Below are 69,233 nucleotides of genomic sequence, written 5' to 3'. Positions count from 1 at the left end.
CTTCCAATTATTTTCAAACCGCTAACAATTAATCAGATGGACCCCCTATCCTGAAGCACGTCCTTTTTTAAAAAACAGCTGATATCCGCTATTTCCCATTAAACCAAATAGATTGTGGTAAGATATCAAGTTTGTGTTTCAACGCAGTTTATGTTATTTTATTGAATATTTCCTTATGTATATACACTGCAAATATCTTCTAATATGCAGGTACCAACTGTAATAAATATTAGGGACAATATCTCAATAAATCTGTTTACATAACATGAAAAGGTTATTATTACTAAAAGTATAAACAAATGAGATTGTTTAAGTTATAAACTACTATGTATTACTATTCGTATTTCCATTACATATTTAAAATAACTTTGTTATTATTATATAAGTAAAGTTATACATTATTCGTACTGTTTAAAAATATTAAATGTTAGACCTATCTAACATTAAAAACTATTAACAACTAACAGTAATGACAGTAGTTTACAAAATTAAACCCTAAAGTGTAATTGATTACATTTTTTATTTACTTAATATACTTCAGTTACAGTTAACATAATATAAAAACATTATGAGTTTGTATGATTGGCCATTTAATATTAATGCCTGTGTTGGCTGTCTACAAGCCAAGGTATAATTTCAAAAGTAGAGCTATACCAAATTTCAAGCATTCGTAATTGTTATTCTGGATTTAGAATTTTATGTGCCAAATCTGGTTTTAAATTTGTTTGTCTCCCCAGGTGGAAAAACATAGGACATATGTATTATAAACTCATTAATCTAAGATAACCAATTTAGACAATTTATACGTTGTACCCAATTGTGGTTTTTAAAATAATTATTTAATTTTGGAAAAGAGGAAACCCGTTTATGTACCACTGTCATATAATACAAAAAAAATTTATAAAATGGAGATATTCATTTTTATTTTTTATGATATTGTAATTAACTTGTTACAATATCATGATAAGTCTCACTTTTACACTATTTTAGAGGGTACAAAAATTGTCACCTTTTTATACTAGGAGCTAAATAATAACCACCAGATTTATTATTAATTATTAATTATTTTGTAGTATAATAATTAGCTTACATTTTAATAATAATGTTATAAAATACAGGAATTGATCATACTATAAACAATGTCCACGGTCACCTGAGTTCTATGGGGTGCACGCTGGAGGGGGGGAAAAACTTGGTTGTTCTTCTGTTATATGACGGTGACGTCACGGCAGGGATTGGGCGCCGCCCGCGCGCGCCATTGTCAATCTGCGGCCGCCATACGGCGCCCAATCTTCTTGTTTTCTGGCCCCCCTCCACTCCAAAACCGATTTCCTTCATTCGTTGCTTGACAGTCGACTAAGTAACATCGGGAGCCTTTGGTTCGTGTTTTTGAACAACTATAAAATTAAATTTCGATTATATTAGCGAGTGTTTTGACTATAATTATATCCGAGTGCGATTTAATATTCTCACATTAAAGCTTGTTTTGAGCATAACTAATACTTTCTAATAGTAGTTTTATTCGTTACTGTGTGCAACAAGAGCGGAACTTAGTTCATCATGACGGATAAGTTAGAAATGAGTTTAGACGATATAATTAATCAGAGCATGGAATTAAAGAACCCTGCAAGAAGAGATCGCGGACGTGAAGTTTTTCGTCAGGTTGGGGCAACTCACAGCAGCGCCAGTGGTAGTGGAGGACCCATGAGAAGCAGGAGAAACAGATTTAATTCTGCAGCGAGAACCTCACTTCTATCAAGTAAGTACAACTTTCCATTTGACACTTTAGTTAGGAAAAATAATAAGATTATCCTGCTATTGCCAATGGGTTCTTCTTGTCTAGTTTTTAGGCCTATATTAAAGGCCTACACTATAATTGATATAATTTAATGACTAACTGTCGGCCTGAACTAAATATTATAGGGTTTTTAGTATAGTTAACAGTTTTTAAATGTAAATAGATACTTAACCACCTGGTTTTTAATTTATAATATGTTAGTCTAATTATTTATTGGTTTTCATTACCTAAACAGCAGTATTTTTTAAAGGATAATTTTATTAGTTATATAACAATTCCCAAATTTTCTTATTTTGTTCCCTATTGTAATTGAGATGCAATTTAACTGACTAAAAATTTGAATTCATTATGATGTTTATTCTTAGTAAATGTACAGTATATTTTTATCATTTCAATTATTGAAGTTTTAATGTGTACAAATGTTCTGGAATTTTTCTAGGAACGGAACAATTAGTGGTTTTAGAATGAGGTTCCACACACACACACACACACACACACCACACACACATATATATCAGTTATAAATTAAAAAAAATATGATATAGTGATTAGGCTTAATTTTTAAATATAAAGTTTTTTATTTCAGTCTTTACGAATAGTATATAAAATAGATAGGCCAACTTGTGTTATTATTATTATTTTTTACTTATTAGTCCTTAAAATAAGTCAAAACTTTTATTGAAATCCTTGTTTCATCAAAATATTATTGCCTAATCCAGTTGCAATTATTCAATTGCTAAAATTAAAATAATAATTAAAGTAATTGTTGAAACCAGAATTATATATATATGTATATATATATATATACACACACACATATATATATATATGCCTAACATATGGTATATCTAACAGATTTTACAAATGATTAGGAACTCTGGTTGAGGTTATGTCCACAGAACAATTTAAGTTTAGTTCTTTGTTTTGTTTTGTTTTTTTTTTTTAATTAGTAATATCTTAAAATTAAGTGCTTATAGAAAAATTTCATTAAATGAAATTCTGTTAGTAACTCATCCATGGCTTTAATCGAGTAATTACTTTCAGCCTTCCTGGCGATATCAGCAGCCGCTCGCAGCATGATCTGTACGATGACCGGACCTTCAACAAGAGGAGGGGATCAGGAAGTCTAAGCAAGGCAGGTGGTCGTACAAAACTAGTCATCTCAAACCTGGACTATGGAGTATCAAATTCAGACATCCAGGTAAAAGAAAGTATAATGCTAACATACCTAGACTAAACACTTTATTAAATTAAGGTACGAGTATAATTTTACCTCAAATTTCATTATTTAAGGGCTAAGGTAAAGTCAATTTCGGCTTTATGTAAATATTTCACACAGGCTAAATGCTTTACACGAATAAATATATTATGACGCCCTACACTAAAAGCAAATATGTTACGTTAATTATTGTATAGGACCCAATGATAACATTAAGTGTATTTCTAGTATCTTTATACGAATTGATACGTCAATTTTTATTATTCCAAAGCTTAGTAAAAGTACCATTTAGTAAATTGTTGTACATCAGACGTTCTAGCTTTAATAAGTGTTGTTTCAAAATCTTTTAAAAGTAGATTTATTATTGCAGATTTTAGATAAATTTACTTACATTTATGTACATAAAATATTTACATTTTTAAAACCTTTTATACAATTTATTATTTGTTATGCTGTATTCACATAAACCTTTTGTACTATTCCTATTATTGTTTGTAGTGTTTTAATACTTTGCAACCCATTTTTCCTCCCGGAGGTTATTATATATAAAGTACAATACTTTTATAACATTTTATTCAGTATATAAAAAACCGGAACAAAAGATTTTGAGAATTGTTTTGGTGGATTCACAGAACTTATTTACATATTTCTGTAATTATCTGTCAATATACTGTAATAGTGTAATATCCTTGATTCTTTTTCCAGGTGCTCTTCTCAGACTTTGGTTCTCTACACAGAGCAACAGTGAAATTATGACAAGTCTGGTCGCTCCATGGGCTCAGCGTACGTCGTATTTGAGAGAAAATCAGACGCTGTCAGGGCTATGAAACATTACAACAGTGTTCATTTAGATGGTGAGTACAGTATGTTTCATAGTTTAATTACTTGTTACAATGAATTAGGAATGAAAAGAACCCCATTTTGAAATATTTTTTACCGTTATAGTTTCAAGAAACTCCCCATATTTCAAGGATTTTGTTATAGACTTTCACTATCTTTGTTATTGAATTGCAATTGTAACACAGTAAATAAATAATATTAAATTAAAGAAGCTTAAGGCAAATATAGCAGAAATTTTTGCAGAATAAAAGTAGCAAATTTAATTAGTTACCCCTAAAGGTGTTTGTCCAACTCAATCCCTCTTGTGCCAAATGCTGTTTGTATGTTATTATTCCCCCGTCATAAAGTAGTGGAAGACATAATGACAACGAATGTCTTTATTCCTATATAAACCATTTATATATGTTTTAAATTTTACAGGTCGGCCCATGCACATTGAAATAACCAGTTCTGATGTTTGCCGTTGTGAAGCAGCAAGCCAAGCGAGCCAGGGAAGTCTTCACCCGCAGGACTAGTGCTGGACGTTTTGACCATGGAAGTGAGTAAATATTTTAATGGGAAATATATGTATTTTCTATCATTCTGTACTGATATTAAAAGGATAGGTTTCCGTATAACTATTGAAAACCTACGTAGGTAACTATTAAAAAAGTGGATGTGATTGTTGGTAAAATAAAAACTATACATTATAAAGATTGTAAAATAACATTTTAAGTTGTAAATCTTTCTTGATCTGTTACAGAAGTTTTTACTAGTTAAATATTTGATTAATAAACGTTTTACTGTTCATCGCTGTGATAGTAATATTCAGTAAAGTTAAATATTTCGTTTTTAATTTTTTTCGAAATCTACAAAAGCCGGATAACTGCACAACTTAAAGCTCCATAGACTATCAGCGTTATCGTTACTTTTATTGCTACTTATGGTCATATCACTACGAAAAATCATAATTGTAGTCAAATTCACTCATTTTTTCACACTGATATAAACATTTTGTTCAATTAAAATAATAAATAATTGTAACGAAAATTAATTATAATTACATCCACAGTGTGTTGGTTATGTTTTATATTTCCTGTTGCAGGTATCAAAAGGAGTGGTCATGGTGACAAAAAAGGCGATGGACAAGGAGCGAAAAACACTGTACCAACTACGGCAGAGTTAGTTGCTGAATTAGATGCGTACATCAGCGAATCAAATTAGTGTAACCTGAAATTGAATGAAGTGTAAATATTGTTAATGTAAAAATGTTGTAAAACTTTGTAGATTCATTAATAATTTATTTGACATATTTGTAATTATTATACACAAATGGAGGTTTATAAAACAGCATATAGGTACATTTGACAGCTCTAGTATCAGTAAATACTTTTTTAGTTTGCGATGTATAAAAAAAACCTGCGCATTCAGTGCATATTTACTGGCCTGTCTTATTGCTAATGGTGAACACATCATTTTCTGAAGTTATTAGTAATTATTGCAGTCTTAAATTATATGTTTTAGTGTATATAGGCCTATATACATACTCTTGTTAACTATGGATAATAGCCTGAAATGAATTTTTGTTAAAATACTTGTGAGCCTAAAATATAATACATAATATACAACATGTTAGCCGATATAAAAACTTTCACATTGCTTTGGTAGGAGCTACACGTACAATGTTAATTTCTTATTGTAAAGGTTTTTACGTACAAATTATTTTTTTCTTTCATTAATAAGTAAGAAATCATTTATTTTACCACAATTTCACCAATTTCTTGTTATATGTGCTGTTTATAACTGTAAGAATATGTATTTGTTTATAATAGTAACAAACTACCTTGATTGGTTAAGATATAATGTATAGTATTATTCATAATTTATTCTATGATATATATACGTTCAGCTAACACGTTAAATATATGTAATTTACCATGTACCAAATTACATATACATTCTCTACCACAAAACATGTATATATGTACATAGAATAATTTTAATATCTTATAGATCATATTGCTTTATCAACTTTTATGACAAAACATGTATTGGAATAGCGCTGTACTTCACAATTTGTTATTTGTTAAAATAGCACTCTTATATTTTCTAAATGTTTTAACAAATAAAATAGCTTTTATATAATCTGTGCCTTTTCTTTTCAACCCTGTGTATAATTTATATGAGGGGTGAGCACTTCCGAATATTAGGAACATTTCAGAATTATAAAGTATTTTATTTAACTCGATTAGTTCTTAAATAGTGATTAAAAGGTAAAAATTTACTTAAAATAAAGAATGTTGCCATTTCATGATTTAATATTTAATTTATAGCACTGAACCAATCATTTAAATTCATATATGGCAATGTTTTATTTTAAAATAAGTTTCTGATGTAGGACATTAAGTTTCATTTATTTATTTATTTTTTATTTTCAAAGATGTTGGCCAAATTCTTTTAATAAAATTTATTTATAGATTTCCAGTTATTGATAATTATTTTTGTAGGTATTTCAAGAAATAAAATTATGAAACCCATTTAATAGGTATAACTGATAGCTATAAATAAACATTCTATACTATTAAATATTTATTGATTGTGATCTTTACCAGACAACATGTACTTTGTACAATACTGGGCTGTTACGAGAAGAAATTAAAGTTTATAATTCACTTCTAATACTAAATCTGACGATGGCATGTTTTCAAAAGATGTTTTTTTTTTAAACATTTATAAAGTAATTATTGTTTCATTAATTAAATAAATTTTAAATGTGTAGTAGGGGAAAGACGGGCAAAGTGGCCAAGGCGGGTAAAGTGGATACTCTAGGTTATTCTACTGGATATGTCTGCTATCTAGTGGAAATCGCCGCAACTAGTTCATACCGATGGCCTTAGTATTCTCTGTGCGTCTGCGAGAGAAATTGTTCTTAAATTCTTTCTCGTGTTATTTTTTACGTTTTTCTACATATCTGACTTTTGGTAAGTAGAAAATTTCAATACACGTAACTACGTAATAATTAGGAATACAGTTATGAGCTATAGAGCTAATTGGTAGCCTTAATTTAAGCTTCCAACTAATGTTTACTTGAAAGTGTTTTTTTCACTCATGTTAGGCTCTTGGTCACAGTTCTCGTAATGGCGTCGTTCCGAGTAAAGTGGCCAGCTGGCCACTTTGCCCGGTGTATTTTCTACATATACAAAGTAACATGGCTAACTAATTTTGATTATTGATGTACTATAAATTTAAATCAATTCTTGTGTTTTATAGTAGAAAATGTAATATCTGTAGGCTGATAATGGTTGAATGTTTTGCCGAAATCGATTTTCCATATTACTCTATGAATTGTTCGTGTTTATTTATGTGTGTTCAGGTGTATTGAACGGTAATTATATATATAGTCTATGTGATCTCAACATATTTATAGGTTCAAACACTAATGAAGGTTGTGTTGGAAACGAATATTGTGTTATATTTAATTTACCAAACTTTAATATGCTAATAGTCTATAAAACGTTCTATTGTATTTCGTAATTTGCAGATTATATCAAGATGCCGTACAAATATATAAGGAAATCAACCCAACAATCTTGGAGTGCAGATGCGATGAAACAAGGTATTTTAGCTGTAAAACGAGATAAGATGCCATTTGCAACAGCAGCAAAACAATTTGATGTAGGCCTAAATTACTTATTTGGTCGAACATAATTTTTATACAATAACATCAAGGGTGATTATATTGCATGTTACGCTCCATGGAATTCTGCTGAACGTGTGCATTATTTATAAATATACCTTATGGGAATTAACAAAGCAACCAAAATATAGAAAAATATCAGAATAAATAATTTCATAAACAATCTGAGTTCAATCAAGTTATTTTTAACTAAAACATTTTAAAACGTCTAGTCTAACTTACAGACTATGACAAGCCGTTTTAGTCGTGGAACCGTTGCATTGAGTTGCCGACAGCCGTGGAGTACAGTTCAAGTATTTTACCAGCGCGCGTGACCTTGAATGTGTGGTGATATGCCTTAGGGGTGGCGGGGTAGCATTATGTGTTGCGTCGACAAAAACGTTCCCTATGACTCATCGGTGACAGCCTCCTTTCTCGAAATCATACTGACGCAATAAACTCATCGTACTCGCTAAAATCTGTCTGTTTTTTGACGGTTTTGAGTGTGGTCGTTGCTGGAGCTTTGTTTTTACTGATAATGTCTGATTAGTTAAAGTCAAAATTTAAAGGTAGATTAGTTATCGAAATCTTGTGTATTGTTTAAAAAATTTTGACATACCATCAAAACTGTTAATTCCGTTGTCGAAGGCTCGTCAAATAACTGTTTCAGCAACAGGTGTATTAGAGCGAGTTGCGACTGAAATAATAGGCAAGCTTAAAAATTAAAGGTTACTAATCAATGCAAGGCAAATTTTACTACACAAAAACTGACGACGTAGAACTGATACTTATTTAGATGACTCGATAAACTGTACAACTTCACAATTATAAAACGTCAGATATTGATTGAAAAACAATTGAAGGAGGCGCTAAGGGTAAAAATAAACATCCGGGACTGTGACATTAGTTTGAAGTAAATAGTAAGGGCCTCGATGTTTATAAGGCGAAGGAAATCAAACAAGAGGAAAGTACTAATTAAAAATGCAGACATCAGAGCCATGCCATTTCGGAAAGATATACATGAATTGCACAAACTACTTTATTACTGTGTTACATTAAACTAATTACCGTGGGGGATAAATACTTTTAAATGTCTTCAATTCTACTATTCAACCAAAATTCTTTTAATCGGAACTAACCTTCCTTAAATTGTTGCATACATTTTTTAATTTTGCATATTTTATACAAATATGCATAGATTAAGGCTGAAACCTTAACATTATAATGCTGGCTTTAGCCTAAAACCGCGGCGCCCGGAGAAGCTTCGGCCAGCCCCTCTATCAGTCGGTTAAAAGAGTTCCTTGCTTCCCCCGCCAAACCAAGATATAAAGGCTACTAAGTTTTTGTTTTATTTATTATTTACTGTGTTAGGAATAAGTTATAATTGAATAATGAATAGCAAGATTATACACAAGATCTAGTTAATAGATATGAGAAGAAGGGCTGCACTATGTTTCATAGCAGGGCTTTTGTAATTCTGCATACCTGTAGCTAACTTGACAGTACTGGGGAGCAGTATACAAACATCGGTGACTATGACGTTGTACCTACACCTCCTCCATTTGGAACCACTGGCTGTGACAAAGTTGATAGTGACTAACAAGGTGAACATACCTGTGTTTTGTTTTGTAAAGAAGCTTTAAATAAAAAATTTACCTACTTATCTGTTACCATGAATTCCCCCAAAAGGGTGAAATGACGTGGAACTAATTACCGCTACCTGACGGCTTGGTGGGTCGCCTTTGAAACTTTGGGAATGACTCATACTAGAGTTCGCCGAACCCTTTGCTTGGAACATAAGATTCCTTCAGGAATTATTACATAGTATTTGGTTTGAAACACTGAATGAATAATCTTGTGTCATAATATAAGTACATCCTGTGAACAGTTTTTAGTTATAACAATTTAAAAAATTTTAGCTAGGAAATAAATTCAATCTATAGATTTGAGTCAATATCGAATAAATAAATAACTAATTCTAATTAAATATATGCTGGGTAACAAATTACTTTAGTGTCTAGAGTACTAAACAATAGATTTAATAATATTGGCAATTGAAAATACAGTAGACCTAAATTAAAAATATGATTAGAGATTATTTAAATTGAGATTCAAAAGTAAAAAAAACTAAAAGAAATTACTTTCATAAAAATGTAATAGATAATTTTAGGATATCCTTAGAGGTGTAATTGAAACACAATTGTTGTACGATGAAAATAACTATTATCTGTTATAAATTATATATTATCTGTTACTTAAAACTGATTAGTATAATTTAACTAAACTTTGGATAAATGGTATATTCCGGGACCTTTCCTATGGAATAAAAAAATAGTATGTACATCACAATACAGGATCTGCTTCCACCTTCCATTTATTTTCGAAAGCTAAAAATTAATGATGGCCCTTATTCTTACAAGCGGTTTTTTTTAAAACAGCTGACATCAGTAAAAAAACAAAGCTGCCAACATAATTAAAGTGAGTCATAAACTTAAAGTAAATGGAAAGAATTTCAAGGATAATCGTTTGAGGTATCCACAGGAGAAATTACCTGGAGATCTAGGTAGCCGGACAAAGTGGGTAGCGGCTCCTCAGGACTTGTTGTTTTCTTTGTAGTTATCGCGCCGCGCCCTTCCTGGAATCCACCGGGATTAATTAGCAAGTCAAGTGTGTGTGTTACTTAGGGTACTAAGTTAGACAGTAGTCTGGAGGGATTTATTGCGAAGCTGTCATGTCCAAATTTCATAGAATGTTCTTCTACATATTTTGAACTTAAAAATGCTGGTTCTAATAGACCAAAATAAAATTATAAATTTGAATCTGATACAGTTTATGGAGTGTTAACAGTTGCTCAATAAAAAGTGACATAAAAGCTTTCGAATTTATTTAATAAAAGTATTATTTTTATTCATGTTCTACAAAAATACAATAATATTGTGTATCGAGAGATAAAAATGTAGTTTTACATATATAACAATTATTACCAGAAAATTTTGGCTCAGGCTACATTATTCTTAATGATATCAAAAATAACTTCTTTCAACACATTATTGTTAATCCCTATTTCTCTCGATCTAAATCTTTAACACAATTTTACGCTTCGGAATCACTGCAAAATAATTACACAAGGCTCTGCTTGACAAAATTTCATATTTTACCAGATTCTAATATGTAAAAAGGAAGTTACGATAGTAATAATGATACGAGGTTGTCAAAACATTGATTCTTGACTTATATACTTATACAAATACAAAAAAAATAATTGGACTTTGGGTCTTAACGATTTTCCCTCTATTACATTTACAAATGGTTTGTGGTAAATACCAAGTTTGTGTGTAGGCGATTTATATAATTTTTTTATGTAAATACACTAAAAAATAACTTTTAATATCCAATACCAAACTGTAAGTAAATATTACACAATATCTATAATTTTGTCCAAATAACATGATCCGTTATACTAAAGTATAAACAAATGAGATTCTTTAGTAGTAAACTACTTGTATTACCATCGTATTTCATTCATATTTAAATAACTTGGTTATTTTGTACAGTATATATAATTATTTGTACTGTTTAAAAATATTAAATGTAGAGCACAACATTAAAACTACTAAATTAACAGTAACTCTTACTAAATTCGGAAAAGAGAACCGGTTTACCCCTTTCATATATTTAAAAAACATATAACATGGACATCATTTATTTTTTTTATATTGTAATATTTGTTACAATATCACGATACGTTTCACTTTTACACTATTTACGGGTACAAAAATTCCCTTTTAATTAGGAGTATAATAACCACCACATTTATAAATTATTTTTAGTCTAAAAGTTAGCTTACATTTTATAAAAATGTATAAAATAAAGGTTCTATACTATGTCAATGTCCACGACCACTCATCTCTGTGTGCACGCTGGAGGGGGAAAACTGGTTTTGTTGTTCTAGACGTGACGTCACGGCAGGTATGCGCGCGCCATCTTGTTTCTGCCCCCCCCCCACTCGACACCATTTCCTTCATTCGTTGCTTGACACTAGTCTGAGTAAGTTCTGGAGCTTATAGTTCGTCGTTGGTCAACTTTAAGATTTGATTGTTTTTGTATTTGTTGATATATATAATTACAGTAGCGTGGTTTGGACTACTGTCCAAGTATTAAGTTTATTATTATCGAGAAGTAAAAGTAAGAACATAGTTTATACTAATGGATAAATTAGAAATGAGTTTGGACGATATAATTAAACATAGCGAAGAATTTCAGAACGCTGCAAGAAGAGGTCGTGGACGTGAAGTTTTCCGTCAGGAAGGAGCAACTCAGAGCAACGCCAGTGGTGATGGAGGACCCATGAGAAGCAAGAGAAACAGATTTAATTCTGCAGCGAGAACCTCCTATTATCAAGTAAGTACACTTTCAATATAACTCTTTGGTTAGGAAAAATAATAAGAGTATCCTGCTATTCCCAATGGGTTCGTCTTGTCTAGTTTTTAGGCCTTGACTAAAGGCCTACCATATAATTGATTTTTAATGACTAACTGTTGGCCTAAACTTAATATTAAAGGGTGGTTAGTATAGTTAACAATGGTTTATGCTAATAGATCAACCTGGTTTCTAATTTATAATATACTAGTCTATTTATTTCTAGGTTTTAACTATCTAAACAGCACTATTTTTTTGTTACCTATGTAACAATTCCAAAATTTTCTAATTTTGTTCCTTTGGCAATTGAGATGCAATTTAACTGACTGTAAATTTGAATTCAGTTCGATGTTTATTCTTAGCGAAATATGTATAGTATATTTTTATCATTTCAATTATTGTACTTTTAATGTGTTTATACTCACATAAAAATACACATTAAACAACAATATATACATTACTTTTTAGGCTAGTTCTACAACCATTCATTAGGCTAATATATACTTGCTCTACGGGCTAGGTAGGTTTTTTCGTTCTTGTGTATATAAGGTAGATCATGCAAAGCTCAAATGATGATCATGAAACACATAACAAATTTCCTAGAATATTTCTAAGAACGAAACAATTAGTTTTTAGGAATGGTCATCCATTCACACACGCACGTACACACACACACACACACACACACACACACACACACACACACACACACACACACACACACACACACACACACACACACACACAAAATATATATACATATATATATATGTATATATATATACATATATATATGTATATATATATATGTATATATATATATATACATATATATGTATATATATATCAGTTTATAAATTTTAAACAATAAGCAGATTAGGCTTAAATATTTAAATACAATTTTTTTTAATTTTAAGTCTTTACGAATGGCAAAGAAAAATATATTGGTCTACTTGTGTTTTTATTATTATTTTTTAAGTACTAGTTTTAAAATAAGTCAATACTTTTATAAAAGTCCTTTTTTCTACGTTTCATCACAATATTATTCGCCTAATCCACATAGAATTATTTAAGTGTTGAAAATAAAATAGCAATTAAAGTTATGGTGTAACCATAATTATTTTTATATATGCCTAACATATGGTATATATAACTAAATTTTAAAAAGATTGGGAACTCTGGTTGAGGTTATGTCCAGAGAACAGTTTTATTTTTGTTGTTAGTTTTGTTTTGTTTTTTAGTCCTATCTTAAAATTAAGTGTTTATAGAAAAATTTCATTGAATGAAATTGTGTTAGTAACTCATCAACGGCTTCAATCGAGTAATTACTTTAAGCCTTCTGGCGATATCAGCAGCCGCTCCCAGCATGATCTGTACGATGACGGGACCTTCAACAAGAGGAGGGGATCAGGAAGTCTAAGCAAGGCAGGTGGTTGTACAAAACTAATCATCTCAAACCTGGACTATGGAGTATCAAATTCAGACATCCAGGTAAAAAAAATTTTAATTGTAACATCCATAGACAATTTCTTTCAATTTCGGCTTTATGTAAATATTTCACACAGCTAAATGCTTTACACGAATAAATATATATGAGAACAAAACTAAGGGCAAATATTTTAGGTTAATTATTGTATATTTTATATACTCTCTTTATACTAACAATACGTCAATTTTCATAATTCCAAGCCTTAGTAAAAGTACCATTTAGTAAATTGTTGTACGTCAGACGTTTTATATCTTCAATAAGTTTTTTTCAACATTTTTTAAAAGTAGACTTTTTATTCCAGATTTAGGAAAATTTACTATATTTGTGTGCATGAAGTATTATATTTATGAAACTTTTTATTCAATACGTTATTTTGTTATGATGTATTCACAAAAACTTTTGTACTATTCCTATAATTGTTTGTAGTTTTAATAGATTGCAACCCTTTTGTCTCTCCCGGAGGTATAATATATAAAGCATAATACTTTTAAAAGATTTTATTCATTATATCCAAAACCGGAACCAAAGATTTTAGGAATTGTTATGGTGGATTCACAGGAACTTATATACATATTTCTGTAATTATCTGTCAATATAATAGTATAATATCCTTTTTTTCCAGGTGCTCTTCTCAGACTTTGGTTCTCTACACAGTGCAACAGTGAATTATGACAAGTCTGGTCGCTCCATGGGCTCGGCGTATGTCGTATTTGAGAGAAAATCAGACGCTGTCAGGGCTATGAAACATTACAACAGGGTTCATTTAGATGGTGAGTACAGTATGTTACATAGTTAATTACTTGTTACAATGAATAAGGAATGTAAAGAAACCCATTTTCGAATAATTATTATCGTTATGCTTCAAGGAACTCACCATATTTGGAAGATTTTGTTACAGATTTTCCCTTTCTTTATTATTGAATTGCAATGGTAACACAGCAAATAAATAATATTAAATTAAAAAAAGTCTATATATAGCTTAAGGCAAATAAGTAATATAGCAAAAATTCTTGCAGAAGAAATTTAGCGAATTTAGTTAAGTACCTCCTAAAGGTGTTTGTCTAACTCAATCCCTCTTATACCAAAATGCTGTTATTATGTTATTATTCCCCCGTCTTAATGTATTGGAAGACATAATCAACGAATGTATTTATTCCTGTATAAACCATTTATATATGTTTTATTTTTACAGGTCGACCCATGCACATAGAAATAACGACGTCCGATATTGCCGTTGTGAAGCAGCAAGCCAACCGAGTCAGCGAAGTCTTCACCCACAGGACCAGTGCTGGACGTTTTGACCATGGAGGTGAGTAAATTTTTCAATAAAAATATATATATTTTTTTATCATTCTGTACTGATATTAAAATGATAGGTTTCCGTATAACTATTGAAATCCTACGTAGGTAATTATGAAATATATGGATTTGATTGTTTGTAAAACTATAAATTATAAAGTTTGTAAAATAACAGGTTTATGTAGGAAATTTTTTTTGATCTGTTACAGAAGTTTTTACTAGGTAAATATTTTATTAATAACGTTTTACGTTTAATGCTGTGATAGTAATATTCAGTAAAGTAAATGTTTTGTTTTTTTTTTTTAGAAATCTACAAAATTCTAAAAACTACACGACTTAAAGCTCTTTAAACTATCAGCGTTATCGTTACTTCTATTGCTACTTATGCTCATATAACTACGAAAACTCATAGATGTCAAATTCACTCATTTAATCACACTAATATAATAATTTTGTTCATTTAATATAATAATTAATTGTAACTAAAGTAATTCTATTTACATCCATAGTAGTTTGCTCATGTTGAATATTTCCTGTTGCAGGCATCAAAAGGAGTGGTCATAGCGACAAAAGAGGCAATGAACAAGGAGCGAAAAACTCAATACCAACTACGGCAGAGTTAGTTGCAGAATTAGATGCGTACATCAGCGAATCAAATTAGTGTAACCTGAAATTAAATGAATTGTAAATATTGTTAATATAAAAATGTTGTACAAATTTGTAGATTTTTATAGATTATTATACACAAATGGAGGTATATAGACAGCATATAGGTACATTTGACCGCTCTACATCAGTAAATAACTCAATTTCGTTAGCTCAATGATAATTTTCTTGAATTGTGCTCTTTATCGATGTATAAAAAATACTGTGCTTTCAGTGTATCTTAAAAGGCCTGTCTTACTAATGGTGAACATATAATTTTATGAAATTATTAGTAATTATTTCAGTCTGAATATATATATATATATATATATATATATATATACTAATATTAGGTTAGGTATATATATATATATATGTATATATATATATATATATATATATATATATATACAAATACTTGCCAATAATGGATAATAGCCTGAAATGATTTTTTGTTAACATACTTGTATGACTAAAATATAATAAATATTATTCAACATGTTAGCTGACGTAAACACTTTCAAATTGCTTTGGTAGAAGTTTTATGTACGATATACATTTTTAATCTAAAGGTTTTACGTAAAAATAATTTTATTCTTTTATTAATAACTGTAAGAACATGTGTTTAGTTATAATAGTAACAACTCCCTAAGGTTAAGATATAATGTATTGTTCATAATTTATTGTATTATATCTACGTTCAGCTACCACTTTAAATATACGTAATTCAGCATGTACCAAATTACGTATACCTTCTCTATACTAAACATGTATATATGTACATAGAACAATTTGAATTTGTCATTGATCGTATTGCTTTATCAACTTATGACAAAGATTGTATTGGAATAGCGCTGTACTTCACAATTTGTTGTTTGTTAAAAAAGGATTCCTATATTTTAAAAATGTTTTAACAAATAAAATAGCTTTTATATCATCTGCGATTTTGCTTTTCAACCCTGTGTATAATTTATATGAGGGTAGAGCTTTTCATTAGGAAATTAAATTTTTCAAATTCTTACATAGTGTTTAAAAGGTAAAAATTTATTTTAAATAAAGAATATTGTCATTTTACGTTTTATTATTCAATCTATAGAACTGTTACTTATTTTTGGAACCAATCATTTAACCTCATATATAACAATGTTTATTTTAAAATAAGTTTCTGTTGTAGGACATTAAGTTTTAATTATTTAGTTTACTCATTTGTTTTAATTTTAGTTTACTCTCAAAGATCTTGACCAAAGTTTTTTAATAAAAGTTTATTTATAGATTTTCAGTTATTGACAATTATTTTTTTAGGGTTTATTAAGAAATTAAATTATGAAATCCATTTCATAGATATACTGATTGCTATAAATAAACATTCTATACTATTAAATACTTATTAATAAAGGATATTGACAAGACAACATATACTTTGTACAACCCGGTCTGTTACGAGAAGAAATTAAGTTTATAATTCACTTCTAATACTAAATTTGACGATTGTATGTTTTCCAAAGATGCTTTTTAACATATGTTTAAAATAATAATTGTTTTCATTATTTAAGTAAATGTTTGAAATGTGTAGTGAATTACTTTTTTGGTTGAACATAATTTGTATACAATTAATATCGAGTTGGATTATATTGCATGTCACACTCCATGGAATTTGGCTGAACGTGAGCATCATTTATAAGTTTACTTTATGGGAATTAACAAAAGCAACCAAAATATAAAAAAATAGCAGGATAAATAATTTCATAAACAATCTTCAATCAAGTTATGTTTAATTAAAACATGTAGCCTAACTCACAGACGTAGGACAAGCCGTTCTAGGCGTGGAACCGTTCCATTGAGTTGCCGACAGCCGTGGAGTACAGTACGAGTACTTTACCGGCGCGTGACATTGAGTGAATGGCAATAGGTGGTAGGAGAGGCAGGGTAGGTTTATGTGTTGCGTTGAAAAAACATTTCCTGTGACTCATCGGCGACAGCCTCCTTTCTCGAAATTATACTTACGCAATAAACTCATCTCATTCGCTAAAAATCAGTCTGTTTTGTGACGGTGCTGAGTGTGGTCGTTGCTGGAGTTTTGTTTTTACTGATAATGTCTGACTAGCTAAAGTCAATATTTAAAGGTAACTGATTATCGAAATCGAGTGTAATGTTTATAAATTGTTGACATACCAACAACTTGTTAATATTCCGTTGTCGTAGGCTCGTCAAAGATCTGCCCCAGTAACAGGTGTGTCAGAGCGAGGTTTGACTCAAAGAAAAGGTGAGCTTAAAATTAAAGGTTAGTAATCAATGCTAGGCAAATGTTAATGCACATAAAATCAACGACATAGAACAGTTACTTATTTAGATGACTCGATCAGTGTACAATATTACAAACACATTATAAAACGTCAGATATTGACTGAAAACTATTGAGGGAGGCGCTATGGGTAAGAATAAACATCCGGGGCTGTGGGAATAGTTTGAAGTGAATATTTAAGGCCTCGATATTTATTAGGCAAAGGACTTCAAACAAAAGGAAATTCCTAATTGAAAAACCAGAAATCATAGAAAAAAGGATAACCTAATTCATAGTATTACAACATTATGGGGAGCATTTAAGGACGCCCAATAATTTATTTAGATGAGTCTTACATACTATCGTCTTACATATCTAACGAAAGTTGGTCTAATGGCTCAAATAGAGGGATCACGTTCTAAACTACAAGGGCGAGAGACATAATTAATTATGCGGGTGGAGAGGAAGTGTTCGTGCCTTATGCTTTACCTGTTCGAAGTAAACAAACAAAGTGGGGACTACCACGATAACGTGAATAATGAAATATTTATGAAGGAATAAAGAAAAAGGACTTGCTGAATTTAGAACCACATTCACTATGAATCTTTGACAACGAGCCCTACCACAAGAAACAAGTTGATAAGGCGCCTACTTCACATAGTATGAAGCAAAATGAAGGCGCAGGTTTCGAAAAACAGGATGTCATTCATCGACGATATGCTTATACATGAACTGTACAAACTACTTTCTTACTGTGTTACATTAAACTAATTACCGTGCGGGGAAATACTTCACTTCTTCAATTCTACTATACAACTAACATTCTTTTAATATGAAATAACCTTCCCTATATTACTTAAAATACAATAACTAACATGATACAATAAAATACATATACAATATTTATTAGATTGCAAACATTTTTCAGTTTTGCATATTTTATACAAACATGCGTAGACTATGGCTGTCATCTCAACATTATAATGCTGGCTTTAGCCTATAACCGTGGCGCTAGGAGAAGCTTCGGCCAGCCCATCTTTTAGCGGCTTAAAAGCGTTCCTTTTTTACCCCACCTAACGAATATAGATTGGCTACTAATGTTTTTGTTTTATTTATTCTATACAGTTTTAGAAATAAGTTCTAATTGAATAATGTATAGCAAGATTATACAGAAGATCCAGTTTATAGATATGCGAAGAAGGGCTGTACTATGTTCATAGCAGGGCTTTAGAAATTCTGCCCATCTGTGGCTAAATTGACTGTACCGGGGAGCAGTGTAGAAACATCGGTGACTATGACGTTGTTCCTACACCTCCTCCATTTGGAACCACCGGCTTTGAAGTAGTTGATAGTGACTAACAAGGTGAACATACCTGTGTTTTGTTTTCTAAGTAAGCTTAAAATAACAATTTACCTACTTATCTGTTACCATGAATTCCCCAAAAGGGTGAGATGACGTGGAACTAATTACCGCTACCTGACGGCTTGGTGGGTCGCCGTTGAAACTTCGGGAATGACTTATCTAGAGTTCGCAGAAACCTTTGCTTGGAACATAAGATTTCTTCAGGAATTAATACATAGAATTTCGCTTCGAACACTGATTGCATAATCTTGTATCATAATATAAGTACATGCTGCTGTGAACAGTTTTACTTATAACAATTTACAAAATTGAGCTATGAAATAAATTCCATCAATAGATTTGACTCAATATCGAATAAACAATTAATTATTCCTAATTAAATAATTGCTTGGTAAGAAATTAAACTCGTGTGTCTACTGTACTAATCAATAGATTTAATTATACTTGTAATTTGAAAATACATCAGAATTAAATTATAAATATTATTAGAGGTTATTTAAATTAAGATCAAACTTAGAAAATCTAAATTAAATTACTTTCATAAAATATAATACATATTTTAGGATATCCGTAGAGGTGTGATTAAAACACAATTGTTGACGATGAAAATAACTATTATCTGTTATAAATAGTCACTTAAAACTGATAAGTATAATTTAACTGAAACTTTTGATATATCTTATACTCCGGGACGTTATGTATGGAATAAAAATAGTATGTACTAAAACTCATAATACAGGATCGGCTTCCAATTATTTTCGAAAGCTAAAAATTTATCAGATGACCCTATCCTGAGGCGCGTCTTTTTTAAACCAGTTTACATCAGTAAACAACAAAGCTGCAATATTATCAAAGCCAGTCATAAACTTAAAGTAAATGGGAAGAATTTCAAGGATAATCGTTTGAGGAATCCACAGTAGAAATACAATTATTGTAACTTTGTTGATAATTTGTGGAATTAATATTTAAATTTTATGAAAATATTGATATGATGCTCATTAAAATAAATAAAACCTACCACACTAGTAAGCCTAAAACAAGACATCCCTTCGCGTAAAGTAGCTACCTGGAGATCTAGGTAGCCGGACAAAGCGGTAGCGGCTCTTCAGGACGTGATGTTTTCCTGTAGTTATCGCGCCGTGCCCTTCCTGGAATTAAACGGGCCTAATTAGCAAGTCAAGTGTGTGTGTTACTTAGGGTACTAAGTAAGACAGTAATCTGGAGGGATTTATTACTAAGCTGTCATGTACAAATTTCAGAGGATGTACACCTACTTAATATATTTTAAAACTCAAAATCCTGGTTCTAATAGGACCAAATAAATGTAATAATTTGAATCGAATACAGTTGAAGGAATGTTTGCAATACCTCAATAAATGCTGAAATAACCTTTTTCGTAATTATTTTGTAAAAGTTTTAGTTTTTTGGAGTTAACTAAAATGCAATAATATTGTTTGTCGAGAGATAAAAATGTAGCTTCACATATATAACAATTATTATTTTAAAACTTTGACTTAGGCTATATAATTCTCAATAATATCACAGAACAACATGACTTGTTTCAACGCATTATTGCGTTTTTTTATATTCCTTATTTCTCTCGTTCTAAATCTTTAACAACATTTTATGCTTCGGAATCACTGCAACAAAATTACATAAGGTTCTACTTGGCAACATTTCATAATATTTTACCAGATTCTATCTTGTAAAACGGCAGTTACAATATTAAAAATGATACGAGATTTACAAAACATCGATCCTTGACTTATATACTTTTACAAATACAAAACTATTAATTGCACAGTGGGTCTTAACGATTTTCCCTCTATTGCATTAACAAATAGTTTGTGGTAGATATCAAGTTTGTGTTTAAGTGATTTTTATTATTTTTTGAATTATTTTTTGTGTAAATAAACTCAAAATATCTTCTAATATCCAATACCAACTGTAGTAAATATTAGACATCTTTCATTTTGTCCAAACACATGAACCATTACTAAAATATAAACAAATGAGATTGTTTAGTTGTAAAATACTTGCATTACTATCGTATTTAATTCATATTCAAATAACTTTTTATTTATGCCTTCCTGCTACGAGTTAGATATAGGCTAATTTCAAAAGTATGCAATTTCGAGCATTGTAATTTATTCGAGCTTAGTATTTTTTGCCATATTTGGTTTTGGATTGTTCCCCTGGTGGAGAACATGTATTAAAAATCATACTCTTAGATAACAATTTAGAATCACGTGTACCATTTGTGGTCTTTTTAAATAAATTTATTTTTAAAATTAGAACTCGCGTACCCCGTTTAAATATTTAAAAATTAATAAAAAGGAGATAAATTATTTTTTTTATATTTTTAATATTTGTTACAGTATTACGATAAGTCTTCCAAACTTTTACACTTTTTACAAGTAAAAAAATTGCCTTTTAATTAGGAGTAAAATAACCACCACATTTAAAAATGTTTTTAATCTAATAATTAAGTAACTTTCTATAATATTGTATAAAATACAGATTCCATACTATGTCAATGTCCAGTTGAACAGTTTTTTCCTTGACATCTCCTCTGTTGCTTCCTGGTAAACAAAAAATGGTCCTTCTTATAATACCTGACATCATCAAAAGGTGCAGCTACTTGTCTTTTAGAAACAGGACGACCCAACGATTGTCGCACCATGATTGTTTTGATGTAGCAAACAGTAATATCCCTTCGAAAATCTAGAAGAGTCAATGGTTCGTGCACAATCTTGTGTACGATCCAGGCATTTACAAAGCACATGTCAAGAACTCGTTTGAAAATCGGCCAGTACCACTTTTTAGCTTTAATGTTTACATTGTATTTAGACACTAACCAATCATGGAGATCCACACCACCCATTGAGTTACTGTAGTTTTTTATGACCTTTGGGATGGGCGCAGGACATTTCTTCTTTTTGTCTTTATTGTATCGTAGTACTTGGGACATAGTTTCGACATGATCAAAGTTTTTGGCTAATGTTACAACATTGTTATCGTGCCAACATGAAAGAATAATGTTCTTTCTACATTCTTCATTCCTCTTTTTTGCTTTTTCATATCTTTTGGAACAAGTGGACACTTTTGTAAGCGATTCGCTCTAATTGTGCCAGAAGCACGAAATCCAAGTTCATGTAGAACTCATGTAGTAGATCAAAGTTGGTAAAAAAGTTGTCAAAATATATTTCATAGCGTAATGGGTCTTCTACTACAGTCAATAGATTTTCAACTACTCTTGTACCCAATGGAAGAGGTTTATCGCCTAAAACAACTTCTTTACCACAATTCAAGTCAAACTTGTAACAAAAGCCACTTACTCCACATAGAGCCCAACACGTATAACCAAATCTTATCGGTTTAGATTTAATAAACTGTTTCATGTTGTGTTTCCCAAAATACTTCACAATCATTGCATCAACAGCTAACTTGTCATCGAATAAACCGTACTTCGAGAATGATTGGTTTACTGATTCCAACAGGGGCCTGATCTTGAATGCCTTATCAGAACTGGTTTCATCGTCAAGTTTTGTATTGTCATTGTAATTGTTAACAGATTTGAGCTATGTAAATTTATTCCTAGACATGGAATTAGCAACTAGAGAAACCCCCAAATCTTCCATTGTACTCCAGTAATGTGACACTTGAGGTAATACGTGGTAACCAAAAAGAAGAATGCCAAAAAAGACCTTTAGTTCCTCTAGGGTTAATGTGAAGCTTTGGTCGTTTTTTGATGTTGACGCATAATGTAAAGTTTGAGTTAAAATGTCATTTGCTATTTCAGGAGTAAAAAAGCTTTCAAATATTTCAATAGGAGTTTTTCTTTCAAAACTAGCTTGCAATTCAGTTTTACATTTTTCTGCATGGTTACTTTTTTCAGGAAAGTCATAATTAGGTACAGTTTTTGCCCATTTCCTTTTAAAAGGTCTATTCCCTCTACATGGCACTGATTCTTTTCTTTATTTGGACTTTGACGTGGAAGACTGTACTGTGGAAGTATTCGCCAGTGTTCTGTTTTGGTCATTACTGCCGTTCAAACATTCATCCTCTTCTATTCCCTTGTTGTTACTGTCAGCCTCAACATCATCATAAACTACCTGTAACTCTAAATTACCTGCAACTTCAATTACTTGGGCTTCTTCGGTGTTGTCATCATTTATGTTTTCCTCGTTAGTCACGTAGTCAACGTTACTTGGTGGTAGAACTACAACATTTGCATATTGCAGACCTTCATCATTATCATGTAACTTTTCTAGTATACTAAATATTTCATCTCAAGTCAAATATTGCGTAACTGATATTTTATTACCGAACAATAACAACCATAAACACACTACTTGTACAGTGAATCACAACAGAATGAAAGCCAAACTTACATTGAGAAGCAGACTGCAGAACAGCATCCACGGACAAGTAGCAGCTGCCTGAACCACACTCAGTGATGACTCACGCCAGCCACCGACATTACTATCTACCACTGTCCTATTTATAGTACACTAAAATATAAACGACTAATAAGTTGGTATATATTTAAATTTTTAGGTGAAAAAATTCTGAAAGTAACTAAGAATATCTTTTATAAGAACTAACCACGGGAATAAGTCAGTTTTACAAATATGTATATTTGTACGAAACTGTTTTGAAATCCTTGTCAAACGTTCAATTTTTATGGTTATCTGAGCAATTATTCAAATTACCCTGCTCTGAACCCTTTTTTACGTTTAATCTTTCCCTCAGTGAAGCATAGTATATGCAGTGTATACAATTGAAATGTAATAAATTTATCATAGTCAGAAAATAAACAAATCAATTACCATTTACGGGATAGGATATTTTGTTATTGAAAATTCGTTTGTTCCAAATAGTAAATAATTATTCATGATGATTACAGATGTTTTTTTCCGACCAAAAAATTTAACTACAAATTATAGAAAAGAAAGAGAATCTATATGGGTGGGGATTTCCAATATAAGACCTTGACCGGGGTAAAGGTGACCCTCATAATAATGTCGTTAGCCGACAATACATTTTATGGCAGGCGGCTATGACTTTTGTCTATTCACCTTCTGTGTCACCTGTCAAATGCATCAATGATCTCGACAATGGTCCAACATGAATCACTTCAAAAAGTCAACGACCTGTCTGCCCTTCCGTCAGGGAGAGCTCTTTGCGGTCCCTTCTCCTCTTTGTATTGGTAAAGGGCAAGAGGCAGAAAATTGCGCTTTTATTGTAGTTTCTTCCGGGATTCTGGTTATTTGTTTACGCTTCCTAGTCATTTTCACCACTGTTTATAACTTGAAGGAATCTACCCTAGGAGAGGAAAAACTACTCTCCGCACAGTCACTGGTATTAGAAACAATTGCTATAAATTAGGTTATATGATTTAATCTAATTTCATTCTAGAAGTTACTCTTGTTCAAACACATAATCAGTTTTAAAGTTTTAATTAACAAACTAACTAGTAGAACTGCAATAATGGGAGTTGCATTAAACATTTCGTACTGGCTTGCTTCGTTCTTACATTTAAAGCTAAGAATGTCAAACAACGACTTGTTATTTTTATGTCGATAAAAACGAAAAAGCGTTCCAGATTTGTTGCCTTTTAACCAAACTGCTATTTAGAACTTTGGGAGATAATTGTGATATTGAAACCGGCTCTTTGAGATAACAGTACTCTGCTTCTGACTAAAAATATAGACTAAGTTTTATTTGTGACTGCGTGTCCTCCTTTCAACTGCTCTCCTAGATCAATTATTGCTATTGTTAGTGTGTTATTTTGACTGTGTATAATTTTAAGTAATAAATTGGTAAACAATTTATCTAATTATCTTTAATAGTAGTAATGTTTGCAGTTTCAAAATTGATGCCACCAAAATGAGTAGCGATCACGATATAGAGGAAATTGATAAACATACCGTTTTATGTCCTTTATATCCTATGAGTTATTTTTTAAAACCAAATTGGAATTTGGATTTGGATGATCAATCATTATATTTTGAACTTTATCTAGTTATGGAGCAGAAGTAATTATATCAAATAAATTGAACTGTTATCAAATTATTCACTTACAATAAAACCTTACAGGCACCTTGTATAGTTCGAGGACTTTAGCTGCGAGCGTGACTTTGAGTGTATGGTGATTGGCGGGATGGGTGGTGGGGTAGCATTATGCGCTTCGTCCCGAAAAATTTCATTGTATTATTTAATTTCTTTAGAATATGCTTTAATTCAATACATTATGCTCATGGTAAAACCCTCCTTTCAGGAATCGTATTGGCCCAAATAACTCATCACACTCGCTAAAAATTCTGTTTTGTAACAAGTGCTGATTGTGGTTGAATGAAATAATAAGATAATACCAATAATAGGACTTATCCTTGTTTTTTTAGTTGTTATAATGTTGTTTAATGTGTTTTTGAAAATAACGTGTTAGTCAATACTTATATGCAAATCGAAATCGTGAGTTTAAAGTCGTTAAAGAGATTGTTGCGCCTCCATCTCAGCGTCTAGCACGTAAACGCAACCCGCCACACAGATAGCGTTTATTTGTTTATTAGTATTAGGACCCTACGAGCACAGCTAAACTCCTCCAACTGTATCAGATTCAGTGTTTTTGTAGCCTCAAGCTGTCTTTAGCAATATTAATCAAACAAATTATTTATTCAAAAATAAAATTTATCAAAATTTAATGTATTTGATATAACCATTATTTTATGTGCTAAAATCAACAAGTAAACGTAATAAAATGAATGAAACACTACTATTTTCCATTATTAAATCTCAAGAGATATTCAATTTATGCTACCAGAAAGTACCTAGTTATTCACTCCCCACTTTTCATACCTCTTTCATACCTGCCGTAAGATGACCCAATCTTGCTGATTAGTTACATTATTCTTTGCGTAACTCACTGAGCATGTGAATGATTATTCCTTACTACTAGCTAATTAGAACGTTTTAGGGTTTTCCAAAATAGTTTTGTGGTCCGTTCATCGTGTATTAACTCTTGATAGAAAGGCTAAGTAATTATGGTTTACAGTTTTTTTTCTTTTTATAGTGACGGAATACTCAGAGTAGGTAGCGTCAGGTTCATTTCTTATCATGGTCCTTGAGGACAAATTGTATGCACCATATTTCCGTCATGGTTCCTTAGAAGGAGAGAACAACTCTGCACGAGCCTCTCCAGTCAATGCATGCAGGAGTGGTACTCCCTTTTGTGTAGGTTTATCAGCTGCCTTAAACACTTAGAGAGCTACACTAACTGCAATACACATCATCCTCAGTAGGCCTATCGATCTAACCTAAGACTCCTATATTTCAATATTTTCGGTTGATGGTGTGCTGCTTCTGGATATCCATAGTATTGCCAGATAATGGGGTTTCCGTAGCCAGAGTAAGATCAACTGTAAGATATATACCAGCCAGTAATCCACTCTATTAGTAATTAGGTCTCTCTTACCGAGGAAGAATTGTACTAAATTATCAAAGGCCAGTCTGTCCGTTATTATATTGCCATATTCTGTTGAGATCTTCGATAGTATGTTTTATCGGTTTGTTAATTCATTTGGTGGACACTTTTTCAGCAACCAGGATCAGGTTGCGGACGACCACCCAATAGCCAATAATAAGCAGATTCTGCAATTATTATGGTTATTAATTCAACTACATTATCTATTGATCAACCATAATTTTTTAAACCATAAAACTCGATACTTTAAATAAATAAAATCCTTTACAAAACTGTTGGCTTTCCATACGTCTTATTATGTTCAGTTGACATAAATACCATACTTTTAATGTATCGTCATTATAACAACATTTAGAATTGTTAAAACATTATATTTATTGCAAATAGGGTCCTCCATTATCCTTATAGATACATTGAAGACTAGCCTTTCCATGTGTTTATATTTCATAGCAGTATCTTGAGGAGTACCATGATAACACTCACGTGACGTCTACACTCTCGTAAGCATGGATTGTAAATCAAAATTGTTTGCTTACAATGATGAATGTCAGTATGCTCGACAATATCCATATTTGTAGTTATAAGTTTACGGGCCTGGTGCAGTGGTGATAAAAGCGGGCGAAAGTGTAATGACTATTCCAGATATTGTGATATTTGAGAAGATGTCGATACCTATGTAAGGATTGTTGTTAATTCCACATGTGAAACGCAACGGGCCTATAGTTCATTATGCATCGGCATTTTCGGACAGTTAAAGGTACAAAATTAAGTGTTTGTAATCTATTTCGATTCATGAAATAAATGTTTAATCTGTTCTATAACATAAATGAGGTTATGCGTACAAAATTGTAAAGGAAAAGTTATTGTATACTACACACAACACTTACACATTTTACACTAAAAGATATATAAGAAATAATTCGTGTTAAACAAAATGTATATTTTATTAACTACATGTTTTTAGCTTTTTGCAAATAAAATAAACTAGTCCCAAAAATCGTTTTTTTAATTTTGCTCTATAGCATAACTCTAAAATAAAATGAAAAACAGCAGTTCTGTAAGATACTGGACTATAAAATAACAGAATAAAATGGATTTATTAATTTAGAGTTGTCAGCCTTGGTTTTACTTTGGTAACAAGTATTTTCTCTAAAGTAAGCACTAACAATATCCATAGTACTTGTCGGGTAGAGACACAGGTGTGCACTAAGGAGGTCTTTATTAATTCACAACGATTCCTGTGCTCCTATTGCGTAATAAATCCTATGTCCTGTAAACTTTCTGTAAATTTTCAATACGATGTTTATAGTGTTACACAGTTTAATACAACTATATTGTTTTTGAAGAAATGCATAAAATTTTATAAATGTGGTTGATGCTAAATACGCTACCATTCACTATACTTATACGGTTAGAAATTTCTCACGTACGTATTCATGCAAAAGAATATAGATAACGATCAGCATTCATTTCAATTAAATCAATATTAAAATAAACAATTCTCTTTGTTGCTGATGGATAAGTTATGTCGCAGTATGTCGGTGATATTAATAACGCCTTTGTTAACTAGTGCAGCCAATTATTTTGGGGAAATGTATAGTATTGTTTTAAAATTCATAGCACTGTTAGATATCTCACCTGAAGAATACACAAAAAATTAAATTTCTTTGTTGCTCCACTAAGAATTGCTGTTATTTAAAGTAGAATCATTGTGCAATTTTGTAATCTAGCCCAAATAAATACGGCTGAAGAAATAAATTTGATAGCTTAAAAGAGTGATATATTAAATTTATTTATGACTCAAAGAAATTTTATTATTAATAAAACATAATTTAAGATAATAATGTTTATTAATATTTTATCCTAATGAAATAGATAGCTTATAAGAATATAATATGTCACTTCATTCAGTCATCGTTTATGTAGGTAGTCTTACATACTGTAAAAGGTCGTATATTTCTTTTGGACAGTTTTTTAAGGCTGAGTATAATAAATCCCTAAATTCTGTTTCACATTGCTACCACTCCTTGTGGAGTGAAGAAAACCTTTGTTTCTATTTTTCCTGTCTTTAGTAACTTAAAAGGGGATTATAACACAAAATTTTCTTTATAAATGAAACTAAACTAATACAGCCGAAATCCTTTTGCCCAATTTATTAATATCATTATAAATCATTACGTAAACCGTTGACATGATTTAGTACGAGTATAATTAATCTTATATAATTTAGCTTAAAATAACACTTAGTATATTCATAAATAAATAATGTATTGTGATAGCTGGGTGTACCTCAGTTCATAATTTTCTATATTAAATAGCTCTGTACTGTAGATTTACTAATGACAATAACTACGTACCTTCGTCAAGCAGTTGAAACTGTAGTCATAACACTATTATAGTTTAAAATTTTTACAAGTCTTCTTATCTAATTTATAGAATTATCTTTTGGAAATCCCAATTTTTTTAAGCTTCAGGTATGGGTAAACACTGTTCTTTGTGGGGCGGCTTCTTCCGTCTTAAATTGTCGAACCATTCTCTTTTGTCACCCTCTGGTTAATGGATGTCGCCAGTGACTTAATGACTATTAAATTATACCTAGAGAAACAAACAAGAACTTAACTGAACCTAACTGTTTATATATAACAAATCATGTGTGAGTTAAAAGTACGGATACACTCGGTTTAGTATTTGATTAATAAAGATGGAAGGATGGAACTTGGGACACCTTTATACAAAAAAGAAATAAAGTTTATATTCACTATTAAATTTTTGCCTATTTCTCAAAAATGGGATTTTTGGGGAGGAGGGCCTCAAAATTTGTATTTGCAAAGAGCCATTAGGTAACACCTTATTTTAAAGGTCTTGACCAAATAAGAAGAACAAAACAAACTAAAGCTTTCTATCTTAACCCAGTACAAAATGGCAGCTAATTGAAATTAACTAAAACCTCATCGAGGCAAAACATGAACATCCACATTCAGTAAGTAAATAACTTCAACAGACAACCATATTCCTTATATTATTATCGTGATGATGCAACGCTATAAACCCAGTGAGATCTTATGATGAAGTAAGGAATTTATTTAATGACACTTATCCCAATTGAAACCCTGTATCTAAATCAGGAGGTAAAAAAGTCCAATGTTTCCAGAAAACAGACAGCTTAAAAACTGCCCTAAGTTAGTACGACTAAAATTGGCTACAAACTACATAAGGACGGTTTTTATCGTAGAGTAGAATTATGATAATACAATAGGAATTAACAACATTGCTTTCGCAGATGAAGCAATTTTCATGTTAAACAGTAACGTTAAGATGGTGTAAAATTTTATAACCACGAATCCTAATCAGTATTCAGGACCAGCATATATAGTATCAACAGTATTTTCAAAATAATAACTGATTTCAAGATACATATAGACAATTATATATAAGATTTATACTTATATTTTTAGAATAATGAATAAAGTGGAGGAACCTTAAGTTTAGACAGAATACCGTGTTTTTCTCAATCTTTAGTTAGCTTATTTCAATCCACAATAACATAAAAAAATTTATTTTTTTACTTAAATAAATGTATGAATACTGTCCAAGTAGTAACAATTTATTTCAGTATTTAATTGAAATGTTTGGCGCATGAGAGACAACGCCGGTATTCGGCCCCGTCAGGGATGTTATTTATAAACAAAATTGTAGCCTATAGTCAGGAAATTTTTATGAATCTTTATTTCTACATAGGCCAAATCGACTTCGTTCGATAATACTGTATGTCACTCCATGGAGTTTGGCTGAACGTTTGTGAACACTGTCTGGAAACAATGCACATAGGTTTTATTGGTAAACATCATGGCTACAAAAAAAGCAGAATAATTTAGTAAACACAATGAGTACACTCCTGTGGGCTTTCAACAGCAAGATATCTTCAGAAATATATCATGTGTTATAGTCGAATAGATATAACTTCCGAATCGGCGGGGCGGGGCGTTCTGAAGTTGGAGTGAGAGGGAGAACTGCCTGGTTGGCTACCTGACCAATAGGAGCGGGAGCGTCTGACGCGGTTGCCATAGCAACAGGCACTGTTGCCACATCGGCAAAGGCATATTGGCAAAAGTGGTAGGCTTATTTTACTGCACGCTGGTACATCTGGAGGGTTTGTTGCTAATTATTGCTTGTTATTTGCTTCAAAGCAAACCACAGACTACCATGAAGAAATGAACCATGACACTTTTTCAAAATGGTTCAGAGAATCACTTCTACCTAACCTTTCTGCTCCATCGGTTATTGTTATGGACAACGCCCCATACCACTCCAAGATTTTAGATAAGGCCCCAACGCAAGGTAATAAAAAAGCGGAAATTCAGGCATGGCTTCGCGAGCATAACATACAATTTGCAGAAGATTTTACAAAAGCCGAGTTATTAGAAATATGTGAAATGAATAAACCACCGGTCCCCAAGTATATTATAGATGAGATGGCTAAAGCCCAAGGACATAAAAATTGTCAGACTGCCACCTTACCATCGCCATTTCAATGCAATAGAAATGGTTTGGGCACAAGTTAAGGGACACGTTGCTCGGAACAATAAAACATTTAACATGACTGAAGTTAGGAGGTTAACCGAAGAAGGACTTTAACAAGTTACAACCGTAGAATGGACGGATATTCTAAAGCACACAAAAAAATCTATTTTAGAAGCTTGGGCACAAGAAGTTTATTGAAACAGCAGTAGAGGAAATGATAATTCACGTGAATGGAGATGACAGTGACAGTGAAACTAGTGACTTTAAAGATTTTGCTGACGAATATAGAGTGTAAACTGATCAAGGAACACAGGAAATATACGTCAATAGAATGTATGCTGACGGTGTTTGAAGTATTTTGACAGCCCCCGCAATAAATATATTCGTGCTGTGAATGCAATATTAGGTTTTCAGAGTACCCAAATTATTTGTCCTTCATAATATCCGAATTATTTAGTAGTTGTAGATTATTATATAGTATAATGGTAACATATTAATATCGCACATATTTGTGTTAAATTAGAGAAATTTCGTTTCTGATTACTAGTATAAACAATCAAAAGAGAACACACACTGACGCGTTGTTTGTTGGTAAGAAAGCTGGCGCGCACCGTCTCATGTTCTCTTCTCAGTGTTCGGTGAGAAAGTGACCGCTCACGGCAGTGCCCGCACCAACGTTGCAACACCGCGGCATCAGTCTCCCCACTGCTCGCTGCCCCTCCACACCCTTCCAATTCGGAAGTTATATCTATTCGACTATAAGTTTGAATTCGGCGTGAAAAGCATTTTCCCGTAGAAATGAATGAGTTCTATGATGGTGTATGTCCATCCATGGTATTTGGGTAAGCGCCATTGAAGTCTGTTGCTCAGTAAGCGAACACAATTTCACTTTTGTCTACTGGGTGGTAGTAAACATTTCTTTCCTATAGAGTTGGCTGGCTATCTGCCCGTAAGACATCTGAAGAATGAAATGAGCCATTATTTTTAAAACTTTTCGAAACCTAAGCGAAACATGCAATGCCATTAGTTGTATAGCATACTCCTTAGTAGGCTATGAAGTGTGCAGTAGATGACAAATTAAGCACTCAAACAGTAAGTTAAGAGTTACTAATGTGACTCGTATGGAAAAAGAAAGATTAAAATACTATAGATTTGTTTTCAGATTTAAATGTGAACTGTATAAATATGCATTGACCAAATAGAAAAGTTGAAGAACGTGATGTGTGTAGCACAGTTATGGCTTGATCAGTTAACGGTATGCGGTATGTAAAGTAACTACAGATGAATCACGACCTCGTTAACTAGATTATGTAATACTTGTGGAATATCGAGTCTTGCATTAGTATGCGATAAACACATATAGTTTAGACACCTTCTGTATAACCAAGAGAGGTCCTCAAATACATAAGATATTACGAAAGGAGATAAGCATGTTCTATATAAGTAGAGTAATGTAAGAATACGTAATTAATGTAATATAGGATATCATAGTAATGAATGCTAACATTTTTTGTAAAATTTTATGGTTTTATTAAAATTTTCGTCATAAATATTCATTTAGAAGTATTACCAAGCTATTGTCAATTTATAAGTATTTTAAAGTTCCCATTCTATTCCAGAGGTCATTAGTAAATAGCAGATAACTTTTGAAGAAACATATACGTACTAATGTATTTTTTGTATATGGAAATTCCATCAGTAACACACAAAAAATATATGTTTTTATGCTCATTAACGATATATAAATGAACGTAAAGAAACGATATTTTTTCTTTGTTAGCAAATAGTAAAGTAAAAATCTAGAAACATATACAAATAGCTTTTGTTCTATAGACACAAAAATTACACGCAAATTCGATTACTACTTTACTTGAGAAACTACTATAAATTGAAGAAATTGCTTTTTAATACAGCCCAACCGTAAAAGTTGTAACCGTTTAATATGTATTCACTTAAAGCGTTATTCTGTAACTAAAAAACAAAACATCATTATCTATGGTAGCATCATTGTGGTAGGTCAGCCATAGTATACACCAGTGGTTCCCAACCTTTTGTGTTTGGCGACCCACTTCCAAATGTTTTTTCACATTCGCGACCCATCCCTCACCCGTGATTTTATATATACATATGTATATTATGTATATATAACATTAATATAACATATACATGATTTATATTTATATACGTGTATAGAAAAAAAGTAAAATGTAAATAAATATGTACACAGCTTAGAATTGAAAACATAGAAAGAGTTTATTGGTTATTCAAGATTACAAATAATTTTTCTATAATACTAGTGTGACTTCTGGCATTGTTTTGACTGAACAAGTAATTCAATGTTAGGATTAAAATTAGATATTTTGAGGCGTAAATCACTTTCAACGTCCACCAGTCTGTTTCTATACTTATTCTTGATGTGAACCAAGGTTGAAAAGGCACGCTCACAAAGATATGTTGTCGAAAAAACCATTAGGAATCTCATTGAAGATTTTGACATCCTGGGAGTGGGATACTCGGAGAAAAAGGCAAAATTGGGAACACTGGAATTAAGAAGAGCAAGAAGGAAGCTAAGAATTGAAAAAGAACAAAAATACAAGGAAAGAGAAGGTGTTTTGCTGCTGGTTAGATATGCTAAATTAAAATTTTAAACAATTTTAATGTAAATATTAGTGTTAAAAAAACTTTGACAGCGATTTTCCGAAACCTGTGTTTTACATTACCGTCTAACTCAAAAACTATTTGTGCTACAGCTACAAAGTTTTTACGAGTTACTCAGGACACATATAGCTGCAATGTGAACTACAATCATAAGGGTGAGTAACAACATTTCATTGTGTACTGAGCTTCAACCCTCTTATAAATACGTGGCGTTGGCCGCGGACGCGGACGCGTGTCTGGTAGTTTGACGGGATTCGAGACCGTCGCGGCATACGCGGACGTTCATACTATGGATGGACGGACGCGACGCCACGGCAGTGTTTCATGGCCTTACGAGTGACAGTCACGCCGCGACCCACCTTAAATCCGCCCGCGACCCACTAGTGGGTCGCGACCCACTGTTTGGGAAACGCTGGTATACACTTTTAAAGTATGGATGTTGAGTTAAGCTTTAGATAACCTTCTGGAATCTGACGCGGCGCTGTCACATTCATGACTCCTAAAATCAGGAGTCATGTTCGTCTGAAGAGGGTTCAAAAAACATTTAAGCTTAAAATAAACACTTTACATCATTTTATAAGATATAGTTCTAAATAGTTGAAGAGGTATTCTCTCTATCTCATCAGACGTACAATTGCTGCTCTTTCGGAAAGGCTCTCTCGGCACGAAATTGCTGCTTCGTGGTTTCTAAATACTGGTAATACAAATATGTCTATTATAACTTCAACTTCTTGGAAAGTTGTAAAAGTTAAGAGATCCCATTCCCGAGAATAATTTTACTATTCCAGTATTTATCAGTTGACAGTTTAAGACAGATTTACACCTCTCGCAGTCCAAGTCTTAAGGTACGCCCAGCGCCTGTCAGGTAACAACCACAAACAGTTCATTTTCTTTTAGAGAACTCGGTATTTTGAGAAAAGTGGATGGAGCCCTAGGATCAAATCCATAATGGGTACAATTGATACGAAGATCTTGTGGTAGTACTGATAAAAAAAGGCGAAATCTGTCAGAAGCCGGAACCTGTTAGAGCAGACCAGGGCCTGTTAGCTGCCAAAGATCCTGTATGATCTGTCAGATGCCTGGGGTGATAAATTCGAGTTTTGACACATGAAAGGAGTTGATAGAGGATAATAGCCGTTCCCTGTTAGAGGCCGAGAGCTTCAAAAGACTAGGAATTGTCAGTGTTGAGTACTTAACAGAGGACGGGGGATTTACAGAGAACTGGAACTTGCCACAAGCCGTTGTTGATTCGCTTACGTGCCAGATTAGCCAAAGGCTATAAACATACTACTTAAGATAACCATCTTTAGGATATTCATAAGCTGTATAATCCACAAGGTGATTTTCCTCAAGGAGCCCTACTTCCTAAGTGAGAGACTACCAGTATTCATCACTATACCGGGAGAAAGCACAGTGAAGCTCCTGACATTATCGGGAGCTTCACTTTCCCAGAGTAATAAGTGAGATAGGATGCTGAAGTTTCTCGTAATTTGGTCCGATGGTGTACAATTTCCTCCTTGTATGTCACAAAGAGGACACATACTCTCAAGTAAAAAAAATAATAAGAAATCCAATCACCAAAGATTTTAAATATATATTAGGATTTTACGGATGTGTTCATATATTTATTGGTATTTATATATTTATTTTTTTACAGTTTTATAAAATAAATTTTAGATGAATATCTCGTTTTATAATATATTTAAATGTAGAATTTGTAATACTTATACATGACATGAGTTGCTCTGAAAACCAGTGTATCTAAGGAACTCTTGACTTAATAAAGGAATGTTTATTTATTTCTTAATAGATATTGCTGTTATTATTTTCTAGTTGATATTTTAGTATAATTGAAGTTTTAAAACTGTCATGCTGAAACACTTACAAAGAGCATGTTTTGGAAATGTCTTAATAATAAAACGATCTAAAATGTTAATTGATCTGCAATATCTAAAGCGGTGTCCTATAAAACAATGTAAAATTTACCACCTATTATGCAAATTGATCACTGCATAATAGCGGGAAAATAATTTAATTGATACTAATAATATTTGAAGTCCCCAGTAAAACTTTTACCATCCTATAATTCAACCCATTGTGGAATTACCAATGTCAGTACAGTTTAGATAAATAAAAAGAAAAATACCTATTTTGAGGAGGGCAGTTGGATGCCACACCCCTCTAACCAAGTCAACCTACAGATAATGTACGATATAGTATAAACTATACTAATAACATTCAGTTTATAAAAAATTTATATACAATATTTTTGGGATAGAATTATAACTTAAATGAATAAATTGCAACAGATGAACAATCCTGTTACTGATACATTACAATAATATAAAACTTACTGGAACCACCGACCACCCTCCCCACACGACTCACGTAAGTTCTTGCCTATCGGCCTGAAGTGCTCTCGGTATCTCTGATATTGTCCGGAAGCGAATTCCACAGACGATATTCTTCAACAGTGAGCGACATATTCGATATAAAGCCTTTGTATATTTGGGAAGGGGTAAAGTATTAAATTTAACTTAACAAACTCGTTTTCAGAGACAAATTGCTCTAAAAAATATGTTAACTACGAGTTCACCAAGACAATAAAAATTATTGAAATAAACTGAATTATATTGGATAATACATTCACTTAGGCTTGAGACACGAATACTGCTTAAATTTACTGTTAGTTCTAAAAAACAATTATTGCTAAGCAAAAGAGCAGTAAGTACTTACTGCCAAGTGAATCTTATGGTATTAGGTTAAATTACTAAGCAAAAAGGCAGTAACTGCTTTTTTCTGGAAAAAAAGCATTTTTTAAAAATTTTATTGTTTTAAATGAATTCTGGGTACCTATTTACCATAATAACACATAGATTTAAAAAAATACATTTAAAATATTTTACGGACACAGTAAAGACTTTAAATCCTGTTTTCTCAAAAGTTGGATTTTGTAGATACTGCTTTTTTCCTTAGCAGGGCAGTACTGCCCAGCTAAGGAAAAAGGCAGTAACTGCAAAATTTTCAATTTTGAGTTATATATTGATTTCCATGTTTTTGGGGTCGAGGAATATAATGGTGCCATCAAAAAAATTCTATCTCAAGCGGTTTTTGAGATATTGAATGTTCAACTAGCAGTAACTACACAGTTTTAGCAGGAAAACTAAGTAAAAAGGCAGTAACTGCTCAATACTAAGCAAAAGAGCAGTAAGTGCCATGCAGATACTGCTCTCTTGCTTAGTACAGAGTAGATACTGCCATTTTGCTTAGCATCTGGTACTGATCACTTACACTTACTGCTTTTGAAATAGTCAGCTGAGCAGATTGGCTGTTGTTTTTATAGTGAAAAGTAAGGTTAGAATGTTTTCCACCTCTTTCAGGTGATATAAAAATAACTATCATGTTGTTTAAATGTGAAACATGTGGAAAAGGTTTTTTCACAAAGAACTGAGTTTATTGTGCATAATACAAGTTGTGAAATAACAGAAGAACAGTTTCCTGAAAGCTTGAATCCAAATCTACTAGCCCTACACATTTGCCAATTGAACCAAATGTAAGTACACTAATCTCTCATTATTAAAATAACACTGAAAACTTTGTTCAAACTGAATTAACAATTTTCATCTACATAAATTAACATTTTTGTTGTGTTTAAGTCTAACACGACTCTTAATAATGTATATGTTAAAATACAGTACGATAATTGCACATCAAAATACATTTTTAGTGTTGTTATTTATTCCTGTTTGTTTTAGGAACGTTCAGTTGGGAAATCAATCCTTGATGGACTGAATATCTTGAATGATGCTTACTTCTTTGTTGGTAACATCAACAATGAAGCCGTGGAAGATATTGTATCAACACCATGCCAGACGGAAATAGGCACATTGAATGTAAATTAAGGAAATATTGTTGCCAGAGGAAATCCAAGTGATAAAGTCCAAAGCAGCAGCTTTAATGTAAGACAGCAGGTAAAATTTCAACTTAAAATGGTATAATTGATAACTTTTTCACCTTCTATGTATGGTTATTTTGCCAGCTTTAAGATCTATAAAATACTATTATTAGGCCTATCAAGAAATTCTTATTTCCAGACTAAGATAGCTGAGTATAATAAAACCAGAGTTGGACTTAATATTAGTTTGCTAACAATTACCTCAGAAGAAATATTTTTTGAACCTTTTAGGTTAGGCTACCGTAAATTATACTAATCATGTTTTATGACAATTACTCAGTTTACAGATAATGCACACGTGACAACAACATTTCTTATCGTGCTAAACCTGTTTTCAGTATTAACTAACATTAGGAGCAGCCTGAATTTTCAGGCTATATTCTTTAAGAATTATTTTTCTACATAAATTAATTTTATGCTTCTAAATAGCTTAAACAACAACACCGTTATGGCATTGTGCTATAAATATTTTAGAAAATGAGATAGGCTTCATTTTCATTTTACTACACAATTTTGTGTAAAATTATTTTCTAAAATTTTGTTCTACTAGGATTTTGAGCCAAATGTATATACTGCCAATGAAAATGTTGATGAACTGCCACTCAATGAGGCCTCTTCAGTCAACATCAACCAATGTACATGGACACCAAATGATTTTCAAGACATCCAGATTGAATACATGGCAAATGATACAAATGTTTGCTTCGATGAATGTGAATTTCAAGAAATTGAATACACCGATCTGGTGGAAACCACCTTTAATGCAAAACAGCAGGTGAGTTATTACTCTGTAAGTGACACAATTACATTATCCTCCAGTGGTAGACCATTGTTGGGTGTTTTGCACATTCACTTAAAAATATAAAAATTGCATGTGTACCATAAACTTTCATGTATTAATAGTCTTGTTCAGGAGGATTTGTAGATAATTATGTTGCATACAAATTTTAATATTACATAAAACATTAAGTTTTACTAGTCTACCTGTTTTTATATCAAACTTTGTAAAAATTATATACTACACCAAAAATAATCGTAATTCTCAACGTTCAGCAATAAATTGCTTCTTGTTAAAAATTATTGTGATTTTGTATTTTTATAGGATCTGGGACCAAAGTCAAGTTCAAATAATGAGGAATTGGTGCGTAAATCTTTCTCAGATGAAGCTTATACAGATGAAAGCAGCATATTAACAACCAAAGACCCTGTAAAAAACCAAAGATCTACAAGACTTGTGAGTAAAGTAACCGGTAAATAACGATTGTTTAATGATATTTCAAATACTACAAGTACACCTGCCATTGAAAGCACTAGTTTCTGTTAGTTCAGAACCAAATAAAAAAATTATGGTTGCCTGTAAAGTCGGTTTTACCGGCGAAGATTTTACGTGACAACGTCTTTTTCTCGGTAGAATATTTATTGATATGAATATTATTAAATTGCACAATAGGAACAAGGAATTGAATGAAAATAAGAATTGCACAAATTTTTAACTATAGAAATATATTTTGTTTACTAAAACATTGTACATAATTTGAAATTAATTAAAATTTGTTATTGTAAATGGTAAAGTTGAATAAAACATTTACTAAAATTGGAATTTGAAATTCTTGCTAACCACAGTTAAATTCTAACTCCGCGCGTGGTGATTGGTCGGTTTAGTTCGTTTGTTTGGTCGCACTGTTATGACAGGTTAGAGGTTATAATTTGTTATTTTAAATGTTTGACTAGCAATACGCGCTGTTTCTTCTCAATCGACTGAATTACGATTGATTGCAGAGTGATTTAAACTAATAATTTACTTTCACTAACTACTTAAACTAACACTATCAACATTTGTCAATAGTATGACATAACCTATAAACTCAGTTTCTCAACTTTTATGTCAATCTAACAATTAATCAATCAATCATAGTTTACGATAATGAAATATCAGTGTACAATTATTTACCTTTATTGTTGTAGTTGTTGTAAATGACGAATCTAAGCACTCCACATTTTCACGAATAAACATAGTTATCTGCTTTATCCCGTGCGGCGGACCCACTGGACGGGCATCGTAACGTTACCGGGCGTTACACTTTTTCATGAGTGACTCCGAGCCGCAACCTAATTTAAGACGTTGTCACGTCAAAAAGTTGAGGAGGAAACATTTGAAATCGCTCCAAATAATGAAAATTCCCCAGATATACCTGTTCCAAAAAAAAAGAAGAAAAAAAATCCAGTACCTGTGATAGAAATAGCTGAGATAAAACGGAAAAACCTAAAACTTAAACACCCTGTTTTAACTCCATGTAATATCTCGTGTAATAGAAGTTGCTCTACATTTTCACAACAACGTAGGGAGGAAATAAATAATTTATTCTGGGACCTTGATCATAAAGAAAAGCGATCATTTATTTTTTGGTAGTATTTCCAAAGTTGATGTCAAAAGACGACCAACTAACAATGAAAAGAGAAATTGCACTATAAAGTATACTTTGAAAGATGACAATGGTGTAGATATTGAAGTTTGTAAGGTAATTTTTTTAACAACTCTTGGATATAACAAGAAAAATTATAAAATGCTAACTACAATATTGAGTCAAAGTCAATGGGAGCGATCAGCCCACCTCTGGACAAACGTGGAAAAGCTCCAGCTAAAAATAAAGGACCTTTAGCATTAATCCAAAGTCACATTGAATCTTTCAATCCTGAGATATCACACTATAGAAGAGAACATGCCCCTAACACCCGTTATCTACCTAGTGATTTATCTGTATCATTTATGCATGAACAGTTCCTTGAGAGTTTTTCTGAATATCGAGGCAAAGTATCTTATGAATTGTATAGAAAAAACCGTTAAAGAAATGAACATTTCCTTTGCTCAGTTGGGGCATGAGGAATGTGAAAAGTGTGAAAAGTTCAACTTACATCCCCATACTAAAGACAATTTGAATGCCGATTGTAATGATTTTATGTCTTGGCAAACCCACCACGATAAAGTTCATATGGCAAGGGAACTTTACCAGTCTTTTAGTAAAAGAGACCAACCAGAGGACACAATTTGTATCACAACAGATCTCCAAAAAGTCATAATGCTCCCGCGTATTGACACATTCAAAAAAGTATTATTTTTGAAAAGACTTGTCGTGTATAATGAAACGTTTGCTCCAGTAGGAGCCAATTCTAAACTGACGCCTTTTCTCTGTCTATGGCACGAAGCAATACGAATGAGAAATAAAGAAGAACTTGTTAGTACATTCTACTGTTTTTTTAAGAAAAATAGAGACAGCAAAATAATTAATATTTGGCTGGATAATTGCAGCGGACAGAATAAGAACTGGTGTTTGTACTCCTTCCTAGTAATGATCATAAACTCGGATGAAATAGCAGCAAGTGAAATCAATTTATTTTACTTTGAAGCTGGTCACAGTTTCATGGCTGCTGATTCGGTACATCACCAGATTGAACTGTCCCTCAAACGCCAGGGAAAGACCTATGACTTTCAAGATTTTGTAAGAGCATGTACTTCAGCGTGCAAAGGGAAAATTGAAGTCCACGAAATGCAGATTGGAGATTTTTATATGTGGCAAGACTTAACATCAAAGTCAAAACTCAAAACACCCGGTAGAGTCAAGTTGGCAGATGTGTCACATGTCAAGGCTGAAAGAGGGAAATTTCTATTGAAATACAAGACTTCACATCAACCAAACGAACCATACAAAGACATGGACTTTTTGCAAAAAAACTGCATGAAGAAAAAGGGAATAAAACTACCAGAACCCCTAACAGTACCACATGGATTTGAAGCCACAAAAAAACACAAACTCCTGATGGATCTCTGTGGAATCATGCCAAGCAATAGAACAGTTTTTTGGCAAAACTTGCCTGAAAAATAAATGTATTTTTTGTAAGTCGATTGATTTCTGGATGAACAAAATCAGATTATGGGAACAACTTTGTTCCAATTCTTTACTATTTACCTATGTAAAATATTTCAATTAATCTATTTAAAAGTTATTAAATATTGTACACTATTGAATTAATAAACAATTTAAATTGTATAAGTGTTGTATTTTTAACAAATCCTCAAAGTATTAAATTATTAAGAAGTTCAATTAAAAAAGGCATGTAGGTTGGGTACCGTACAACTAACACGAATAATGATTTTACCCACTTACTGCCCCAATACAACATATTTCAAACACGTATTACTAAGCAATAAAGTAGTAAGTACATACTGCTTAAATTTACTGTTAGTTCTAAAAACAATTATTGCTAAGCAAAAGAGCAGTAAGTACTTACTGCCAAGTGAATCTTATGGTATTAGGTTAAATTACTAAGCAAAAAGGCAGTAACTGCTTTTTTTTGGAAAAAAAGCATTTTTTAAAAATTTTATTGTTTTAAATTAATTCTGGGTACCTATTTACCATAATAACACATAGATTTAAAAAATACATTTAAAATATTTTACGGACACAGTAAAGACTTTAAATCCTGTTTTCTCAAAAGTTGGATTTTGTAGATACTGCTTTTTTCCTTAGCAGGGCAGACAATATGAAGAAACTCAGTATAAAGCGGTACTTGAGAATAAATAGGTTAATACGGCCGCTGCAGTAAAAGGGGTCCAAATAATATGGGCTTAGAGTTTGAATGTTTGTGTTCTGACATTGCAATTTCCTCCAATTTATTTTTGTTAAAGTATAGTTACCATAATGTAATTTTGCCAAATTTAAGAAATTAATTACTTGAAAACAGCGGTGTAACATCAATTATACTAATTCTAAAGAGTTTATCTCTATTTTGTTTTGAAATAACCGAAGCGAGTGTATGACGGATTTCAACCGCAATACCCAAACCTAATTACAGGTTTGCTTATTGTTATTACAGGGTATATTATGAAACTGTAGGGATTTTAGTTACAAAGGAAACTATTTTTTAAGTGTCAGGTCATTAGTGTAAATATTAGTCTGAATAATTTGTTTCATAGTCTATAATGGAATACAATTTGTTCGGAATTGGATATGAACGTAATGCACAATAGATTTTAAAATGTTTTAGAAATAAAAAAGTAAAGAAGCAGCTTTCCTTAAGACCGATAAAATGCAATGCAAAGGAATGAAAAATCCCCCAAAAACTTATTAGCAAGAAATTTTACAACAAATGTGATTAAGAAATTAAAATATTAAATTAAGTGATTTTTAAATAAATCTTAGGTACCGTAGAAAACAAAATAAAAAGTCTCCATAAAATAATGATGTAATTGTTACAATATTTAGGCTACGTTTTAATAAGTTTCATGTTAAAATCTCTTACCAGAGTACTGAGTTTGTTTAAAATTTTATATATTCTGCTTTTTCTCGTTGCCGTCATGAATACCCATAAGAATAATGTATAACGTTCAGCCAAATCCTATCATGCATTCTTACCAAACGTATTGTTTCTCATGTAGAGAATAAACTTCATGCAAAATTTATAGACCAAAGGTTAGTATGTTTTTAAAAATTTTTGCGGACAGACAGGTGGGAAAAAATTATTCCAGCATATCGAGTGATAAGCTTCACTAATGCTCAGCCAACTAATTACTATAGCATTTCTGTTTAATTAGGTTTATACTAGACTTTGTCCTTTACATGTGAGACTAATTCTGATCTATCTTGTTAGACCATTAAGTCATGTTCAAGATTTTAACATCTTGCATAGCGAAGACAGAGTGTCCCGTAACTCTCTGGACAAAGGTATACCATGGTACTGCTCAGACCGAGAAAAACATATTTCACCATATGAACATGGGTCTGATGCTTAGTTTCCCATTTGTCTTTCTGTATGCGTTTGTTTTAATATCTTAATATCTTAAAAAGTAATAAATTAAGTTATACCAAAGTTGCCTCAAATGTTTATAATAACAAGGCCAGTTACTGAAAATAATATCAGGAAATTACTTTTAATATTTTGAAAATGGCGGCCATTAAATTTTTAAGTTTTGAACATCTTAAAAACTAGCATTTATCTCAAGAATTGCAAGAATAACAGTTTTTAGAGATGTTTTCGTAAATATAATGACACTAAAGTTATTTAAATCGAATAACAAGAAACTGATTTAGTGCAGATTACTGTGACAAGAAATGGCCCACATTGGAAGCTGCCGTTTATTCAGTCTATGTTTTGTTAGACATTCACTGAGAATTTAAGTATATCTGGAACTTTTAGGACATTTTTTACAGTTCAATAGAACAATCTTCAAATATCTAATCTTCACAGAGTTACTCAAACTGTTTCAATATTCCTTCAATTTAAATTATTTTTATATTGGCTAAGTACTCTCAGGAGATATCACACATAATTGGATTTATAGTGTATAGGATTAAGAGCATAGTTGATGTTTAAAGCGGAATTCAATTTATGTTTTAAGTTTAAACCGTGTACGAAATTATAGTTTGTCAAATAAATAAATAATGAATGAAAATATTATTAAAAAAAATAGAACGTTCAAAATAAAGTGAATGTTTATATTGTACTAAACATTGTAGGTTAAAACAATATTATTTACTGGTATAAACAATGCATTATACCAAAATAAGAACTTTCGTGATATGTTGTTATTTAAAACTAATCATTAGCAAATGCTTATAAAGCAGGTATTTGTATATCAAGCACGTATTTAAATTGTGAAATGTAAAATTTTTCCATTAATTAAAATCATAGAGATTGAAGCAAACAGTGTTTTAATTACGATGCAGTAAAAGGTAAATTATTTAATAATATGATATTCTACAGGTGTTAGTTGTGGGTATAAAATATTCTGGAATGTTGATTACGCAGAGCCATACATTATGTGTAATTTAGTATCCCTACCTACATGGAACCCAAATGACACATAAAAGCCAAAGTGGACAGTTTATTACCTGGAGTCTGATATTGCGCGGGATTTTCGATTTTGTTGTCTTCAATAATAGATTTATTTTATTTTACCTTTATATTATTATTTTTTTTACAATATCGCACAAAATCTTCATGATAGTCCAATTTAAGATTATGATAATATGTCTAAAATGGATGCGATTCCCAATGTGTAAGTGTATTTAATATTAGGAATGTAAGTGTATGTATTTGTGTATGATCAATTGGATTAGCAGGAATTTTGATAACTCCAAATAAATTTTTTTTGCAATCACTAGCCTAATATAACAAACGATGTTTAGTAATTGATTATCTTTTGAACATAATTTACCACGAACACTATTTCTATCTTGTAAAGCTAAAAACGTTTGTAGCTTCTTGATAAATTTCTTGTACCTATTTGTAGATAAATTAGGTTAATTTCCGAATGTGCAATTGAGTATAAACTAAAAACCCTAATTATTTATATGATTCAGGGTTTCAGTAGAAAGTTATGCTAGGCATTGAAAATTAATAAGACAATTTAGCCATAACTCCTAGTAATAGATAACCATATCATACAAACTTTTAACACTATGTCTCAATTCATTCTCGTGAATAAGCCTGTATTATATGCTTCTTTAACAATCAGATTAGTCTCGTGAAGTGACGTAAACCATATTTATCTTATTTCTTTACAAATATACGGAAAAAGGGAATACCGAAGAACCGATATAAAATAACCTGTATTACCAAAAAATCCATGAAATATCAGAAATTAAATGTCATATGGCTGTGTTCAGTGTGTTAGTTTATTGGTTTATTCTAAAATCTTAAAGATTCCATGACGGTTATTCGTAAGACCATTGTCCAATAATGCTAATCCCGGCCAGCCACCAGTCCACCCGAAGTCCACCCGAGTCCACCACCAGACACCGTCATGTAACCTCCGCGTCCCGTCCGTTCCTTTACGAGCGGTCCTAGAGCAATGTTACTCTAAATGTGTAGTTTAAATTATTCTTCCCGACCCATAGAGAGTACAGTGTCGACCCGCATACATTACAGTGGCGACGAGGAAAACAACTGCAACAGTGGAACGTCGCTTACAGTGGGACATTGAAACAGTGAATTTACAGTGATTTAGTGCGGAAGGGCAACAAGCGTAATGAACACGTGCAAATAACAACGAATGTGCAGGGACATTCGGGACATTGAAACAGTGAATTACAGTGATTTAGTGCGGAAGGGCAACAAGCGTAATGAACACGTGCAAATAACCGCGAATGTGCAGGGACATTCGGGACATTGAAACAGTGAATTACAGTGATATAGTGCGGAAGGGCAACTATCGTAATGAACACGTGCAAATAACCGCGAATGTGCAAGGACATTCCGGACATTCCAACGGTCGGGAGTAGTAAGGTACGCCGATCGATATAAACTATTCGTGGTGTAAGCAGCGCACAAGCTGATTTTAATCGTTGCAATTAATGCCGTTAGACGATTATTTTTTACCGGGGACATTTTAAACAGTTATTACGGAGTGTACAAGAAAACAAAATGGCAACTATCGGGTCTATGGGTTATTTTGATAGTGCGGAAGAATCGTGGCAGTCTTATATAGAGAGATTTGAGTTTTTTATTGATTGTAATGATATCGATAATTCAAAGAAACTAAGCACTTTGTTGACAGTTATGGGTGTAAGGACCTATACGTTACTGAAAGACTTAATTACACCAGACAAACCGTCTGACAAGTCGTACAAGGAAATTGTGGACACTATAGCGAATCATCTGCATCCCAAGCCTTCTTTTATCACGGAAAGATTTAAATTTAGTAGGCGGAATCAATTGGATCATGAAACGGTTAGCGATTATATTGTGCATTTAAAACAGTTTATCTAAGTATTGTGAATTTGGTGATAAATTGCCAGACTACTTAAGGGACAGATTAGTCGCGGGTCTGCGAGACCAACAGATACAGAAAAGACTTCTCGGGGAGGAGAACCTCACTTATGAAAAAGCCGTGCAACTAGCTACTGCAATGGAATTTGCTGAGAAGGGGGCGGCCCAGATGACAACTGCAGGAGGACGTATTCACCGGATGCAGAGCAGCGGGTCGATACCGAAAAGGACACAGGCGGCGAGCATCGCAGCGAGACGGTCATCGGACGGCGGGAAGGCGCTGGGAGACATCACCTGCTATTGTTGCGGCAAGCGAGGATCACACACAGCATCGCAATGTCGGTTTCGTGAGTACACGTGTAATCATTGTAAAAAGAAGGGACACCTTGAAAGAGTTTGTAGATCGAAAAATTATGTTAACAAACCTAATGAGAACAAACCAAATGTTTTTACAAATAGGTCTAAGGAGCCTTCAGCTAAAGGGAAACAGTTTTTACAGCAATAAAAAGCAATATGTTTATAAAGGTAGGCAGCACTATGTAGAGGAAAGTAAAGAATCAGCAGAGTCCGGTTCAGATAATCACTGGAAACATAAAGACAATGACGATGTGTATGACATTTCCAATCTATTTACGGTTAAAGAAATAGAAACTAAGATTAATAAAATTGAGCCAATAACGGTACAGTTATTAGTGGAAAGTAAGGAAATTGTATTTGAAGTCGATAGTGGAGCTTGTGTTTCAGTTATGTCAGAAAAAGATTGTAAGACTAAGTTAGGAAATATAAACATGTATCCAACTAGCTTAGTATTAAGTTCATATACACATGAAAAGATCAGGCCTTTAGGTAAGGTTATGGTCAATGTACAACATAAAGGTAAAGAGAAACAATTAGCTTTATACATCGTAGCTAATGGGGCTAATCCCTTGTTAGGGCGTGATTGGATGCAAGCATTAGATTTAACAGTTAGAGTGCCTAGTAATGTAAACAATGTACAGTCAGCTGATCGCACGAGCATGGTGGGGGTTGTGCCAACTGCAGGCGGCAGCGCGGCAGACGCATGCACGCCTGTCAGTGGAAGCCACAACACACCTGTAGAGGTAAACAAACAAACATCTGTCAATCCGTCTGTTGTCAACAACAACAAACAAGTAGAATTACTGTACAATGAGTTTCCAAATGTATTTACGGATAAGTTGGGATGTTTCAAGGGTGCACCAGTTAAATTAAAGTTAAAAGAAAATGTAGTACCAAAATACTTTAAACCTAGGACGTTACCTTTTACACTTAAAGAAAAAGTAGAAGCCGAGCTGACTAGACTAGAACAAGAGAACGTTATTTCACCAGTAGATACCAGTGAATGGGGGACTCCCATTGTACCAATTATTAAGGCTAATGGGAAAATAAGAATTTGTGGGGATTATAAAATAACTGTAAATCCTTTCTTGGAGGTAGACCGACACCCGTTACCGAAAAATTGAAGAAATATTTGCCAGCCTACAAAACGGAGAAAAATTCTCTAAAATAGATTTATCTTCAGCTTATCAGCAGCTTAAACTAGATGTAGATAGTCAAACGTACGTATTGTACAATTAGCACACACAAAGGATTGTATGCTTACAATCGCCTATGTTTTGGTATCAGTTTCAGCACCGGGAATATTCCAGAGAATAATAGAACGAACATTACAAGGTATCCCGGGGGTAACTGTATTTTTAGATGACATTCTAGTAACAGGTAAAAACAATGAGGAACACATGCATAGACTTAGACTAGTGTGTCAAAGACTTGAAGACAATGGGTTCACAGTGAGCAAGAACAAATGTAAATTTTTTCTGTGACAGTTTAGAATATTTAGGTTTTGTTATCAGTAAACAAGGGTTGCATACCGCACCTAGTAAGGTTGAAGCAATTGTCAAGGCACCTGAACCTCAAAATGTGACACAGCTTAAAGCCTTCCTTGGTCTTGTTAATTACTATTCACGTTTCATTCCTAGGATATCCACTATTTTAACCCCAATGTATCAGTTGTTAAGAAAGGATACCGATTTTGTATTTAATTTAGCATGTAAGAAGGCACTTACAAGAGATTAAGCAAAAGTTAATCTCTGCTGAAGTTTTAGCGCATTATGATCCTGCATTACCATTAGTGGTAGCCAGTGATGCTAGTCCATATGGCATTGCATCAGTTTTGAGTCAGATTCAATACGACGGTACAGAAAGACCTATATCATTCGCAAGTAGAGTGTTAAATAGCGCTGAGAAAAACTATTCACAAATAGATAAGGAAGCATTAAGCATTGTATTTGGTGTTAAGAAATTTAGTCAATATTTATATGGTACACAGTTTTTGTTAAAGGACTGATCATAAGCCTTTAGTGGCTATTTTTGGACCAAAGAAAGGGTTACCTGCTTTCGCAGCCAGTAGGTTACAACGATACGCTTTGTTTTTAAGTGGTTTCCAATATGAGATTGTGTATGTTAAGTCCCAAAACCATGGCAATGCCGATGGTTTATCTAGATTACCTGTAAATAGTGAGATTAAAGATGAAATCTCGGATGATGACCTTAATATTAATGTCATAGGTTACCTATTTGCAGTGTTTAGCTGAAAATGACATACCATTAAGCTATGTAGACATAAAAAGAGAATCAATGGTAGATAGTGAAATCAAAAAGGTAATATCCTATGTAGAATTAGGTTGGCCTATTGTAACTGAACCAGATCTAAAGCCATTTGAAATTAGACAGTCGGAATTAACCTTGGAGCAAGGAATCCTAATGTGGGGGTACAGGGTGGTAATACCTAAAAGGTTCAGAATAAACATTCTGAACGAATTGCATACTTCACACATAGGTATTGTTCGCATGAAGGCATTAGCCCGTGCATATGTATGGTGGCCTAATATCCGACCGGGACATAGAACAACTAGCTAACAGCTGTGCAGCCTGTTTGGAGGAACGAGCAAAACCGCCCAAGGCTTTCCTGCATCATTGGAATGTTCCGGAACGAGTTTGGTCTCGAATTCATATTGATTTTTTTTGGACCTTTTCAGTCCAAGTTATTTTTGGTGGTAAAAGATGCGTACTCTAAGTGGCCAGAGGTGTTGCCCGTTGCTTCAACGGCAGCTGTTCACACGATTGTGAAATTAAGGGAATTATTTAGTAGGTATGGTATTGTAGACCACATAGTGTCCGACAACGGACCACCTTTTACCAGTCAAGAGTTTAAAGAATTTTTGATGTCAAATGGTATCAAACACACGTTTTCACCACCATACCACCCAGAAACCAATGGTTTGGCAGAACGGTCAGTCAGAACTATTAAAAATAAATTGAAAACAGCTCTTCATAATTCCAAGGGTTTAGAATTAGCTTTGAGTAACTTCCTGTTCACTTATAGAAATACAGTGCATTCTACTACCAATCTATCGCCAGCTCAATTAATGTTGGGCAGATCGCTAAAGTCTAGGTTAGATTTAATTCGCCCAAATGTTAAAGCAATAATGTCAGATAATCAAGAAAAACAACGATTGTACTATAGGGGTAGTAAAACTAGACAGTTAGCTATTGGACAACCAATCATAGCCAGAGATTACAGAGGTAGAAATAAGTGGATACCAGGTGTGGTAGTTTCACGATTAGGACCAGTCACGTATTTAGTTGAACTGAATACGGGCATGAGGTGGAAACGACATATCGACCAGTTGGTAGGTTTACAGTGTAGTCCGGAAATGTCTGAGTTGACAACAATGCCTAGACTCCCAGACGCAAGCGTGGCAACAGAGCACACGCAGGAAACGATCGATATACAGTCGCGGGACAGAGCGAGCGCAAGGTCGCCAGTACTTTTAGCAACGACCTTGCCCCCTCTCCGCAAAACCATAACAATTAACAGAAACGCTCAGGGGCAAAGCCCCAGCCCACGTACAAATGTAAACAATAACAGTTCCAGCGTTTCACCCAAACAAAATGACACCTGTTAGACGATACCCACTAAGGGATCGTAAACCTTTAGTCAAAATGGACTTGTAAATACAACCCAATTGTGACTTGTATATAATTAATATTGTTTAAGCATTATTATTATCGATTTGTTAATTGTGTTCATTCAATGTGTTATTAATTGCTATATTCTGATTTATTGGTTTTGATTGAAGTGTTTGTGATTTGTGTTAAATGATTATATTGAGTTTGTATTTTGTTCTCTATAATCTATACTTACAAAAATAAAAGAGTATAATGTCAATTTTCTTATTCATTGTAATTGATTTAAAATTGGAGAATTGTAAAACAAATTGTAATTGATAAATTTCTAAAATTGTAGGGGACTTATGTATTTAAGGGGGAGGATTGTAGTGTATTTAGTGTGAGAAGTACTAAGTTGGTAGGTATCCATAGTGATATTTAATGTCTGCACCAGTGATGTTGGCAGTATGTATTGTCAGGCGATGTAACATACGATGTGGTCTAAAAGAATAAAGAATGCTCATAGGCTGCTCTCCTGTGACGTCACATCACGCCACTACCCTACAACCAACGGTCCAAGCTGGCCAGCCACCAGTCCACCCGAAGTCCACCCGAGTCCACCACCAGACACCGTCATGTAACCTCCGCGTCCCGTCCGTTCCCTTTACGAGCGGTCCTAGAGCAATGTTACTCTAAATGTGTAGTTTAATTATTCTTCCCGACCCATAGAGAGTACAGTGTCGACCCGCATACATTACAAAATCTCATGGAGAGACTTTATCCAACATCGAACTCAATGTTATTTCTCACCCTTTGAGTAGTCGATTTTGCCAACGCTCATCTAATATTATCAGATAAGACTATATTTAATTTATTATTTTTGATAACATCTCAAGGACGCTCAGCCAAACTCCATACGTAGATGTGCACCATCTTAGAACTATTTTGTTCTATTTATAAAAACAGATGAAATCATAGAGCAATGTATTATGCCATATGTCACTCTATGTATAAAACATTTCTCAAAATATCTTGTCACACGATATATTCACATTTGGTTTCATAAGTTGTGTTTAATAACAGTGTTAAATTAAAACAAGCCAAGTAGGTACGATTCCTGTTATAAAGCATTTATAAAATCTTGGAAATTACATATGTACCATAGAGTTTCTCATAGACATTCTTTTGGCCTGTTTGTAGTCGTAAGAAATGTAAGTCCGAACAAATGTATTAACACTTAAAATCAGATAAGTTATGATTCAAAAGTGGTTTCAAGGACGAATATATCGGCCAGTGACTAAATGTCTTCTCAGAAGTGCTGGCAACTTAACCGGGGAAATTATGTGATGATAAAAAAGAGGCCTGTTTGTAAAATTTGCAGCTATGTAGTCAGACCCACTTTGGCATGATTTCTTTACATTTGTAAAATAGTTAGGTTGATTTTGTATATATTTGATCTACGTAACGTGGCTTGTGAAAACAATAACTGTCCCACAAAAGGCACAAAACTAGTTAAAACTTGGTAAAAATTGTATATATATATATATATATATATATATATATATATATATATATGTACATATATCAGCTTAATTCCTATGTCAAGTCGGTTCGCCAATTCGTTTAAAAATGGCAACCATTTCATTTCTAAACATTCACACACACACATCTTCTTGATTCCAATCGTGATAAAAAAATGTTTTTTCAACGCGTTTATGAACTTTTTTATAGTTGATTTTGTGTCTTAAAAGGTTTTCGAAATATGGAGTAAATGTAAATCCCATGAGAGTCAATTATTTCAATATTATTTCACTTTTTCAAAATTTACTTTCATTCTTCCAATTGTAAAAGATGTACCGTATGACGATAAACACATGGGGGTGGTGACTTCTGAGGTCGTAGTAATAAATACTCGAATTGCAAAGTTTACTTATAAGTTCAGTTTAATTATGAATACTTACAAGCACCACTTTTAGATGGTAAAGGAAAAGTATGTAATGCCACGTTGCTGCCAATTAGAATACAAGAACTAAAAACGTATATTTTATTTGTGGGCCTAAAATATCCAAGGTTCTCTGAAATTATGCCTACGATGTTTTACTTTATAAGACATTAAGATTTTACTTCCTTTCGCAATGTGTAGACTCACAACCCGGGTGTCGGCGTCTTGGCACGAGACAATGGCGCTGTAGTCTAAGAAGGGTTATGTCTAGTCGGTGGTTACTAGACGATGAGTAGAAGTTATGAAACTGGTAGCCATCTACTCAAATAATATGTGCCCTGTGAGCCGTGAGACACGTGGGACACGTAAACTCGCCTAAAACAAATTCGCGACGGTATTAGCCATTTAATGATACAAATTACTTATTATAACAACGTGGACATAAGGACAACGCCACAACTTTTATCTATCTCAATCAAGCAAACAAAAGATCTTCAAGGGTACGTTACTTTACTATTTACAACTTTACTTTACGTTACATTCATTTTTATATGTTTGGCATCAAAGGGCTAATTTAATAATACGAAAAAGGTAAATTTTAATTACGCACAAAGCGCGCGAGGTCTGCTCGGTCACATAGTTGGGCTGCTACAAATGGTTAGAAGAAGATATTCATACGTGTGCCAATTAGGTAGTTACTCCGCCCAATAATTTAGTTCCGGAACATTGGATAAAAATAATATTAAATTATACTGGCTGACTAGGTTGCGAAATTTACACTATATGAAATTTAATTAACTAATTGACGGTACAAAGAATGATTATTTTATGTCGATTTTGCTACCTAAGTAGAATTATTATGTTAACAATAGGATTGTAACAATCAGAAATAAATATTTTATTTATATTGATATTCAAACAATTTCACTAAGTTAGAAAAAAGCAAAAAGAATTGGGTCAGACTACGTATTAGCTCCCTATATTTATTAATATGTTCATATTCAATACATCAAGCTCACGAAAGGATACATTTTAAACTGAAATACGTGACACATTGGTCGAAACGTCACGAAATAACAAGGTAAACTCAAACATGAAACTTGTCCCGGGCTATCGGCTTATCCCTTATTACGTTGCCACGCTACAACGCAATAAAACGTCCGCTTCACAGCGAAGTCGGACAATACAACCCAACTGCTGAGAACTTAATGACTTTGCGCTACTCACTTTGTTATATATAAAGTAATTGCCATTGTATGGCTGAAGCTATTGTTGTATTGAATAATTATTTGTTGTAAAAATACATCGAGAAGCTGAAGTAATGTTACCGGACATTTAAAGTAAGGAAAGTACATATATTTGCATAATTAGTATAAATAACTATTTGATTGAGAAATATAGTAAATTATTTTTGTTTACTTATTATGTTATTTATTTATTGAATGTTATATATTTATTGTAATTTAGTTTAGTTATCTATTTATGTTCGTTAGAGTATTTAATGTATGATATTGCTTTATATATATTTTATTATGTAGTATAATCTATTTAGTTTAGTTTTTATATGGCTAATATGGATACAATCTTAAAGACAAACAATGATCCTAGCAATTTAGTCAGCTTTTTTAGTGATCAAAGTTGCCAAATTAATTTCATTCATGCAAATATAAGGAGTTTGCGGAAAAACTTTAACTCATTTCTTTTAGAATTATACTTGACGAAAATAAATTTCATTATTCTTAGTGAAATTTGGGTTAATAGTGACGAAATTCATTCATACGAAATCCCTGGTTACAATATGTTCTATTGTTGCAATGATACATATAGAGCTTGAGGAATTGTTTGCTATGTAACCGAAAATGTAAAGGTTTCGCAACTTGAATTAAACTTCAATTGTATAGACTCGGTGTTGGTTTAATGTAAAATTAAATGATTTATATTTTAATTTATTCTGTATTTACAGACTTCATAATTATTCTGAAAAAAACTTTTCGGATGAATTAAGCAATTTTTACCTCAAATATCGCATTATGCAATTATAATTGGTGAATATAATTATTTTTGGAGCATAACCAAATTACTCAGAATTACTGAAGCCTTCTTACTAGTCACGGATTTACACAGTTTATTAATAAACCAACCCGAATTACAGAAATATCCAAAACTTGCATTGACCACATTTTTATAAGGCATAGACTGTTGAACTTATTTCAATGTGCAGTTCTGGACACAGGTTTAACAGACCACTGCTTACTAGGTTTTAAAATGGACCAGTGTTGTAAATTAAAAACACCTGAGATCTCTAAAGAGCGCTTTGTAATAGATTATGTATTGTTAAATCGCAAATTGCAAAATACAGACTGGAATTGTTGTTATAGTTTGATAGATGTAAACACTTGTTTTAATATGTTTCATGGTATTTTAAGCGAAACTGTTGGTAGTTGTAAGATTAGGGCTAGTGTAAAAAACTAAGTTAGACAAAGCAAAGTCCTTGGATTAAAGATAAACGATTAAATAACTTTAAAAGAAGAAAACAACTTTATAAAATTTACAATAAAAGGCCTTATGATCGTTTGTTTAAAAACTATTTTGAGAAGTTTTGTATTGAATTAGCTAATGAAACGGATAACGCTAAAAATCGATATTACGCTAAACAAATTGAAAACTGTAATGGGGATATTGCAAGGCAGTGGAAAGTAATAAACCAGTTAAGTGACCATGTGAAAGTAGGTGTTAGTGAAATAGAATTAGATAACGGGCAACTGTTTTCAGACCCACAAACAGTTTCAGAAGAGATAAACAAATACTTTATCTCGGTACATTCCTGTGTTGACCTTCACGATAGTGCACTCCCTACTTTAAATTTAGAGCAACATTGTGATTCTTTTTTTATCATGCCAACAACCCCCAACGAAATTTTAAATATAATAAATAATATTAAAAATATGAAATCCTCTGGTTTTGACAGTCCTTTTTAAATAAAAAACATCGCAGAAGTTATTTCTCCGGTATTGTCTTACATTATAAATTTCAGTTTTTCGGAAGGAGTTTTTCCCGAAATTTTGAAAAGTAGTGTTGTTGTTCCTATTTTCAAAAAAAGCTCTAGTACAAAGTTAGATCATCTAAGACCTATCAGCTTGTTGTCAGTTTTCTCCAAAATAATCAAACAACTTATTAAAAATCGGCTCATAAATTATCATGATAATAAAAATTACTTTAGCAGTAGACAGTACGGTTTTAGGAATGGGAAGTCTACCGAGGATGTTCTTGTTGGGGTTACGGACTACATTTACACAAAACTTAATGAAGGAAACAAATCCACTGGTTTATTTATAGATTTCAAAAAAGCATTTGACTTGGTTAATCACAAAATACTATTACTGAAACTAGATGCACTGGGAGTAAGAGGAATATCCCTAAATTGGTTTAATAGTTTTCTTCAGGGCAGAACCCAGCAAGTACAAATTAAAAATAGTTTTAGTTCACACCTTTGTGTGAAATCAGGTGTGCCGCAAGGCTCTGTCCTGTCGGCTACTCATTTTTTGATTTTTATTAATGATTTTTTAGGGTCTAATTTTAATGGCGTCCCTAGCGCGTTTGCGGACGATATTGTTCTGTTTTATACTGAAAAAAATATTTTACCACTCTGGAGACAAATAACAGAAGATCTAGCAATTTTAAGAATCTGGTGCGATAGTAATAAAATGGAAATAAATGTTAACAAAACTAAACATATAAATTTTGGATTTAGAAGTTTTCATTTCCAATCTGAGTTGAAGTACCACATCCTAAACTGTGCTGAAACTAATTATTGTATCTGTCTAAGTATAGGAAAAGTAGACAGCTTCAAGTATCTTGGAGTATTTTTAGATACAAAACTAACTTGGGAAAATCATATTAATTATTTATTTATTTAAAATTTTAAAATAATCATTACAAAAATTTTATTAAAAAAAAATATTTGTGGTGAAAAGCTGTTGAGAACACTATATTTTGCACTAGTTGACTCTAGGCTGCAGTATGCGATACAATGCTGGGGAGGAACTTTTAAATATAATTTAACAAAAATACGTGTTATTCAGAACCATTTTTTAAGAATAATTTTACAGAAACGTAAGCGTGAAAGTTCGTTTCCCCTATACTGTCAGCTAAGAATATTACCTTTGCAACATCTTTTGTGTTCAATGTGCTAAGGCTCTTCTATTTAAGAAGTGGTAATACAGGCACAATACATTTAATATATAGAATAAAAGAGTATATGTGTCACCTGTAATTACACAATACTTTTTTCAATATTCTATTTTTGAAAAAAAAACATTGAATAAAATAACTATCTCAAGTAAAAGTGTATATTCTATTAAAATTTCACAAATCGATTACGTTAAACGATTGAACAGCACCTTGTTAAACGTAAGCAATATCGACAACACTAGAACTGTCGACATTATTCAACAATCATACTTGTTACAGTTTCAATATTGGGTTGGCAATTGACTATTGATATCCAATACTTCGTTATCTATAGCAGTTTGTGTAACTGACTAATCTCTCCAATATTCATTTGTAGAAGAGGTAGGTGAAATGTTTTTAATTAATTGATATTTACAAAATTAACCCAGTATCACATTTTTTTTATTTTGTTGTTTTTGAAAAAGTTTGTTTTTACTTATAATTTGAATTAGAAATGTTGCAACGTCAGTAAAACCACTAATAATTCGATAAAATATGTCACTACTACCATAAATATACTTATATTTACTTTTTATATTTAATCTGTACTGCCTTGACTATCGCTGAACCAGAGTTAGCGATAAAAACGATTATAATTTGCAATGTTTAATGCAGAGCCACATGTATAGGTTGATATCACACGCCTGTTTCATTAAATTGTTAAGGGATGTTATCATTAGTGATTAAATATTTAATTTTTATACATATTTGTTAATTTACATGCATATTCATTATAGGTATATTCGTAATATGCCCATATAAAAATATAAACCTATTTATGTGATTCCCAATATGGGCAATTTGTTTCAATGTTATAAGGATATTTGCTTATTCCAAAAAATATTGTTTGTTATGTATTAGTAAAATTAAAAGTTTTGTGACATTTTAAATTCCTTTACTTTGAAAAAAAATTTTAATTGTATTGAATTAATCTCTATTATGGCTGCAGTTCTGAATACATTCTATGAAACTTGGTGTGAACATTCTCAAGTAGCATTTTCCATGTGGCAAAGTCAAATTCGTTGTTGGGGCCAATAGAACAAAGATGCCGTATACCTAGGGTCAAGGCCTTTTCCACACAATTATTACAGACACATTGGGACTGGGTTGGAAGGATTTAAAAATGTTTGTGGACGTGCAATATATTTAAAATTTGCGTACTCTTTTTAATTTTAGGAGCGGAGGAAGGCTCAGGGGTTAAAACCATTACGATACACGCCTTGTATTGAATGGATTGAGATAAATATTTTATGTGACAAGTAATAATTAAGGACAGATCATAATCGCCATAGTTGGATCTCCCAGGCCAAATCGCATTATTAACTGTAGACATACTATGTTATAAATAACGAAACCTAACTAAATATAATGCGGCAGTTGATCCAAAATGTCTTGTTGGTTATTTAACGTTTTAAAATATTTTTCAATTAACTACATTATAATAATTAATTATACTGACAGTATTGTTCCATTAGGAATTATAATTATAACTATGCAAACGGTTAAAATCCTTCACTATTTGAAAACAATGTGAGGTAAAGTTTTTTTCTTAATGAGTAAAAATACTTTATTTACACATTTTACATTCTGCATTTCCTATAGTACTAGGTTACATTAGATTTTAATAAGACGGGTTAAAATTCAAAACAAATTTTAACATCAGAGGTAGGTGTTAAAATATTTTTCGGCAACCCTTGTGTCAATGATACAAAGAATATTTAAATGTTTAGATAAAATTAAATATTTCGACTCCGGTACACTTTTATTCAAGTAAGAGAAAAACACAGGAAATGTTATAATCATGTTGTTTAAGTGGCTTATACCCTTTCAATCGCAATACACTGTCTATTGAATCTACTAAATCTAATGAAAAGTTCTTGCCCAGTTATTCTCGGAATTATGACTGGCGCTGGCGCTGTTGAAAAGCTTGCAAATGATAACATACAGATTCCATATATTATGTTATTCCATATGTTATGTTATGTTATATATTATATTATGTAACCCCTCCGCTTTCATTCCTGATGTGCAATGCTGACTATTGGCACAACTTAGCTGTTATCTTTTTGTAAGCAGGGATATAAAGTAAATTATTACATTATTTCAATTGCATGTGATAACGAATTAAACTGACGTTGTAGATAATTAAATAATTCTGTATTTTGTTATAGAAGCGCGTAGATACAGAGTATATGATCACATGTAAGTGTATTTAATAGCACTACATCCTACTCCAGTGGAAATTTTTTTGCGATGAATATCTTTATTAAAACAAATAAAATATGTACGAATTTTCTATTATTTAATGTCAAACTAGATTTTAGAATGTGTAAAGTACCAATAATAACTGTGCAAGGGGCAATAATGTTTATATATCCAGAGATTTGGAAGTGTAAACTGCAATAATTAAATGTTTTAAAGTTCAAATCATTAAATGTTTTAATTGGCTTAAACTATTTTATATCAAATAATAAATCAAGTGTAAAAATCTTAAAATTTCTTCGGATCCTGGATCTAAAAAAGTGCGTTTTTGGACGACAAACATTTGACATGTACAGTAGAGCGACTTTTGGAATTTAGTGCAATTTACAATTTACATACATACTAAATCCTCATGAATGTATACCCATTCAAGAACTATCATTTAATTAATGAACTAAAGAAAAATATAACTAACAGATTTATTAGTTTGTCATGAAAATTAGTCAGTTTTCATATCCGCAATTAAAGCTTATTAGTCAGCGCTACACTTATGACTATAGAGGTGACAGTAGCAGCTGACTGTGATTAGAGATCAGTTGATAAGCATGTCACGATCAATGCCATGCATGATCAATAGGGAATTGCCCATTAATGAAGCCACTACCCTAGGCATTATAGTAATAATGCCAATTAGATATAAACGTCAAGCTATATATATTTGGGTGTGTGTTTATGTACACGTCGTTATATATAAACGTATGTAAATACAATAAATCTGTGAATCTGAAGTGGTTGTTGATTATCTCTCTGCAGAAATCTCTGTTGTTGAAAAGTCAATCTACTTATAGTTATATACTTAAAAAACAATGGATACTGATATTAAAAGTTGTTGTTTCATATATTTTCGGTGTTCTTCGTTCACTTGGGAGAAGAAGCTGACTAACATCTCATAGCACTTCGTCCTTAAGGATCTTTTAGCTTGCTTCTGGGATGAAAGGATATGCAGGGAGGGTAAGGCCGGGAGTAGATATCACCTCCTGTACAGATATCTTGAAGAAGAGAGCGCGGAATATAATTTGTCACCTTGAAAGAAGAAATATCAGCTCTGGTCCAGCCTTTCCAGTCAAGGCGGGCAAGGGACAGCATTCCCCTATCTCCAGGCTAGCAACAGCTTTTAAGTTTAATATATGTCCATCTACTTCAACAATCATCCTATGCAGAAAATGGATATATATATATATCTATTTGTTTTCATAATTCTACCCCAATATCTCAAAAGTTGCAGATGTGATGTGCAGCTCCTGGACATCCATAGGGATTTCCAGATATGAGTGACAAGTTAGTTTTTGCTATAACCAGGTAGGTACTACTGCAACCGAACTCCAATGTTTATGAACTCTCAGAAGATTTTGCGGTAATTGTTTTCTTCAAGACAAGGCACAAACATGTAACATGAACACAGGTCAGATTTGCTATATGTCTGTCAACAAGTGTTTTTTACCATATTTTGTATTTTAGATAGAAGTAAATGTTACTAATTCAAATATGGAACAATTGCCTTCGCAGCATCAAATAAAGAGAAACGTTTACTTTAAATAATTATTATAATACTGATTAAATTGCGTTACGTTAAAATATTTTAAACTTACAGAAGAACTAATAATAACTTTTAAAGTACAATATAAGTTCCTACATTTAATTTTAAAATAAATATTTACTACTAAATAATAAAACCTAACAGTAAATAATGTAGATATAAGCTGTTACTGTTGTAATACACGGTTAATGACGTTATAAAAAAACAGTAACAATTTTGCCGTGTATGAAAGCAGTTAAATGTTACATGTACATTATTACTTGGCTGATTTGTACATTCTGGGAGTCCATTTTATTATTCTTTCAAATCTTAATTTTTTCTTGATGGTGTTTTTTGTTATCTAGCTTTGAAAGGCTCAAACATCTTGATATGTGATGATATATTGTAACATGAGTTCTTTTTTTATTTAAGATTACAAAAAGAATTGTTAAAATTTGAAATTGTCACCATTAGTTGTTTCTGAAATAAAACTTCAAATCACAGACATACGGTAAATTCAGTATTTCTGAATATAAACACTTCATTTTTGCATCGGTTTTGACGAAAAATTTTCAAAATATGTCTGGTGATTTCGTAAACCGAAGGCGATAACATGTGGCAGCATGTCGCACTAGTTACTATATGATACTCTGCTTAGCTGTTACTACTGCTTCTCATACTTACTATTTTATACTTGACCTTTTCATAAGATACTGCAACGTCAAATAGTGCACAAAAACGTTCTCACGAAAGATGTGTCATAAAAATAATCATTTATTTGTAATAGGATCAAATCCAATTGACACAATCCCAAGATTACAAACTTACGAATAGTTATAAGAATATTTTTTCAAATTCCAACTCACAAAACACTGTTTTCTTAATGAACTTACAACATTATTAGACTACGGACCAATTTTAAAATAATTCACAATAAATACATTACTTTAAAACAATCTTATTACACATACGAGATATAGCTTCAAATTACCAACATGTAAGATGTTCATCAGGAATAATTTTTAAATAAACTCAAGAAAGAGGAAATAGAATTTATTACATTTAGATAAAGGAAAGCGGTTTTATGAACTAGTAATATTTATATACTTTTTTATTTTTTACATTGTATTGAAATGAGATATTTATATTTTCTATTTCCTTTACTTTTTCATCTATAACATCCAGTAGCGTTTGTAAAATATATGTATATGTATAACTGGAATTACTATACATAAGAATATAAAAGTGTATACCTGTTGATGTCTTTCTTAGAATGTTGGTATTATCAATTAAACATAAACATCTGGATTTAGATAGGATTGCTTTCTGGGTTGTGCTCAAAATTGTAACCTATTGAATCATAGTTGAAATACATTTTGCTACTACTGGTACAAATTTTTAACGAAAATAGTTTTAATAACTGGATTGTTCGGTAATGAATTATACTAATATTTATTTCTTGCAGTTTGGACAGACGTTTAAAACATTTAATTGTTAAGCTACATAATTATGTTATCATACGTTGATTTCAAGACTTAATGTGTAAGACTAAAGGACATACATTTTATATCAGAGCCCAAGAACTCATGGATTTTATATGATTCGCGTCTGTAAAGTAACTAAACGAAAGTTTCTTCGTGGCACTTTCCTGCTTTTAATGTTGGGAGTTTAGTTTTTCTGAGGTTTATGAAAATCATATAAATACTGCAGTAATGATATAAATACCTGTTGTTTATTGGAAGGTGTTTAGATTCTTAAAAAAATAAAACGAAAACTCAATTTCTAAAATTAAAATGGGAATCCAACTTTAAAACATATTATACACTTCTTCCATATTTAATTTTAAAATAATTACCATTGTTTTCTTGCACTTGATGTGGGATTAAATCTACTAAGCTGAAACATTTACTGTAAATTAAATAGTTTAAATATAAATTAAGCTTCATGAGAAATTTAAAGAATATAGGTTAGCTCTTTCTTCAGATACCACGAGGAATAACAGACAGAAATGACATTTTCTTAGCCTTTCGAGTGATACTCTTGGCTTCAAAGTTAGCTTGGTTCCAAAATTAGGAACCAATATAATTCAGTAAATATACATGTGTTAACTATTTGTTTTGAATTTTTAGTATTTATTTTATAGTTTTTAACTAGTTGTCATAACGATAAAGAGCTATTGCTGTTGTCATCATAGTAGCACCCAGTTCTGAAAGGTGAATTTATCACAATTGTAGCCCTCAGAATTCTAAATTAGTACTGGATGTATCTCTGCTCAATTTATATTGTTTTTAATAAATTTCCTAAAAATAAATTGTTTAACCCTGTATTGCCGGTGATATAAGTCGAGTATGTACCTATCAAGGAAACATTTCGGGAAGCTGACAATTAATAATGAGGGGTAACTATCATCCATTCACGATAATTTTCTGTTTACCGCCAGGTGGCTCCTTTTTGTAATAAGAAATAAGGTGAAATTTAGCCAAACTGTATTTTAGTAAATCTGAATTAATGCATTACAACAGTTCAAGTAGCATTTTCCATGTGGCAAAGTCAAATTCGTTGTTGGGGCCAATAGAACAAAGATGCCGTATACCTAGGGTCAAGGCCTTTTCCACACAATTATTACAGACACATTGGGACTGGGTTGGAAGGATTTAAAAATGTTTGTGGACGTGCAATATATTTAAAATTTGCGTACTCTTTTTAATTTTAGGAGCGGAGGAAGGCTCAGGGGTTAAAACCATTACGATACACGCCTTGTATTGAATGGATTGAGATAAATATTTTATGTGACAAGTAATAATTAAGGACAGATCATAATCGCCATAGTTGGATCTCCCAGGCCAAATCGCATTATTAACTGTAGACATACTATGTTATAAATAACGAAACCTAACTAAATATAATGCGGCAGTTGATCCAAAATGTCTTGTTGTTTATTTAACGTTTTAAAATATTTTTCAATTAACTACATTATAATAATTAATTATACTGACAGTATTGTTCCATTAGGAATTATAATTATAACTATGCAAACGGTTAAAATCCTTCACTATTTGAAAACAATGTGAGGTAAAGTTTTTTTCTTAATGAGTAAAAATACTTTATTTACACATTTTACATTCTGCATTTCCTATAGTACTAGGTTACATTAGATTTTAATAAGACGGGTTAAAATTCAAAACAAATTTTAACATCAGAGGTAGGTGTTAAAATATTTTTCGGCAACCCTTGTGTCAATGATACAAAGAATATTTAAATGTTTAGATAAAATTAAATATTTCGACTCCGGTACACTTTTATTCAAGTAAGAGAAAAACACAGGAAATGTTATAATCATGTTGTTTAAGTGGCTTATACCCTTTCAATTGCAATACACTGTCTATTGAATCTACTAAATCTAATGAAAAGTTCTTGCCCAGTTATTCTCGGAATTATGACTGGCGCTGGCGCTGTTGAAAAGCTTGCAAATGATAACATACAGATTCCATATATTATGTTATTCCATATGTTATGTTATGTTATATATTATATTATGTAACCCCTCCGCTTTCATTCCTGATGTGCAATGCTGACTATTGGCACAACTTAGCTGTTATCTTTTTGTAAGCAGGGATATAAAGTAAATTATTACATTATTTCAATTGCATGTGATAACGAATTAAACTGACGTTTGTAGATAATTAAATAATTCTGTATTTTGTTATAGAAGCGCGTAGATACAGAGTATATGATCACATGTAAGTGTATTTAATAGCACTACATCCTACTCCAGTGGAAATTTTTTTGCGATGAATATCTTTATTAAAACAAATAAAATATGTACGAATTTTCTATTATTTAATGTCAAACTAGATTTTAGAATGTGTAAAGTACCAATAATAACTGTGCAAGGGGCAATAATGTTTATATATCCAGAGATTTGGAAGTGTAAACTGCAATAATTAAATGTTTTAAAGTTCAAATCATTAAATGTTTTAATTGGCTTAAACTATTTTATATCAAATAATAAATCAAGTGTAAAAATCTTAAAATTTCTTCGGATCCTGGATCTAAAAAAGTGCGTTTTTGGACGACAAACATTTGACATGTACAGTAGAGCGACTTTTGGAATTTAGTGCAATTTACAATTTACATACATACTAAATCCTCATGAATGTATACCCATTCAAGAACTATCATTTAATTAATGAACTAAAGAAAAATATAACTAACAGATTTATTAGTTTGTCATGAAAATTAGTCAGTTTTCATATCCGCAATTAAAGCTTATTAGTCAGCGCTACACTTATGACTATAGAGGTGACAGTAGCAGCTGACTGTGATTAGAGATCAGTTGATAAGCATGTCACGATCAATGCCATGCATGATCAATAGGGAATTGCCCATTAATGAAGCCACTACCCTAGGCATTATAGTAATAATGCCAATTAGATATAAACGTCAAGCTATATATATTTGGGTGTGTGTTTATGTACACGTCGTTATATATAAACGTATGTAAATACAATAAATCTGTGAATCTGAAGTGGTTGTTGATTATCTCTCTGCAGAAATCTCTGTTGTTGAAAAGTCAATCTACTTATAGTTATATACTTAAAAAAACAATGGATACTGATATTAAAAGTTGTTGTTTCATATATTTTCGGTGTTCTTCGTTCACTTGGGAGAAGAAGCTGACTAACATCTCATAGCACTTCGTCCTTAAGGATCTTTTAGCTTGCTTCTGGGATGAAAGGATATGCAGGGAGGGTAAGGCCGGGAGTAGATATCACCTCCTGTACAGATATCTTGAAGAAGAGAGCGCGGAATATAATTTGTCACCTTGAAAGAAGAAATATCAGCTCTGGTCCAGCCTTTCCAGTCAAGGCGGGCAAGGGACAGCATTCCCCTATCTCCAGGCTAGCAACAGCTTTTAAGTTTAATATATGTCCATCTACTTCAACAATCATCCTATGCAGAAAATGGATATATATATATATCTATTTGTTTTCATAATTCTACCCCAATATCTCAAAAGTTGCAGATGTGATGTGCAGCTCCTGGACATCCATAGGGATTTCCAGATATGAGTGACAAGTTAGTTTTTGCTATAACCAGGTAGGTACTACTGCAACCGAACTCCAATGTTTATGAACTCTCAGAAGATTTTGCGGTAATTGTTTCTTCAAGACAAGGCACAAACATGTAACATGAACACAGGTCAGATTTGCTATATGTCTGTCAACAAGTGTTTTTTACCATATTTTGTATTTTAGATAGAAGTAAATGTTACTAATTCAAATATGGAACAATTGCCTTCGCAGCATCAAATAAAGAGAAACGTTTACTTTAAATAATTATTATAATACTGATTAAATTGCGTTACGTTAAAATATTTTAAACTTACAGAAGAACTAATAATAACTTTTAAAGTACAATATAAGTTCCTACATTTAATTTTAAAATAAATATTTACTACTAAATAATAAAACCTAACAGTAAATAATGTAGATATAAGCTGTTACTGTTGTAATACACGGTTAATGACGTTATAAAAAAACAGTAACAATTTTGCCGTGTATGAAAGCAGTTAAATGTTACATGTACATTATTACTTGGCTGATTTGTACATTCTGGGAGTCCATTTTATTATTCTTTCAAATCTTAATTTTTTCTTGATGGTGTTTTTGTTATCTAGCTTTGAAAGGCTCAAACATCTTGATATGTGATGATATATTGTAACATGAGTTCTTTTTTTATTTAAGATTACAAAAAGAATTGTTAAAATTTGAAATTGTCACCATTAGTTGTTTCTGAAATAAAACTTCAAATCACAGACATACGGTAAATTCAGTATTTCTGAATATAAACACTTCATTTTTGCATCGGTTTGACGAAAAATTTTCAAAATATGTCTGGTGATTTCGTAAACCGAAGGCGATAACATGTGGCAGCATGTCGCACTAGTTACTATATGATACTCTGCTTAGCTGTTACTACTGCTTCTCATACTTACTATTTTATACTTGACCTTTTCATAAGATACTGCAACGTCAAATAGTGCACAAAAACGTTCTCACGAAAGATGTGTCATAAAAATAATCATTTATTTGTAATAGGATCAAATCCAATTGACACAATCCCAAGATTACAAACTTACGAATAGTTATAAGAATATTTTTCAAATTCCAACTCACAAAACACTGTTTTCTTAATGAACTTACAACATTATTAGACTACGGACCAATTTTAAAATAATTCACAATAAATACATTACTTTAAAACAATCTTATTACACATACGAGATATAGCTTCAAATTACCAACATGTAAGATGTTCATCAGGAATAATTTTTTAAATAAACTCAAGAAAGAGGAAATAGAATTTATTACATTTAGATAAAGGAAAGCGGTTTTATGAACTAGTAATATTTATATACTTTTTTTATTTTTTACATTGTATTGAAATGAGATATTTATATTTTCTATTTCCTTTACTTTTTCATCTATAACATCCAGTAGCGTTTGTAAAATATATGTATATGTATAACTGGAATTACTATACATAAGAATATAAAAGTGTATACCTGTTGATGTCTTTCTTAGAATGTTGGTATTATCAATTAAACATAAACATCTGGATTTAGATAGGATTGCTTTCTGGGTTGTGCTCAAAATTGTAACCTATTGAATCATAGTTGAAATACATTTTGCTACTACTGGTACAAATTTTTAACGAAAATAGTTTTAATAACTGGATTGTTCGGTAATGAATTATACTAATATTTATTTCTTGCAGTTTGGACAGACGTTTAAAACATTTAATTGTTAAGCTACATAATTATGTTATCATACGTTGATTTCAAGACTTAATGTGTAAGACTAAAGGACATACATTTTATATCAGAGCCCAAGAACTCATGGATTTTAATATGATTCGCGTCTGTAAAGTAAACTAAACGAAAGTTTCTTCGTGGCACTTTCCTGCTTTTAATGTTGGGAGTTTAGTTTTTCTGAGGTTTATGAAAATCATATAAATACTGCAGTAATGATATAAATACCTGTTGTTTATTGGAAGGTGTTTAGATTCTTAAAAAATAAAACGAAAACTCAATTTCTAAAATTAAAATGGGAATCCAACTTTAAAACATATTATACACTTCTTCCATATTTAATTTTAAAATAATTACCATTGTTTTCTTGCACTTGATGTGGGATTAAATCTACTAAGCTGAAACATTTACTGTAAATTAAATAGTTTAAATATAAATTAAGCTTCATGAGAAATTTAAAGAATATAGGTTAGCTCTTTCTTCAGATACCACGAGGAATAACAGACAGAAATGACATTTTCTTAGCCTTTCGAGTGATACTCTTGGCTTCAAAGTTAGCTTGGTTCCAAAATTAGGAACCAATATAATTCAGTAAATATACATGTGTTAACTATTTGTTTTGAATTTTAGTATTTATTTTATAGTTTTTAACTAGTTGTCATAACGATAAAGAGCTATTGCTGTTGTCATCATAGTAGCACCCAGTTCTGAAAGGTGAATTTATCACAATTGTAGCCCTCAGAATTCTAAATTAGTACTGGATGTATCTCTGCTCAATTTATATTGTTTTTAATAAATTTCCTAAAAATAAATTGTTTAACCCTGTATTGCCGGTGATATAAGTCGAGTATGTACCTATCAAGGAAACATTTCGGGAAGCTGACAATTAATAATGAGGGGTAACTATCATCCATTCACGATAATTTTCTGTTTACCGCCAGGTGGCTCCTTTTTGTAATAAGAAATAAGGTGAAATTTAGCCAAACTGTATTTTAGTAAATCTGAATTAATGCATTACAACAGTTCCAATTATTTATTTTTAGAAGAGTTTTTTAATTATTTACTAATTGGAAATGTATATGTTGTCAACCGTTAATTTGCAATATTTTTGAATTTAATGAGATATTTAAAGTTTCATAAATAACATTGTAAATAACTGCACTTTTTTAAGCCAATAACTAGGTATGTTTTGGGGCAACCTGAAATAATTTCTTACAAAGTCTTCTATTCCACTTAAACAGCATCACTATTTACAAAACCTTAAACTTGCGCCCCGTAGCATACAATCATCATAGCAATTAAAACAATGTAACCTTTTATTTCAAAGTTTAGTAAACAATTTGCCGTTTTAATTGATTTTAAATTATTATAAAATAATGTAGAGAATTTAAATGTAAAAATACTAATCATGTAGCACTACGTAAAAGACATTTAATTGCGGTGTGATATGAGTGGATATAGAACGTATAGGAGTGGCAGAGATATGATCAAGCGGAAGACAAAATATTACCACTTTCCTGGTAGGATCTAACCTTGTACTCGGAGTTAGAGATTGAAGTTATAGCAGCCACTACAGGAAACAATAACGCTGCTGCGATCTAGCGGTTTGAGTGTGAGTTACTGACATTTGGATAACCTTAATAGCAATTGATATTGGAACACTTCCTCTATTCATATTTACTGCTCTGTGACTTAAGTAGTAAAAATGTAATTAAAATTATTATATCATCTCTTATTTATATCTTTATACAGATTCCGTATTCGAATATTAAGTACAATCGTTTGAAAGATTAAACATTTAACAAATGTGTTATATTATTGATGAACATAAACTGCTTATAAGGCTAAGAAATTAACTGTGAATAATTTAATTATATTTTATTGAGATGTACTTTTATGAAATTTTAATTAATTATTACATTTATTTATATAAAACAACTGCATTCAAACTGTAGTTTAAATTTTGTAAGCAAAACATCTTTATGACTCTAAGTTGCCAAAATAGATATTTTTTATGAATGTATAATTGTATTCTTCCTACAACATAATACATTCTAATGTATTTACTAGTATAAAATAGGAAAATAAAACCATCAATTGGTTATA

At 31.9% G+C, this 69,233-nt stretch overlaps 1 protein-coding gene across 1 annotated transcript; it reads left to right on the top strand.

Moving 5' to 3' along the window:
* Positions 1–11,733: 11,733 nt before the first annotated feature.
* On the top strand, positions 11,734–15,380 carry LOC124370635 (THO complex subunit 4-like). The gene is made up of 5 exons (XM_046828921.1): positions 11,734–11,913; positions 13,267–13,422; positions 14,043–14,190; positions 14,613–14,729; positions 15,262–15,380. The coding sequence occupies exons 1-5, from the start codon at positions 11,734–11,736 to the stop codon at positions 15,378–15,380; spliced, it is 720 nt and encodes a 239-aa protein (XP_046684877.1).
* Positions 15,381–69,233: the final 53,853 nt, after the last annotated feature.

Source organism: Homalodisca vitripennis, unplaced genomic scaffold (genome assembly GCF_021130785.1).
Source record: "Homalodisca vitripennis isolate AUS2020 unplaced genomic scaffold, UT_GWSS_2.1 ScUCBcl_372;HRSCAF=2219, whole genome shotgun sequence".
In the NCBI taxonomy this organism is placed as follows: domain Eukaryota; kingdom Metazoa; phylum Arthropoda; class Insecta; order Hemiptera; family Cicadellidae; genus Homalodisca; species Homalodisca vitripennis.
This window is presented reverse-complemented; position numbering and strand designations above follow the sequence as displayed.

Coding starts and splice junctions, on each gene's coding strand:
- LOC124370635 (XM_046828921.1), top strand. CDS start 11,734: ATGAGTTTGGACGATATAATTAAACATAGCGAAGAATTTCAGAACGCT. Junction 13,423..14,042: donor TATCAAATTCAGACATCCAG/GTAAAAAAAATT, acceptor CTTTTTTTCCAG/GTGCTCTTCTCAGACTTTGG. Junction 14,191..14,612: donor CAACAGGGTTCATTTAGATG/GTGAGTACAGTA, acceptor TTATTTTTACAG/GTCGACCCATGCACATAGAA.